A 60,948-nucleotide genomic window follows, 5' to 3' on the forward strand; every position below is an offset into this window, starting at 1 on the left:
TCTATTATTTTTTATCAGCATTAGAATGTTGACTACAGAAATTAAGTGTGTCCTGTGCACAAAGTGAAAAATGGAATTGCTGCTCACCAGTTGCACCATAGGCCTGGCTCGGAGCCATACGTAAAAGTGCCAAGGACTTTTGGTTCTCAGTTACTGTTGTTAACGATGACGACATGGCACTCAGGAGTTTTGGAGGGGCCCAAACAGAGACGTGCTGAAAGGCCAGTTCTCCCTCCCTCCGTCTTTGTCTTTCTGTGAATAATCCATAGCCAAGTTTGGTAATCAAGCTCCACTGGCGGGCCCTAATACAATGCTCTGCATTTACCCTATTAGCAATGCCTTTACCTCATTTCTCGGTTGATTCACATTGCATGGAAAATGAACGAGTCAGCATGGTAAATGCACTAGCCCACACTGTGTGCTAGGAGATTAAATGAGGTCTAAGTTGTGTCAGAGGCAATTATGGTCCAAGAGGTAGGCATTGCTATTGTATACTGTGCGCTCGATAAATGTGACATTGGGAAAGCAAGCTTTTCATGATGTAATGATTACTCAAATGCTCTCTCTGTGTCTGTTTTTCTCTCTCTCTCTCTCTCTCTCTGTATTACACACCCACCCACCCACACACACACACACACACACACACACACACAAACACACACTCTGAAGGAACAGCTCAGCCAATTCTGTATTGTCAATGGTTGATTTCACTGAGGCAAAACAGTAGCACATTCAGATGGAAACAAACAGGTGAAACCAAGGAGTTTGTATAATTTTCTGCAATTAATTATCAGGTAAAATGCATGGATGTAAAACAACAGCAAATAAATATAAAGTATAACAACAAAATTATGTTGTATTACGTTGTAGCTTTAATTCAGAGTGATCTTCACAATGGAGTTGTAAAAGTAGTGGAGTGGCACAAATTGCGAAGTGAAGAGCCTTAAAAGAGATACGATATCAGGATGAGACACAAAGGCCAACAGTATAGCAGTTATTTATTTATTTATCTTTTAAATAGGGTATGTAGTCTTCAAATGACTGTAATCAGCGGGCTATGCTTTTAAATATGAAGTGAACAGCAGCCTCCTCAGTTCTCTGGAACGGTTGCCAGGCAACTAGAGAAGGGAGGCATGGTAATGCATTAAGAGAAGAGCAACAGGCCTGCAGGTAAGAAGACAGGCTGTTAAGTCCTTGTTGTTGCACAGGTCACTCTGTCCCAAGTCAAATTACACCCTGGTTGGATCTAGGAAGGTTTGGCTTAGCTCAAGTGTGCACAAGGGTACAAGGAGTCACATGGGATGGAGGGGTGAGCCAATTATTCCAAATAGTAAAACAATCTGAGAAAGATATTGTGGACTCAAACGTGTTGCAGCTAGATTGGGACGTACTGTAGATGAACATACAGCCGTTCAGCCCATGGACTAGAATGGCGATACCAACAGATTCATTGTTAATCTCCTGAGTATTTATTATGATGTACTAGGTACATGGACAGGCAGCGCATTGAACAAATGACAAGCACTCAAAAGAAATAAAGAAAAAAATCCCCCATCCAAAAAAGAAAGGAGTAGTCTCAGCATGGCAAGAAGAGGACATAGAGCAAAGCCAGAGTGCAGGTACAGACCATGTTCTGTATGTTCTGAATTTGTACGCTTCACAAGATATTATTAGCATTCCACTTCAAGTCAGCTTGAAGTCAGTAAATGTCTTTGCCATTCAGAGTTTTCCTCCTTTATTTTCAGGATGAATTAAGGTGGAATTAAACCTGGAAAATTGACCAATATAGTACATGCTTTGTATTTATTGGAATATTTTGACGTACGTCTATAAACACTTGTTCATTTATTTCCGCATGTGTATATTCACTTTGTAGAAATGGTTATGCAAAAAAAGTCAAGTCAAAGCCAGCAGGAGGAATCCCAGTCATTGGTTTCCTCAACTGACAAGCCAGGCAGGCACAATCAGTTACCACCATACTGCGCTGACACGGAAGAGGAGGTATGCAGTCTTAGATGAACCCTTTCTAACACTGTTAAAACTACCTGTTTAGTCTTATATACTGTTAAAAACTATCTTAAAAAGGATTTAAGCCTTGAAATAAGCCACGTCATTCTCTTATATCTGTTACTGGAAGCATCATTTTCTGTTGTAATAGGGTTCGGTGGTCTAGATCAGAGCAAGATTAGATGTGGGTGAATCTGGTATCAGGCTCTGAAGTTGATAATAGCGGACAATTGAAGTAATGACAGAGATATTATATGCTGTCATGCCGCTACCTGTGCATGTTAGGCACAAGTAGCTCCTGTAACTGACCCACCACTGTGCCAATCCCACCATGTTGTCATGACCCACTATTTTCCCTGGTACATACTGAGTAATGTCACACTGTGCTTGGCAAGTTTACCAGAAGTTCTGATAGCTAGAAATACAAAAATATAAGAACCTTTACGTCCAATAAGGGTGCAAACAACACTAATGCCTTCCTCTATGAAATGCATGCAAAGATTACAAAGAAATAACTGACATATTATCTGTACAATGTAATAACAGTAACAGTAATTTAAAATATGTGCACAGATGCCAGCTATCTGCTTTGACCAACAACAAACTTAGTAAGGATTTAGGCTTCAAATTTGGATCACTAGACCTCTAAACCTTTTTTGATACTTTTCAGCTGAAGTGCCTAGCCTGCTCTTCCTCACCCAAACTCAGTTGAATTTTGAGCTGCATTTTTTCCCAGCTGCACAACAGAAAAGTGTGAACTCAGCCAAGTGTTTGATATTGGCATCTCTAACCTGGGCTACGGATAGGCTTATCTTACAGTGTAATGTATTCGTATGTATACATAATGTATACGTCATTATTCATATGTATAATGACTTCTCTCTCTAGCAAAAGCACTTTGAGTGTAAAAGCATGTCTATATGCCGTCAAGTATTCCAAATGAGAGATGAATTCAGGATAATGTTTCCACACCATAATATTCCTTTAATACTCCATTTGATAGCCTTATTTGGAGTTACCTTACTGATAATACTGCCATACTCTGAATATCGTATTAAAGGGTCTCCATACTCTTCCATACTCTCCACTGTAATTCCTTCGATAGCTCAACACTCTAATATAAGAACATTAATGTGCAGGTAAATGTGCCCCATGACATTTTCTCAAGATAACAAAATTCTGATTAACTTCACTCAAACACCACTAGAGGGCAATACCACATCACACTGCAGCTCACAGAGTGACAATGGCAAAAGAAAAGTTGATTATGTTAATACTTTTTTATTTGCTCTGTTATTTATTCCTTAAATGTATTTGTCAGTTCTAGTGTGTAATACAGCACATGTGATGTGTCATCAGTGTTTCAGAAATCATATATAGAATTTATTGTGGCAAGAATCTCTCAAATGTTTAAAGGCACACAAATAAGTAAATAAATTAAATAATGACTACATATAGCAAACACTGTTACTCTCCACATTTTTAAATGAGCCAGCAATATGAAACTATTCAGGGTTGAGGTAATCCTCTTACTTTGGTGTTTGGATTAGTGTTTGTCTGTGTTCTCCCAGACAACTTTTTCTTCTTCAGTTCAAAAGAATAAAAAAGCAAGAGAGAAATCATCAGGCCCAGTGCTGTTTTGGAGCATTTTGGTCTGTAACAGTGGTGTAACACAATGCTAATAGCTGATCAGTCATAGGAACATCTGGGTGAGGTTCAGCTCATTATTCAATGTCAATGAGGACTTACAAGCCCCAAAGCAAGCAGAAATAATTCCTTCATTAGAATATCAATGAGGTGATAATATATACATTGGAATACAGTGGAATTTTACGATATTAAGATAGTCGGCCTCTGTCTCTTGATGTTTTAATTCTTTCAGAAATCATCTTACCCTGGCTTCACATATTAATTGCACATTTACAAGAGTATTGCTACTTCTGTGCAGTAGATTTGCAAAAAGCAAATACATGTACAACATAGATGTACAACAGTCACATACGCGTAGTGCTTGTTAATGTATTTAAATCACATGGAAAACATGGTTAATCCATGGTTAATACAAAAACATATTGAGAATATATTTTAAAGAATATTTGTTTCAGCTCAATCAGTATATTGAAAATAAACACAATCTGCAAAAGTGTTTCATTAGTTATACATTTTACATGCAAATGTATCCATTTGTGAGTACTGTTTATCTATTGCTAAAAAATGTGTAATTTCAAAAATTGAAGACAGCAGATGGACCTCTTTATTTCTAAAATAACAATGTGTATGGAGTGAACATGGTACTGGTACTAACAGGTACTCGTACTAGCATGGTACTAACAGGTGCTGTAATCCTGTACTTGTCACATACCCCAGAGTGTGGGAACATGCAGATCTGTGCACTTTCTGCATGCTAATATATTGGATTTACTTCTGAAGATATGGCCTGATCAAAGGGATTCCCCACTGAGAGTGCCATGATCCTAATGGAGGTCCGGCAGCAGTCGTCATAGAGGGCAAAGCGAACAAAACTTGTTCCATCTGCACTGATGGCCGCAAAAAGGCCACACTGCGTTTCCAAGGCGACGTGCTCATGTGCAGATGACACTGGATGTGCCACAAGAATAGTGCTGGTGTCTCCCTTCAGCCCCCCTTTTCTGCAATATGAAGCTTGTGCTGAGAGGTCTGTGTGTGTGTGTGTGTTTGTGTATATGTACAAGACACAGGGAGAGGATGTCTATGATCTCTGCATACTGGTTTGTGTGTATGCGTGTGTATATGCCAGAGTTATGCGTATATGGCAGCTCATTACGGTGCTGCTTTATTTTATGCGGCTGTACTCAGAATTGCATAGTCAATAGATACTCAGTGAGTGCAGCAGTCTCAGGCCACTGCTGAGAAGATTTGCACAGCTGCCTAATACTGATTGGATCACGGTCAGACCGTCTTAGCGTGTGAAAGAAAAAAAGACTAACATACTGCAGACAGACAGAACAGACGTTAGATAGAAATATGCTACCAGTATTCTACAGGCAAACGGGAATACCCAGAGAAATGCACATGGACGTGTCTAATGGGTTTTCGCTCCTGTGTTTCACTGCCCTCCTTGCATAAAGATTTCAACAGACCCACTGCTCTTCCTCTGATCACACACACACATACACACACACACACGCACAGACCTCTCAGCACAAGCGTGGCAGCATAGATCTATTGATTGAAATTGATTGAACTCATGCATGGGGCTTACCATCTGCACTTCAAATCAATGATGCATTTTTATGTGCCATCATCTCCATATTGTGCCTCGGTCTGTTTGAATAAAACATCATGCCTGAATCCCCTCCATTTGAGGTATGCTTTGTGAACCGATTCCATTTCAGTACCCGGTTTTGCAATCTGCGCTGTATTAATTTGTACAGGGGAATTGTCTAAGCCACAGTAATGGAAAATTCAGCTGTGAGCATCCCATGCTGGAGAAAGTGAATACAATTGTATCCATGGAACAGGTTTTGATTCGTCCTCTACAACTAAGGCAACCTTAGCTGAGAGTAGAGATAAATTTACTCTTTTATTTACTTGTCAGCTATTTATCATTCCAACCATCGTGCTCTTATTCAGCTGTCCTTCCTTTTCCCACTCTGTCACAGCAGCGTACACACACAAGGCTCCCGCAAACAGGCTCTCACCACAACATTATCGCATTTCCAAAAAAAAAAAAAAAAAATCACACTTATAATGTTTAATGTCATCTAGGCTTTTCCGATGGAAGCCGCTAATGCGACTTCCTCGTTCGTTTTGCGGAGTGTTCCTCCAGATTTACATAGCCAAATGATCTTTACGGTTGTCATTGGCAACCGATGGACTGGATCCTGTTTGATTGCTTAAAGGGCCCTAATTCCTTCCCCAGCGTTCACTCCTCGTTACCCTGCCGAGGAAAGTCTTCGCAGGGGCTGGGTGATGGATGCCTGCTCCGGAGCCATGCATGATTTACGTGGCTTTTACAGCTTAATTCTGCCGGCTATTAATAATTTTACACCACGGCAGCCGGCCTATGTGATTAGAATTCATCGGGAGAAGCGTTGGCGGGGGGAAAGGGCACCGCTTTCACCTGTGAGGCGCAGTGCAGCGGAGTGGAGGATGCTGGGAGAGAGAGAGAGAGAGAGAGAGAGCACACTCCAGAGGCTCTGGGAATACGCTGCTCTTAATGCCCGCTGAGTCCGCCGAGACGCCGAGTCCCTCTCTCTCCCTCATCTGAAAATGGGCCCCTTATTGAAGTGGAGCTCCTGCTCTATAATTCATGACACATTGCAGCCAAACTTCATGTGTGTGTGTGTGAATATATATATATATATATATATATATATATATATATATATATATATATATATATATATATATATATATATATATATATATATAAGACAGACTGCCTCTCTCTGAGGAGGGCTTGCCGCTGCTTCATCATTTTAGAGAGCGCGGAAACTCTCGAGCAGTCAAATGAAACATCTTGTAGGCCAACGAATATTGTATAGGTTCTGGAAATTGAGAAAGTGTATTGCTGGATTGTGATATGAGCCAAGCTGCAGCTTTGTTCACCTATTTGTGGGCTGTGGTACTGCAACGTGCAGTTACAGGGATGAGGAGGGTGGGGCAGTCTGGATGATGATGACGGGATAGTGCTGTTGTGGCAGAGTGACATGTGCGTGCACAAGGTTCCAGACAACGCCTGCGATAATGAAGCGAGTTTTAATACCAGAGGGCTCAGAGCACAGCCACAAAGTAGGACACAAGCAGATTACGTAACACACTTCCTTTTGCTTTGTGTTTGTATGCATGTGTTTGCGTGTGTGTGTGTGTGTGTGTGTGTGTATGGTGTTAAATGTAGTCAGGTGTGTACACAGCTTTGCTTATGCATGGCCTATGAGCTGCTGGTTACTTTTAAATGAATGACACAGGCATGAATTTAGTACAGTTTTGGAAAGAGGAAGGAGAGAACTACTGCAATCTGTGGATATACTTTCTGTCAGATTGCAGGTACCAGTATGAGTTGGACTCCTGGGAACACAGAATTTAAAAATCAGGCTTCTTTGGATAAGTGCGGACAGTTGCTTGGGGGGTGACACAGAATGAGTGTGCAGGCTATGTTGCATGGGAAACAGCTAAAGTGTGCTTGAGGGCAGCAGATAACTGTAAGAGAAGGAATCAGGCTGAATGAATAGTTCTAAGAAGTTGAGTCCTTACATATTTATAGAAATGAACACTTCAGTCTTCAGGGGACTTAATGGCATTGATTTTTTTTTTTTACAAGATTGAGGATAATGGAGTCTGAAACGTCTGATCATGAGGCCGCAATGAGACTTCATTAGCCGTCTCTAATCCTTTTCAAGCCATATATCTGCACTACAGTTCTAATTAGATTCTCAGACCTTCTCCAAAGCACAACCTTTAGGTAAGTCATGATTAGTATTATTCTTGAGAGCGATTCTAATCCAGCTCATACCTGCATTAATAACCAGTGCCCTTTAACATAATTCACAGACATCACTCCAACATCAGACTTTGAAATAACCTACTTTCAAGAGGAAAGAAATCGTCCAAGACGCACTATGGCATTGATGCTGCGGATGTTCCCTCAAGCAAGGTATTTAACCTCAACTGTACCAACAAAGCTCAAATGTATTAACAGGTCACAGAATCTATAGTGTTACCCTAGATGGGGCAGACCAAACACGTAACCAATGACGAGGTGAGTACCAGGTGGTAAAAATAGCAAGTCCATTATCCATTTATGGAGGCTGCTCTGTGTAACACACATTATAAGAAGGGATACATCAAAAGCTGCTGTGATGTGTAACAGTTGTTTTGTGGTCAGACTGCCTACCATTAACATTTGAGAGGAATACCTAATATTGATGCTTTAGGGTGGAGATCAGGTACTTTTGTACCATGTAGTTGTATTTGGTGCTTTCTTACACTTTTACATAGTGTTATATGTTACTAAATGATCCCCATTAATGGTGAGTCACGAAAATCACAGACCCCTTCTCTCAGAATATGCCTTCTCAACCACCACACAACAAAGCAGAACCCTAGCCAATACTAGCCCAAAGTGTGGCCTACTATTGACAATGTTCCCTTCTCTGGAATATTCTCTCATTAACCGCGAAGTAGGTTTTTCTGCATATGTTCATGTGGTTGTCTAGACAAATGTGTCAGATTTATACAAGTCCTGCTAGCGGGGTGACGCAACACTCCAAGGCTAAACAACCCCGGGAGAGCAGCCCGAAGCTCACATTCATTGTGCTCCACTGTGGCTGACAGAACTGCAGCCTCTTGTAGCTGCGGGAGACCTGTGGAAGTCTTCCCGCCCAGTCTTAAAGTTGTCTCACCAGATGCGAGGCAGCTGCCACCCAGATTCTGGCTGTCTGCTGTGTCATGTGAGCTAACCGCACATCAGCAGCGTGCAGGTCTCAATATCAGGGGCCTGCTCACAGGACACACCATTTCTCTGCATCGCTCTGCACTGTGTCAGTGACACATTATGTTGGAGAGCCTTTTGCCCTCACCCTTTTTGCCTGCATCTCCATACTGTTCTCAGGTGATGACTGGAAGGGGATGGGTCTCATAGTAGTTGCCACCTGGAAAAAAAAAAATACAATTCAGGAAAACAGAGATGCTACCCCTTTATCATAACCAAGAGCAACAGAAGACAGTTGAATGGAAGTTGAATGGATGACATGTGTACGTTTTTGACATGGTCAAATGCAGCTGTAATTAATTGCATCATTTCTGATATATTTAATTGCATCAGATCTGTCTAACGATCCTTTCAGTATAATCAAAGATAACGTGTAACATTTGGGCTGTGAGGTCACTCTTTAAGAACAGCATTCACCACACAATAATACAAAGTTTGGAAAAGGTCTTAATATTGAGCATTGTGGCAGTGGTCACAGACAACCGCTTACACATTTCTGAGGTAATATTTGGAGTACTCAATACAGTATTTGGTGTAGAGGAGTGTGCGTGGTAATGCACAACCTAACAACACACACCTAACAAAAGGCAACTTTAGAATTGCAGAGCTTTCAGAGCTACAGAGAACAAGAAGTTTCCACTTCCTTTCATTTTGCGTTAGTTCAAATGTCACTCGAGAGTGTGTTAAAACAGGCCACAAAGGGCCCATCCACTTTCAATGTTCGATGTCACATTTTAAAAAGGACTTAAACCGGATGTGGTACGGCGCTTTGGTGAACCTTTGGCATTCCTCTGGCGCGAGGTGTCCAGCTGTCACTTCATACGGAACGTTCCAGCCTCACGCAGAACGCAGTTTCCATCGCAGTGGAGGTGCGGTAGCGAGGGCGGTGTGGCGAGATGCAGCGTCTCCACGTCTCCTCCTTCCCCCGAACTGCAGCATGAATAAATCATTGGCACAAGGAGCTGGGGGCCTTGCAGGAGAGGGGAACCCTCTCAGGGCAGGCCCGTCTGAGGCGGAGATAACAGACCAGAACGTGCCAAGGGGGTTAAAACCTTCGTAATATATGGCGGTGTGTTTAAGATGTAAATAGAAACAGGAAGATAGCGTGGCTCAAGAGATTGCAAAGTCAATGTCATTCTTTTATATGATCGATCTAACTTTAATTGATACGGCACGTCAAGGAGTATGGGGACTGCGCTTTACAGAAGACGTTCCAGTGAGTCATAACAAATATGTAACAGGAAATGGAATGTAAAAATGATAAAGTGATGGAATGCAGCTCACATTCTGTGGTTTTTAATGATAGGATATGCACAGCATTATCATTCTGCATGCATACAGTGAACTCTGCATATAAGGATCACATCCATCCAGGACGATTTGATTCTTATAAATATTTCACTTCCTAAAAGGGGAGTTCCATACAAGGGGGAAACACAGTTTGCTGTAAACAATGTTTTTCTGTGCTCTGAGATGTCCTTAGGGTAAGTTCTTCAAACATGGAACAAAACAAATTTGAAGTGTTCAGTTTTTGGACATTTCTTTATGAAGTTATTTGTTTTAAATTACATGGCTCACATACATTATCGACAAATTGCTAGTGCTGTTCTTGCTAAAGCTACAATGCCATACAAAACAGTCAGAGTCCTTCATTGTCTGAAACGGTAACAGGCACCACAGGGTCTTTCCTGTTTGCATTCATTTTTATGATGCAACACATTGCACGTTCCTCATTGAACCTTGGACAATATATGCTTTGGAATACCCAGTCTTGTAGCTACATTTCTTCCATTAGATTTAATGCTAATGTAAGACTTAAGAGGACACCGTTTTCCACCTCAAGGGAGTGTATTCCTTATTCCTGCCATGTTCACTATCATCCAGGTACTTAGCTAAGCTATATGTTACATTCTAGGGTGCTTTGGTGGGAGATGCACTGTATTCAAATTCTAATGGCTGTTTTCATTAATTATGCACCATTGCTCCATTGAGTACTATATATCGTTACGGAGGTCAGCCCTAATTGATTCTCATGAGTGGATTGCTTGATTACAAGTTTTTAAACAGCATTAGTGCAGATGCTGTAGACAAGGACCAGATAGCTCAGCGCTCATCGCATTGAAAATTCTATCTCTGAAACACACCCTGATTTTCTCACTCTCTTTGAACATTCTTGTGGAGGCGTGGTCTAAAACAGGACATCCATGGGAGCATGAATGAACAAAGCGAGCGCTGGAGTGACGGAACTTAACATCATCATTGGAATCTGGACGTCATTGTCATTCTGATTTAGCATGACACAGTGTCACATGTTCGCTTAACAAGATGTGGCCCAATTTTGTGTTTACTTTGCCAACGAGGTTAGAGTTTACATTCGATCTCATTTGTTTGAAATGGTGATGGTTTCATTCAGCAGTGAGGTGCCATCACTGAATTTTCCTGTGGATTTTATTAATTGTGTTCCCAGTTATTTCTATAGCAAATAAGCAAATGACAGGAGAGAGAGAGAGAGAGAGAGAGAGAGAGAGAGAGAGAGAGAGAGAGAGAGAAAGAAAGAAAGAGAAAGAGAGAGAGGTGCCATTTTCCTTGAGATGCTACCACAGCTGTCCCCCCCAGCTTCTACAGCAGTGGCTCCCTCGTTGCCTGGCAGCCAAGTATTGGATTCAACAGCCATTGGGTTCCAATTATGCAAAACATCCCTGGGACAAAATTGTACTCATCTCCTGCAAATGTTCGCTCGCATCCACAAACCATGTTTGCAAACGTATTCAGACTGAATGATATGTTATTGCAACGCTGCACAGCTCCAGTTCTCAAGGGCCACAATCCAACAGGTTTCCTTAGACATCTCTATTTTTATGTATATCAACATTTTTTTTGAGCAACTTCACTTCCCAATGAGATTTTTTATTTTTCATTCTTGATTTGTTTTCCTGAGAGCTCAGGTATAAGGTAAGACCTCACTGCAGGACCTGAGCCCCACACCGCTGCATTACGGTGCCTGGTCTTGGGGACAGCTTAGCCTCCCTCCTTGCTCTCTTCCACCACTATCCCATTCAACGTTATTTCTTATTTTTCTCATCAGCAAACTTATGACAAAATCCATGATGATGGGTATGAATAAAATATGCCATTGGAGTCATATATTACCTGTTTATTACTGTCGTGGAATTATATACTATCCATTTTATGACTAATACATGGCCCTTTGCCACAGGTCTGACACAGCCCTTTCCAATTTGCATAAATCTCCAGTCCTCTGTCCATTTGTTTATTTTTTATGTACTTGGCTTGAGGTGGGGAACTGCTGTGAAGGAGACAATGAATTTGACCAACGACACATCCACCCATCACTCCTCAGCACTTACCTGCGGTGTCGAAAAGTTGTATACGTATGTTGTATGATCGTTTGTGAGATTTGTAAAAGAGAAATTTGTTAGAGAGAACCTTTTTTGATTCAAGGTTCAATATAGGGATGCATATGACACTTACAATGAGTAACTTGAAAATAATCAATTAATTAAAACCATAATTACTGTCCCCAGTGGCTTCTATTTGTTCCTACCATTGGAACCTATGAAAGACCACACAACAGTTACAAAAGCAGAAAGCATTTGTAGCATTTTCTGCTGATCTTTGTCACAGGAAGAAAGACAAGGAAGGATGCTAAAACTGGGGAAAATACTTCAAAGAAGTATGATGATGCATTGGCTCATCTAAATCAGTAAACTGATTATTTGTACTGTAATGACAGATTACATTAGAAATACCTTACATGGATAACACAGAGTCTGATGACAGATATAAGGGAAAGCTACACAATAATTCTAAATAATGCAGATTTGGGTATTCATCCAGGAGTACGTCACAGAAATTGTTGGATTGTCCCAACTCAACCATTCTGACATGTTACTGAAACCCCCAAATTCTGCCCTGCGTTCTTTTCACGTTTCTTTAAATGGTTGTTATGGGAAAGGTATGTGAAGATCCGGGCCTTTGAAGAAAGCACTTGGAATCTTTTGATCCTCTGTCCTAGCTCCTGGGAGGTTTGCTGTGTATTATGAACTGTGTGCAAGGTATTATCAGAGGTAGGCTCTTGTTCCAGTGCAATTCACCTGGCAACCCTCCCTTTTACTTAACGTCTCTGGGTGTCTATCTACCTGTCTCTGTGTTTGTCCATCTGTATGCTGCCCTGATTGACAGTACAGAGTGCTAGAAGCTCTTGGAGACAGGAGTACATCTTGAGAGAAAAGGAAACCTTTACCCCTTTCTTCTACAGATCAACATCAAAAAAGGCCTTTCAGGTTCCAGGATCAAATATCTTTTAAGGTCCAGGGGAAAGCGGTCTTCTCTTGTCTTCTGGTTTTCTCTTGGCAGTAGAGGGATGGAGAAAGAAGAAGAGGGAGAAAGACAGCACAGTCCCTGCTGATGAAATTTTCTCTAGCCCTCAGATGTGTGGCCTTACGGGGTATTCCCCTAACCCAGAGGCCCAGCTCCTCCACACTGTTGTGACTTATGCCACTGTGTGTGAATTTCAGAAGCTGACAAGACGCTTTTGAAGCATCTAAAGCACAGGCATTCCTTTGTTGACCTCCCTCACCCCCTACAGCTGTCCCACAACCCCCTCTCCACACCAGCCAACACCCCCCCCCAGACCCCACCCCAAAGCCATCCCACCCCTCAAGCACAGACACACCCAGCCTGTCCTTCATACCTTGTTGATTTATGTGCTGAACGCAGCCTGAAGTGGTGAGAGAGGACTATTACAGACCCTGGCTCCTTGCTCTCCATCCGTGGCATGGCAGGAGTGGATTTTGTCACAGCTGGCGTGCCAGATCTCTCGGAGGTGCGGGGAACGCAGGCGCCTTCCGTGACACCCCCGCGCTCGCTATCGTCAGCGTGTGTCGTCTACGCCGGTGAGTGCTGAGAGCCGCAACGCTGCGGCACGCCGCAGGGTTCAGCCCTCCTCGTCCCCTCCCCGCTCCGCGTGGGCACGGAGTGGCGTCCGACAGAGCCCGGTGCCGTTGCTCACACGTTCACACCCCGCCGGCCTCGGCCATTCCGGGCTCAGGGGCCGCTCGCTGTCACTGGCCCTGCCTGTCCCTTGACGAGAGCGACAGGAGTGGTCATGTGACCAACGTGGAAACTTCCATTGCATGCTGACACCCTGTCCCCTGTCTGTCTCTGCCAGCATTCTAAAGGCTGGTATTCACTCCGTTTTGGTGTCAGTGTTGGTGTCCAGTGATGGCTGTTGATATGATAGAGCTGTTGCCATGACTACTCATCCTCACTTGGAACAATTGGTAGCTCACACTGGAGGTGGGCGCAAGGGGATCACCCTGTACAAAATGCTTTATAGTATCGCTTATATTGTTTATGCTAATAGTACTTACGTTCTGTATCTAATTATCAACCACCAATAATTCAGAATGGCTTACTATTTGAAGACACTGACTTCAACACAACTGTTCACACTTCACCTTGGTCCCAAACAGCCTGAACATGTCAGGCCTCGTAACCAGTGCCTGATCATTCCAACCCCTGAGTGAAATCTGATACTGTGAGATGCTTCTCCTTCATTATTCTTATATACAAAGGTATATTATATAGCAGTACAATGCAAGGTAATGTTGCTCCTTTAGCTCATTGTTTAGTGCCATGTGAACACTATGATGTAAGATAAAGTAGATATAAGGTTGCTTTCTTAGGTCATTTTTAGGATCTATGTGCACATTATGGTGATGTAAGTATATGAAGCATAATTATGTAATAATTATTGTCCTAATTGTTAGAACTAAGGATGTGTGCATAAAATTCTCCAGTTACTAGCTGTCACAATCTTTTTTTTTCCATCAGCTTATTAACAGCTGATTTACAGAGATACTGTACCAGCCTGGTCTTGCTGTGAATGGGAGGGAGGCAGATTTGATGTGACGAGTGCTGACCTCAGTCATCTATCCAAAGGAGCTGAGTATGTAAATGCCATAGTCAACTGTAAATGATGTAACATGTACAACAAAGCACTGTTAACTCTTCTTGAATGATGGGGAACAAAGGGACGTTGAAACACTGGCATATGATGAAACAGATGCTTCATGCTCTGCTGTAAGTGTTGTGCAACGCAACAGCAATTTCCTGTCTTTGTTGTAATATTCATATAGTGTCATTTCAAATGACCAATAATTTTGACATGTGTGTCATATATGGATTCACAAGATATTGCCTTTTTCCCCTCCTGCTTTAGATCTGACATGACCAGGTGTTCAGTTTTAATGGTATTGCAATAGCAATGTTGTGCAATGCCCCTCTTACGCATTACGTCAATACAGTGCAAAGCATTTTGATTGCAAATCAGGAACAGGGTGTGTTGCCATCTCTCAGGAAAAATGCCAAACAAGCCAGATAATCTCATGGTATGCATCGCTTAATAAAAGTATCTGCATTTCTTTAACATGTATCTGGATAAACCTTTATGCATACAGCCATATGTTTATGATAAAATCAGGGATCATACATGCTTATATTTTGGCAGTTTTTTTTTAGCTTGGCGAACATTTGTGTTAATTGGCGAACATACTGTGTTAATTACTGTTCTTGTTGCCCCTGTGGAATTTAATAAATCTTGCAATGATGGCCTTATACATTGCTCTGGAAAAGAACTTCTGCAAAATAAATGATAATTTAATAATAATAACACATAAAATGATTACTGGTCAATTTCATTTCCAGAAACAACAATTATCCTCCAAAATGTTGACCAGTGATGACAAAATGTCTTTTTTACTGCTGTGTAAATTTCCTGCCAATATTTTTAAGTTTTGGAGGAAAACAAAGTGTTTGTGTTAAGGCGATGTCCCCTTCTCCGAATGGAACTTCTCCAGATCTGATGCCAGTGAATAGGGGGAGGCCCCAAAGCTGCCAGGGCGCCAGGAGAGCATGCCAAGCGCTGGAGGGAGGTGCGAGGCGGAAGGGCGTCTGGAATCGGATCCCGTGCCAGGACAGGACGGAGAGCGGGGAGCAGTGCATTGTATGGCTGTCAGCTTTCCCAAAGTCATGCTCACTGAGTCAACAGCAGGAAGAATACTCCCTTTGTGGGCCCTTCTCGCTGGGGCAGGGAGCACTGACATGAGGTCCCTGCTATGTTGAATAGGGCGCCCCCACAGGACTGGAGGATAAAGATCGATCAATACGTGACAAGGGTCAGATGGGGAGAGAGCACACACAGTTGCCAAGGGGGAGCTGTTCACCTCCCAGGCAGCAGCCCTGTTCTGGGAAAAAAAAAATGTTTCCCAACACTGACTGCACCTTCATATCAATCAGTTCCTCAGTTTTGTTGCCAGATATTATGGGAAGAAAGCACCAAATAACCAGACCACCCAATAAGAGCAAATGCATGAGTGTCTGGAATCAAGGTGTTCTCTTTTAAAAATCGTGGCATTACACTGAAAGAACGCTTTTTCATAACTGCAGATACATTGTTTATAGCATTGTGCCAAATTACCCAGACCAGATTTCCACTTCCCTCCATTTCGTTTTGCAGTTTCAACATTACAGTTTGATTTTCTGCAGACTGCAAAGCAATTGGTAGTCTGTGGATAAAATAATAAAAAAAAAAACTAAAAACAAGCGTGAATGAAATAAAGCCTAATGAAAAAATGTCAGCCAGCAATTTCCACAGAAAAAAAAAAAATCAATAGAGGAGGGGTCTAAAATTTCTTCCACCCAAGAGCTGGAGGATCGATATGAGCCATAAGTAATTGCCGTGATGGGAGACGGCGGTGAGGATGAGTTTTGACGGCGTGGGGCGGCAGCGTGGGGACAGCCACGGGGCCGAGGGGTGGACAGATTAGGTCAGGTCCGCCGCAGAGAGGCGTGCCGTGGCCCCCCCGCCCGCCCTACCGCCCCAAAAACACAATACGCGATCGCTGTGATGCGATGAAACCGGCCGTGATCTGTGAGGCTCTTTCAGCAGCAGAAACTGGAGATGCCCCTTTCCCTGTCTCCCAATTAATAAATGATGGAGCTGCTGGAATGAATTATTAAAGGGTTCTGGGGGAGGAAAGGATGACAGATAGAGCAGCTCTTAGATTAGGGGTATGCGTAGGTGCCCCCCCCCCTCCCCCGCGCCCAGTACCCCTGTTCAGCTTTCAGTACCTACCTCTGAGTCACAGGGTTTCGGCTTGTTAGATAAGGAGGAATGTGCTAGTGGGAGTTTTCTGAGGACATTGGTTTTTGGTGCATGATCATGGAAAACCAAAACAAGACCTGCCTATAATCCACCACACTGATGCTCCATCATCTCCACAACTGTAGATATCCAGTCCAGTGCATTGCATTTGTACTATTTCTCTCCAAAATGAGAAGGTTTTGGGCCGAACAGGAGGGAATGATGCTTGTTTGGCTGGGAATGGTGAGCAAAGCCCACTCTGTCCAGATTGCAAGGCTTTGGTGATGATGTCATGAGAGCTGTGCAATGTGTGCTTGGTCTGACTTTGGCTCAGACTTTTTCAGGCATCCTGTTGAGTTTGGGGAGTCCATTTTAATGTTTCTGAACATCATAGACACTCAGACCAAATACAATGAAATTGTACTGTATCACTACATACCACTGCAACCACCCCCACACCCTCACCCCCAAAAAACCTTTCTGAGAAAATATCCATTGTTAATCCATAACAATGGATATTTGAGCATATTTATTGATATTTATTGTAGTATTAGTATTTGACGGAGACAATGAGTCAGGTTGGTGGTTTGAGGCATTACAAGGAGAAGGAGGAAATGGGGAGGAGGTGGGACACATACTGTCACGCATGAATGTATGCAGGTTGTTGATATAATTCCAATGGCAGGGACAGGTGACAGGGTGAGGCTGAGGTGAGATCCTTTTCGGTCATGCCATTGTTTCCTTACAGCTCAGTTCCTATCCTGAGCTGTCTCTGAATTCATAAAATTCTCACGGGAAGAAGAGGTAGTTTGGCCTCAATATGGTGTCGGCCGAGAGTAAATAGTCACTGTTGCCACGGTCATTGTGCTTCCTATATACATTGAAAACAGCAAATCATCTTTCTGCTTTTGCGTCAGCAGCTCCTAAAAGATGGCATTCTATAAGCCGGAAGCACCGCGAGCATGCTTTGCATGTAGTAGCACGATCGTTAGCTTCAATAGTACTCATGTTGAAGAAACTATCTTTGAGTGTAAGCAAAAAATGATACAATTTTACATTTGCGTTCCACGGAGACACACAGCTGTCAATGTACGCCATCTGTCGGGAGACGGTGGGCAGAGAGAGGTTGTGCTGAGGGTGGAATGATGGTGTTTCAGTGAGGGCGGAGGGGAGGGGAGGGGGGGGTAGGGAGAGGACAGAGTGAGGGCAGGATTGGTTTAAGCCCCTCAGAGTTCCACTCCACTGACGGGTGGTCCAGGCTCAGGAGCTGCCCCCATTATTTCACACTAATCAGCTCTGGCAGGTCATGGCTAGGAGGCCGCTGCAGGTGTAATCTACAAGCCCGTGGAGAGATCTGCAGCTCCGCTGTACTATTTATGGCAAACATGTGCATCGGGTCTGATAACAGCGCGGCAGTCTTCCCTACACTCATTTCAGCCAAATGTGAGAGAACCCCCAGTGATATGTCTATATATGCGTCTTTGTATTTATTAGTGCTAAGGCTCCTCCTTTCCTTTTTTTGTTTCATTCTTAACATGCAACCATCTGCTGTATAAGACTGCTTTGGTTTGAAGAAGTATTGCAGATGGCACACCCTATTCATGTTTCACTTTGCATGGATGTCACAGCCACAATCATCTGCTCCTGGACAGCCAAAGTAAGCAAAAGATGCTCTTCTCACATGACTCCTCATGAAGAAAAATAGGTTGGGAGCAGGGAATAGGTGCCCTCATGCATAAACCATTCAAACAAAAAAAAAAAAATAATAAAAGCAACAGAGATATGTGCTTGGGGCTTGGGTGTGAGTGCAGCACACATTCAAGCGAGCCGTTGTGTTCTACGTTGGAATGCAATCAGCAAGTATCAGCACTTTCCAGCTCTGAAAAAAAAAAAAGTTCTGTAGTTGCACATCTCTCTCCCGGAGGCGGTAGAGATGGGTTCGTTCCTGTCCAATCGTGGCCCAGGGCGCCCAGGCCCTGCAAGGTCGGCCATCTCATGCCAGCTCTAAAGAGTGAAAGGCTTAATCAGCTGAATTACTGGAAGTTATCTGTCTCCATCAATTAGGTCTTACAAGAGGGGGAGTGAGCCAGCAACGCCCCCCTGCTGCCTTTCACTGACAGCCAATCAAACAGCCAGCAGCAAGGGTGGGAATTCCATGTTTATCACACTGGATCTGTTTAGTTACTTCTTATGTAAAGTGCAGAGGCACATGTGAGAGTGCAAACACACACACATACACACACACACACACACACACACACACACACACACACACACACACACACACACACATACATATTTTTCAGTAACAACCGCTCGAAAACTGACCAAAAATTTGCTTTGGAAATTGCAGTAGTTATTGTCATGGAACTCTCTGAGAAGATTATAGGAGAACGTAGGGGATATGAGAGATAAGCTTGTGTCAGAGTTCTTGGGAGAGGTCTGTTTTTATTCTGCAAATATATACACACAAGGACACACAGGTCTTATTTCAGGTCCTGACCAACCCTATGGCTGAGCTGTGTCTGCGTACAGGAAAACACAGGTGTTCCCACGTCGCGAGGCCGCACCACTGAGTCTTAAATGCTGCTGAAGTGCATGACACAAGTGCAAGTGTCACTCCATGTCACCCTCTGACAGGAGAGGCCAGCAGGCACACCACCCGACACCCATCCCCCACTCTTTAAACTTTGTCCCATGGTGTTTGCCTTGGTGTGCTGCATGGAAAGCAGGAGGGTGTGGGAGTCGGTGGGGTTATTGCAGGCTATTAATTGCCTCATCGGTTGAGCTAAAGAGGCACAGGGCTCTTGCAAACAAAACAGCCTTAAATGCTGCCGGGCCTTTCCAAGTATTTTGCATGGTGGTGTGACAGAAGTGCTGGCATTCCAAATCAGGGGTGATTTATTTAGCTGAGTGGATCAGCTGAAAACAAGTCCTCCCAGTATCTTCTGCATGCGCCCGTTAAGCTCAGACAGAAGGTATTGATCAACACAGTAATACGAGGACAATCGTCAGTGGCTTAACATCAAGCGTGAGACCCTGAATGACTTCTGTGACATGGCACAGCTGACATTGCAAGTTAACTCCTTGGGCTGGGTGAAGTGCCACAGAGACTTGCTGCTGTTGTACTGTCATAATCTGACATGGCGAGAGAGAGAGATGCTGTCATGAAGCTTGCTGATGTTTCGGACAAGGCAAGAGAAGGCTTTAAAATCCTCCCTATGATTAAACTTCAAAACGACATTAAGATAAATGCAGGCAAATAAACGCAAATAATTCAACTGCCTATCACTAACACCTTTTCTCCCTGCTGTTGGTTTGCACACCTGAGATTAAATAGGTCCCATACTCTCCAATCCCCAACGCTCCTCTCCCTCCTGTCCGTTTCTGCCGCCCCTCTCCTCCCTCTCAGTCTCCTCTCCCCATTTTGCCTATCATTCTTTCTTCTCCCTGCACTTCCCCCTGTACAGTGCGGATGACATGCAGATCCACAAGTCTAATGGACTGATGGGAGACTGCATGGTGGAGGAGAGGGGGCAGATGAGGGGGTCACACTTGCTCACACGCGCTTTAATATCCAGGTATGAGAATAGATATAAACTTACCGAAACGTACTGAAAACGCCTCGATACAGCCCAAGGACATTTTCTCTGCAATGAAAACAAAAATGTTTCCTGTTTGTTCTGCATTTCCAATAAATGAAATCTCAGACTGTGGAAAAGTCTGCACTGTGTGAGACTCCTCATAAAGGTCATCTGTTCCTGGCAGAACACAATGTTCCTTGAAGGTAACGTAAGGTGTGACCTCGCGTTTTGTATACGTAATCTGCCGTTGCAGAGCGTGCAGTGACAGTGACCTACAATGCATTGCCTGTGGGAGGACGTTTATAAAGGGAAACAAAAGTGTCATTGTGTCCTTCCATTGTTTCGCCTGTATAATACTGATTAAGGGACATAATCCGGCGGCAGGGCCGTGCCCCTCTCGCTCCGGCGCACGGCAGCGGCTTGCTGCACTGTGGGCGTGCGCGGGAGTCTGCTCACATGGCCGCAGCGGCGCCGTCACATGGCCGCCGCATGTGCCGTGACACAGACGCCCGCGCTCCGCGGCTCAACCTTTCCCCTCCTCTCGCAGCCTCACTGGACGGCAGAGCACCCGCAGAGGGACAGGGGAGAGACAGAGAGAGAGAGCGAGAGCTCGAGAGAGAGAGAGAGAGAGAGAGAGAGAGAGAGAGAGAGAGAGAGAGAGAGAGAGCTGCACAGAGAGTATAAAAGGGGGATGATGGAGGGCTATGAGAGAGGGAGAGAGAAATGGAGGGGAGGACTCTAAAGTCCTACTGTCACCGTTACTTTCAGCTGCATACGAACTCTCCCAGATGTTATTCTGCATATAAAAGCTGAAGCTAAAGCTGTCTGAGAGAGATAAAAGGAGAGAGAGAGATAGGTAGAAAGGGACACAAAGCGCGAATGATACACACAGCTGTCAGGGCTATTGGCACAGGTATGTGATAGAGAGACCGCAGCCCCTGGCCGATTGATTCTCCCCTTCAGAGCTGACCCGCTGGCGGTCAGACGAGCCTCTTGTAATCCCTGCCGCAGAGCTTCAGGCCAGCTGGGAGGCCCAGGGGTGGCCAGGAAGACTGTTGATGAGGCAGATCACAACCTTGAGCCACACTCCCGATAGGTTAACAAGAGGTGGAGCCGCCTGTGTAGTGTGTAACGTTCTCACAGCGTGAGGTGCTGCAGTGGTTACATTTCCACTTGTATCACAAGGGTGGGCTCTTGGGTTTGTGAAGCCCCCAGGCAAAGTTTCAGAAGGGGGCTCCTGTCCACCTTCAAAAGAAAATAGACACGTCCTGGGACATGCTAAAATTTTTGCCACAACAAGGATTATTTTCCTTTATACCTCAAAAAATAAAAAAAATAAATCTGTACATAAATACTGTTCAGATGAGCTGCAGTGTGTGAAAGAGAATGTACAATACCTACCAGTGGGAGTGGGTGGACAAGATCTGATTTACGCTGACAGTGAGATTTATGCTTTCAGATTGCACTCTCTACTGGCTCCCCTTTTCCCTAGAACCAGCACTACAAAGGGACTTTACTTTTAGTTTCTTTCACAAGGTGGGGAGTGTTGGATTTGATAGGCAGCTTTTACTGATGAGAAAAAAAAATCACCTCTTTTTGCTGGGTTTACCAACATTTTACAGTGGGGCACTGCTGACTTGGCAAACCTTGGCTAAGAGGTAAAAGCTTGAGTCTTAGGGCCTGGAAACACATACGCATAGTGCTTTATCTTAAAAGGAATAATTTATCAGTTTGATATATTTCCTGTTACAGTGAATTGATGATGAAGAATGCCTCTGTAGATCTGTGGTGAAATATACGCAAAGGCTGGCCTTCGATCATGATAATTATGTGCTCGTTTTTTTAAGTGAGGCAAAACATCACCTCAGCATTACCCCAAGCAGTTAGTTAGTTTAGCCTGTTAGTTTTCAGTGGGGTTAGGTGGTTGGGTTTAGAAATGTGGAGGTTTTTTGGGAAAATGGCTGAGCCCACATGGGGATGGGGATGGGACGAGAATGAGGAGAGGACAGAGGGGCGTGGTGGCTGTGGGTGAAAGAGCTGGAACACACATTCCACTGTGCAGCGGGGCTCTATAGAGCTCATTGTTCTTCCTGCCCCAGTACAGTCATGAGAGCAGAAGGATCACATGCACAGCTCCTCCATCTCACAGACACGCTCACACAAGCCCCCGCACTCACAGATACACTCTCACACACACCCGCATGCACAAACGCGCGTGCACACACACAGATACTCATTTACCTTTGAAGTACAAACTCAAACTGTAACTGTTAACTGAATACCCATCCCTAGATCTCTGGCCACATGTTTTTGTACACATCACGCTATATATTTTCCCTTGCAACACGCAGAGAGAAAAACTTTTGTGCATGATCGAGCCATCCTTTGAAAGCATCTGCTGTGATTGCCTGACAACTTGCATTCAACTGGCACTTACAACATGTACTTAGTGGAGTGTAATGATGCATAATTTATGAAAAAAAAATTGAATTTGAGTGTACAGTGTATCTCTTATTTGCCACTGTAAAATATTTTGAGAAACAAAAATTGTGCACTTTAACTAAATGCCTGGATGGTGGTTGACCTGTCGAGAAAGATGCCTCCTATGGATGGCATTGAGTCTCATGACCAGTGAAATAAATGGAGAATTTGGGTTCTCCACAGCCTACACTGTCACATTATGAAAATGAATGCAAACAGGCACCCCAGTGGCAATTATCATGAAGACAGTCTGAAATAATTAATGTGTCCAATTTTATGTTTTAATTAAGTTAAAGATGTTGACTGGGCTATAGCATTGCAGCTTGAAACAGCATCAACAATTCGCAGTAACAGTGAGGTAAGTAAGTGAGGCGGTATTTTCATCTTCCTTAACGAGAGATATAATACTTAATACCTTCCAATACATTTTGCTCCATGTTTGAAGAATTTAAATAATGACATTTATTCTATAAATTAAGAAAAAATACATTGTTAAAAACATTACCATTCATTTTGTACCATCATTTCACGTTTATAAGAATGAATTATTTATATGTAATTGCCCTGGACAGATGTGATACTTCTAAGTACAGTGTATTGCTTTTGTAGTGAACAATATTCAGTTAATTAACAGCTTTATATGAATTCCTGGACTGCATCCACAAATACGGCTACTATTTATATCTCTGGTAACAATGTGACCTTATGGAACACATCTACTGCGCTATACCTGTAAAGTAAAAAAAAAAAGTGTGTGTTTTATATGCACATCCTAGCACAGGTCTCACATACAATCAGGGAGTTTGTATGGAAAAACATAAAAACAGAAATCCTGTCTGCGGCTGAGTTTGTGCCGCGCTCTGAGCTATCAATCTGCACATCTGTGCCCTCCGTGTGTGAACAACAGCCAATCACAGGCGCGGATCTTTCCCTGACTCCCCTGCGCAGATGGGACCCGACACCCCGCACATCTGTCCATGCGCATCTCTCTAATGCCCCCCCCCCCACCCCAGTCGGGATTGGCTCACCTCGCAAGGTCAGGGCTTGGAATCCTCACGGATGCAGCAAAACCCCTAAGAGAGTAGAGAGAGTCAAAGGCTTTTAGACAGAGAGAACAGGACCAGAATCATGACACGCTCTCCCACTCTTAAACAGAGAGAAACTGGAGAATGTATTTGGGTAGTGTTTGTAGTGCCTTATGCTGAACAATGTTAAATGCCAGGGGATACTTGCTAAATGCATGCTGTTAGATTTGCTTGGTTTAATGATGCCATAAGCAGGTGCTTCTTTGATAGCTGGCCCTGATTGTATATCAAAACTTCTGTACTGCTTTTTAATATATTCTGCATGTCAAATCAAATCAAATCAAATTTATAATGCATAAGTACATTCAGTGAGTATCACAACACATCAGAGATGAAAAACCCATAAAATAATAAGTTAAAAATAAAATAGGCTTAGACAGAAAATGAACTTGTCACACTATCCCAGCGCTAGTAAAAATGTGATAAGCAATCACAAAAATATGGATAAAGGGATTAAACAGGGTTAGAATTATATGTAAAAAAAAACAAACACAATAAAATAATAAGGAACATAATAATCACAGAACAGTAAAAAGATGTGTTTTTTAAAACCCTGTCTTACAAAATTGTGACAGCATCAGAGTCTCTTACATGCAGGGGTCAGCTGTCCTACAATAGGGGTGCTCTGCATGAGAAAGCTCAACCAACAGCTGCTGTTTTTGACATTCAGGGGACAGTGAGGTGTGTTCTCTGAGCAGAGTGGTCGTGATGGAGTATATGAGAGGAGCAGGTCCTTCAGTTAACAAGGTGCAGGTCCAAGGAAAGCTTCAGAAGTTAGAGGGGGAACCTTACAATCTGCCCTGTATTTAATAGGGAGGTAGTGAGGTGACATAAGGACGGGACTAATGAGCTAAATTTTTTTTTTTTTTGCCTTTGTCAGGATCCACGCAGTGAAGCGCTGGAGCTGCCAGATAATAACTGAGCAGACTTCTAACGAGAGTTTCAAAGGTAATAAAAAAGTGATCAAACAGCGCATGATTATACGGGGAGACAGTCACATTTGCAATCTCAGCACCATAGGATAGAGCTAGGTGGTAGGTGTGATCACAACTGAGCAGGCAGATTCATTCTGAACAAATGTAACATGTGCAATTCATATGTACATGTAAGTCTGGGCGTTTCAAATGGAGAGGAAATTGACAGCGTCCTCCACTCTCACTGATTCACTCACTGACACAGGCTCCCTGCATTGACTTTCAAGCAGTGCTGGGCTGCAGAGCTCGTGCTGGTGTCTGACACCGACTCCACAGCATCAATACGCTCACCAACGGTAAGACCATCCCTGCGGTTGCCATGGAGAGCGAGTCCACATTGGCCAGTGCTTTGCAATACTATACATACTCTTGAGAAACCTTTGAATAGGTAAAGATGTACTGCAGGTAGTGTGTATATGTAATCGTTTATGTGTGTATGAATTTAAAGCTTGTCATTGTAATCACTGTCAGATCGTGCTTTCTTATCACTGCAGCGAGTCGCTGATGTAGAATCCATAGTGTGCCGCACTAATAAAGTCGTATTTGCTGCATCTGCAGCGCGTTGTCATGGTAATTGCCACATTCGCATTCACCCTGAGCCGCGACGCATTGTTTGTTTGTGCCACCGAGGACAGTGGGAGGGGACGCTGTGGAGTGACAGTTGGGCGTTTGGAACCTGAGTCAACCGGGAAGCGTGTCTTGATGTCATGCTCACGCCCTGCCAGAGAAACCTTTAATAAAGAAGCTGCACTCCTTGCTTTCTGACAAAAAAACGCCATAGCTGTGCACCTGCGCAGCAGACTGCCACAGTCTGCTCCCTCAGCATATGACTCTGCTTTGGGGGAGGGTGACCTTTGTGGTGGAGCCTTGTGACACAACCACAAACAGAGTGGCCCTTTTTTTGCAGCTGAACTCAGATCCTCCTTTTGCCGTTGCATAAGGCATTTCTGGGCAGACCTCTGTCTTCTAGGAAATGTCACCAAGTAGGAGTGCAGAGTTGCAGTAATTGTGTGTGGGGACAGTGTCCAGGGTATGACAAGTATGCTGAGGGCCAGCAAAACTGTTTTTGTAGAGGGGCTGATGGGAAATGAAGTTCTGAACTCATTAAATGTGTTCCAATATCTCTCTCTTTGGACTCCACCCTCCAACTATCCTCCGCATGCAAAATATATTATGGCACTCTTCCTGTGAACTGAAAGTTTCCTACCTTGGTGTGGTCATCTGTTCTCCATCGCTGAGCTACATCCGAGCTCATCTGTGCAGTGATTGAGAGACGAATGATTGATCTTAAGACCCTTATGCAAGATGATGCCCCTTACAGTTGAATTGAATGGCATCTCCCAGTGAAGAGAGGGGGCTGGCCATTGATAGCCTAACCCTGTGAGGCCTAGGTAAAGATAACTTTTGGACAGATTCAGAAATATGCAGTGAGAATAATCTCACAGACTGAGTTTGGGTACCTTGGGGACAGGCTCCTTGAGGGGAGACAGTAAGGTTTTGGTTTCCCAGGTTTTTGCTATCATATCGTCACATCATATCACATCATATAGAGTGAGACATGATCATCTGCTCCTTCACAAACTAGAACAAAATTCAGTTTAAGTGAACTGAGTTAAGTCACAGTATCAGCAGAATGTCAGTGCATGCCAACATGGAGATAGAGGAATATGCAGATTTTGCTGGTTATTAAGGAAGAAAATGCATATAATCATTCACACAATGGAATTTTTGCAGTACTCCATGAAGTGAACACTGCAACTCAGAGTGATGGATGTGACTGTACCATCCAGGGGATTAGGAGTGATATCAGTGCAATATGCAGAATGAAATAAAAAGGAAAACAATATAGAAGGCACTGCCTCGCCTCTTACCTCTCTCTCCCTGACCTTCTTTGCTAAGAGCAGGCTTGCATTGTAATTTGATTGCACACTAGAACGACCTCAGAGAATCCTGCTGAGCGTGCATGCGAAAATTATTATTATTTTTTCTCCCGTGGAAGATCAAGCCCTGCCAGTGTAAGGCACGCAAGCCCCGCTAGCTCTCTCGTGCAAACGGGACATTATCCTTGCCACCCCATTCTGGCCTGACCCCTCCCCGTCAGACGGACCCTGGAACGCGGGTATGATTAGGGGTGCGAATGGGGGTGGGGTGAGGGGGGTGTGACTCGGCCAATGAGGGATCGTCGAATCGCTCTCGGCGCAGAACAGGATTCCTTGGCGAAAGACCCAGTCGAGTGTGAGGACATCAAAGCTTGCAGAAAAAAGAGCTGGGTGTTTGGCTCTTCAGCCAGAGGATCCTGCTGAACTCAGCATCCGACCCTCATCACACCCCCAAAACCTTCCTCTCTCGTCCAGCTCCCTCGTGACTGTGACACAGCCCTCATGAACAGGGACCACTTTTTCTACATGTGGCAGAGATACAGCCTCTGCTGGTCACTTTCTCTGAACATTGGCTCCAGTCCTGGCAATGAAAAACCCAATATGATCAAATCTCATCTCCAACAACCTATATTAGACCAAAACTTCACTTACACTTTCCCCCCACTCTGCTGCAGTTCTATTAATTGCTGCAGTGGGAATTGGATTTTGAGAAACAAAGAATCGAGCCATCGAGATATTTCAGAGGAATATACTGCATGGCAGAACGCTGTCGATAGCTGGTGGGCAGTCCATCTGGACTCATGCTCCAGGATTATGCCGTCTATCACAGCGAAAGCTTGCCACAATTTTACATTAAGCTCACTGGCGGCGTGCCTGTTGCCACTGTTATTCGGGGAGTTGAACTAATTACCTTCCAGCAGGAATTTGATTACGATGCGTTTGCCGAGCATCCGCTCAATGCGACACGATCTGTGTGCCGGAGAGCCGCTTTTAGCAGTGATGCAGCAGCCCTTATTGAATGTATATTGAAACGGGCAACTCAGCTGAGTCCCCTGTTTTCCAATTACATTCCGACATCTTCTGTGGGCCGTATGGCAGTTTAAACTCACTGAAGCTTGCAGAAAATGATCCTCGATTACAATGCGGCTTGCTGGTCTTGCTGTTTTCATTACATGCTAATATTTACCTTTGTCCGACACAAAATGCGTTTTCTCTCCCCCAATGTGTGGATCAGCTGGTCGTGGAGTGTGCACTAAGGTGGTGCATTTGCTGATGTTTCCACAGATGAAATGATAAATATGAAAATTAGATATATAAAGAAGAACATAAAATCCCATATAAAAAGGATTTTTTTTCAAATATTTACATAAAATAAACAGAGATGTATTGAAAAATGTTATATCTGTATTCGTATATTTTATGCATATATTGTTGAATATACAATTTACAGCCTTGCTTTTATTTTATTCTATCTTTCATGTATTATAGTGTTTTCTCACTGCACATTGACATTTATAACAGCTTCGCATTTTTATTATATAATTTTGACATCTATTTGTTTTGTATTTGGCCAAATACACAATAGCAGCACGACAGCTTGAAGGCTAGAGTTAACCAGGCAGTGAGTACACATCTGATTGGAAAATGCACAGACACTAAAGACACACAGATCCAGTTTTCCATTAGAATGGGGGGGGGGGGGGGGGGGGGGTGACTGGCAAGCGCAGAAGCGCGGAGCTGCACAGAGCTCACTTCCTTAGATGTCTCATGCGCCGTGGCTGCGCGGTGACCAGATCGGTGCGGGTCAGATTGGCAGTCAGCTGGGGCCTCATTGCAGATGGCTCTGCGAGGAGCTGGACCGGTGATGCGCTCTGTCACCACGGGCTCCCGCTGTGTCACCCACATAGCGCTGAGGAGACAGCTCATTGCCATGCAGTCGCCATGAGGACGGGGGACAGAACAACAGCGTCGTCTTCATAAACTGCACAGTGACTCCCCTTCCTTACATTGCACTTTTTCCCATGTATTTTTCTTTTGCACAAAAGTGGGAAATCCACAGCTGTGAACAAATAAAACCAAGGGAAATTGTTCTGTTAGCTGCATCAAGTAACTGAACATTCGCCTTGATTTAGCTTTACTTGGTTCTTGCTTTGTACAACCACCTGAAATGTCTCAGCAGTGGCTGATTTGAGAACATCTGCCTTCAAATTCATTTCAATTAGCAATTGTTCGTATGTGCTTTAAATGAAATTAACAAGATGAACTGCTGACTTTTGAGAAATGATTTCATCTGAGCTTCAAGCTGTAGGTTTCATTCCAGTCTGGTAATCTGGTATGGTACTGTTAAGGAACACTGATAAAATCAAAAACACAGTCCATGTGTTTCAACTTGAAGAAGCATGAAGATGTTTTCCAAGCTAATAAAGAATATGAATGTAATTATTTACAAACAAAATGAAGACAGGCCTATATGACTACTCAGGACTTCCTATTGGTTCCTTGTGCACCTAACTGTATTGAAAGGGCTGGTGGGGGTGCCTCTATTCCTCTGTTGTATTGGGAGTATCTAGGTGAAATGGTGCTGCTGGAAAACAAAGGGTAGTGAACTGCTCCAGGAGTGGGTATCCCCCCTGCTCTCTAGGGCATACCAGAGCCTCCTCAGGTATCATCCTTATATCTAAATTGAAAACCCAGAATCCATGACAATGTAACACAGCAATGATGGGCACACTGCTAACGGAGACAAGAGTGAGAGGATGATGGACATGCTTGTGCAAACACAGCTGTTTGCTGTTACATTCAGATGTTCACACATGCACTTTGTGACGTATGAAATGTGAGCATATGTGTGAGGTGTGTATTTATCAATACGTGCAAGAGGTTTCTCAGTGGGACCTCATAAAGAACTGCTCGGACTGATGCGGCTTACTGGACACTTTTTTTCTAGGGATGCTTGCGCCCACCTCCAGCCTGCCGATCAAGGTCCTCTCCAGCTGCTGCTCACTGGCCACACCAGGCCCACTGCTCCATGTGACCTCCAATCACTGGGTGGGGGGCAGGGACCTTAGGGGCAGCAAGGGGTCACGCAGAGCAGCGGTGGGGCTGATGAGGCAGTAGTTTGGCAGACAGAGCAGTAGTGAGGTAGACAGGGTATATGTTGGCTGCTAATGGGAAAATACTGGGGCACGCTGGGCCGTAGTAAGGTACTATAAGCATAGCAGTGGTGAGGTAGGCAGATTAGTAGTAAAATACTACAGTAACTATTAGTAGTAAAATACCACATCTACCTCACTACATAGCAGTAGTGAGGTAGATGTGGTAGTAATTGGGGTGTTGTAGCGCTAATGTGCATTAGCTGGGCATTAGCCAGCAGAGAATGGCAGCTTATTTGACATCATTGTGCTTAACAGTAGACCAGTTTGTGGTTTGTGATACTCTCACTGCTTGTGCTTCTATAGTTATCACGAGATGTACACATTGCATGGTGCGTTCAGGTGAGCACCTAGGTCACACCCAGAGCCAGAGTGTTCCATCAAGGGCTATCTCTGAGACACAGCGATGACACCTAGTACATCTGATCAGCCTCCTCCGTGGCGCGCGTTCTTTTTGTCTCAGTTTCAGAGCCATTAGCTCCGTTTCATCCAAAAAAGAAGGAGCGAGAAGTGTGACGTGGAAAATAGGCCAGACGCGGGCCCAGCGGCAGCTTGCATCAGGAGCGAGAGGGCTGGCATTAGCGTCCCAGCGCAGGCGGCTGCGATGTCCTGAAAGAGAGGTGACGCGTAAATGTTTGATGGGGGGGGGGGGGGGGGGGTGCAGGCTGCCACTCTGATGGGCTGCTCCTCGCCATCTGTCCCCCGGACCGCGCGGGCGAGATTAGAGAAAGAGGGGTAGAGAGAGGGAGAGAGTGCAGCCCGTGATGAACGTGCTGTCACTGGCAATGCCGCTGCGCTTCTCTAACCTTCCAAAAATATCCTGCAGGAAGGATCAATTCATCAAAGGATTCCATAGGATAAGGTCAGAGCACTGTGGGATTTCCAATCTCCTGTGTGACATTTTTTTTGGAAGGGCATTAATCAGAATAGATGATGGAATATGAAGGGGTTTGTGAACAAGAGCTTCCGATTGGTTACTGTTGTGTTTGTGGAGAGAACCATGATTATAATGTCTCTGTCTTTCTTTTTTTCAGCTATTGATGGTCTGGCATGTGAGCCAGCCTCTGCCCCTCCCCTTTCAGTCCCACAGGGCTGATCTCAGAACAGCTGCTTGCGCACATCCTGCTTAATAACTCATTCACCTATTATGGATCCTTGTTTGTTCTTCCACTGGCAGATGCACATCAAACATCTGTCACAATGATGCAGTGGTGGTGCAGAAGGACAGAGATGCAGACAGACAGAGAGACATAGAGAGAGAGAGAGAGAGAGAGAGAGAAAGAGAGCTTCCACGAATTAAAGATCAATCAATCTATCTATCAATCTGCCAACCCCTGAACTCTGCAAACTGAGGTCAACAACCATAATAGTACCTCAGGGAGGCTAGAAGGCAATCAATTGTTCTGCCAAGCCCAGCAGTTCTGTGATTATAATACAAGACCAAATGCTGTGCAAAACAACCCCAGATAATATATGTTTTACCTCTCTAACACCAGGTGTCCCAGGATTGCCACACCTAGACTGCTGATGCTAATATGTTATTCAGACTCTCCAGCTTAGCCGGCTGTCACCATGCAATCATGTCTCACCCCTCACACATTTTTAGTTATCGTATTATTTTGAACTGATGTGGATTATATTATTTTTACTGAAACCTTACAATCAGTAGCATGCAGCTTCTGATAGCAGGTAGTTATAAGACAATTTGTGTGTATCAAATATTAAGAAAATACTATTTCTTGGTATCTTGGAAAAGGAGAGTGACTATATATATAGGACATATCACTATATATACAGAGAATCTTGAGAAGATCCCTAGGTGCATTATAAAGCTATATTTCATACTGCATTTATTAGAAAAAAGCTCAGAAAAGTCAAAATCCCAAGGAATAGCTTAAAAGTCTGCCAAAAACAGGAGTCAGTAAGAAAATAGGGTTATATCACACCTCAGGGACTCCACATCAGCAAGTTCTCATTTAAAATAGCTCTCGCACAGGAAGCTTAAATAGATACACTATCAGCATACTAACTTCTGAAGACATCTGGGAAGGTAATTAAACAAGGATGGTAAAATCACTTGTACCTCTCTGACAGCAGGGATAGTAGTCAAAGTTACATCCATAAAGATACACAACAGGGGAGATGTCATGCCTCTTCATAAGGCATATAGTACTGTTTAGTTTAAATGGCCAAACGGCTATTATAAGACTAATTATAATGAAAAGAATGATTTGAATTTAGATGAATGATATATCCAAACATTCTATCCATGGTTAAATTTTCTCATTGGGCCTCCCTAGCTGCTCTGTAACAAACGCAACCCAGAGAGGCAACTCAGAAAAGCTGAATTGGAGTTTCCGCATCACGCTCCACAACAGGCTGCGCTTGTAATTCCATCTTTCAGATCAGGGGGAAATTGAACCTGTTGTCTCTGTGGATACTGTTCCGCGAAAGAATTTAAATTATTGATGAAGCCACTCTGGGCGTCTCTGCCGGGATAGAGAATGGCTCAGTCAGGCTCTTAGTCAGCACATCTGCACCCGAGCCCCGGCTTTTTCGGCGTTGTCAGCACTGCGCACGAGAGAGGACGATCCGCGCAAACAGCACCGGCAGAGAGAGGGTGCCGGGACTGTAGGCCCCGATGCAGGACCCTGCCCCTGTCCCTGCCGCGGTAATCACGGGCCCCACTCAGCCGAGCGCCTGATTTAAGCTCAGGCCCGCCTGTCCCGAGGGCCCGGGGCCCGCCGTCAGACGCAGAGGGGGCTGAGGAGAGCGTCGCAAGGGGCCTCCGCGGCAAGGTGAGCGCGAGGCAAATGTGGAGGGGGCCCATATGGCTGACACACGCGCGCAGACCCAGCTGCCTCTGAGTGTCATTCATTCTTGAGCACTCTGAGGACTAATGAAATCGCTAATGCTTCTCTGATGCTGACGAGCAGCGCTTCCCCCCCAACCCCCCCCCCCCCCCTCGAAACAATGAGGAACGTCTCGGTGCAGGCCTCACTTGGTTAATTGGCGTTTCGTCCCCGGGGAGTAACCAAAAACAAACAGGGAAAGAACAATGCCCAGAAGCGCATGCACACAATCTGTGGGAACACAGCAAAGGGCACGAAGAAGGACAAGTATTCTGTTTCTTCTAGAGGGCTAGTAAGCAGGCACAGAAACAATGTTTAAAAAGAAGAGCTCTGGGGTCTTACAATAAGCTAAGGAGGGATTGTGCTAAGTCTGGTGCAAATGTTTTGATCTGATAGCATTACAGCTGCTTTCTGAAGGGTTTCTGGAGCATGAGCTTGTGCTTTAAGTGCAGAAATGGACGGGCAGAAAGAAGGAGCACTATAGATGGAGAGGTAATATCTTTCCATGAACCAATGTACTGTACATTGGAGAGCAATAATACAATCATAACTCCTTTTTTGACTCAGGAAATGGTAAGGCTCTTATAATGAAGTGGAACATCAGTGTTGTCATCAATTTTATTCTCCGTGCCTGGTGCGTGTAATGTACACTAGTTATGTACACTAGTAATTTCACGTCACAAAGGGCCATGCCGTTAGAATAAACAATCTCACTTACTTGCAGGTATATCCTTGCCTCCCAATGTAAAATGATAATTGTGCCTTCGGCGGGGACAGTGATCTTTTACATTGATTAAATGTTTTATTCAGATGCTTGTCCACACTAGTGTTATTAAAAAAGGAAGAAAAAAAGCAAGGCCATATTTGCAATTACTTACCTGGTGGCAGAGACAACAGGGCTCCTGGTAATGCACAGCAAAAAAGAATGTCCCTCTCTTCTTGGGCAGCTCTCATACATACAAATGTTATTTCCATCCAAATACATTTCAGGTTGTTTGCTGATGAAAATGAGGCAAGGGATTGGATGGGTGGTGTCATACAGGTTATGTGCCACTATAATCCACTTATACACACTCTCCCACTCCCATTTCCTCCCACTGTGAAAAGAAATATGTATAGCAAATGGTCTCGTAACCCGATCCTACTGTTGTCAGCACGAATGATTAAATGTCCCCGGGACCACATGACTGAATTGGAAAGAAAATTGGCAAATGAGGGGTAGAAACAAACAACATTAGCTCATCACCATCATGAAATACAACCATGCCTGATTTTCTCATCAATTTTTGTGTGTGGTGTGTGCGCGTGCTTGTGTGTATGTGTGCCTGTACTGTATTTTGCATGGATTAAATCCATATTACTGTTATTATAGGTTGCATTGGGACTTTAGAGGTTTTATAACTCCCTTTCAACACACATTGGTGCACCAGTAGTTTATCATTAGTGAAATTATAATTTTATTCTTTAAACTTTTATGTAAAAACTAGTTGTACATGGGCCAGCAAACTCTTTAACATACAGATTGGCTTTTGGCCAATGTTGCTGGTTTGGCCTTGTGAATTCTTGCCGTGGATCTCACTATTTTCATTATTATTTTCAATTTAAAGTGCAGCTAACTTTTGTTTAGACAAGCATTTTACTCAAATTAATGTGAAGATATTAAATTTTAAGATCACCCATCCATTCACTTGTTAATTAAAAATACTCAAGGAATCTAAGAAAGTGGTTAATAATTGCCAGTAAGTCTTGTAAATTGCCACTAATTCTTGAATGGGATCATATTTATCATTACACAGAACTGACCAAGTGAAACACAGGACTGACAACATAAAACGTGAAAAAACGTATGAAGGGAATGTTTCATGACAAGAAGTTGAAATAGTCTAATAACTCTGCTTACTGTAGATGTGGGAGTTTATATTGTAATTTATTACATAAATTGAGAGACCGGTGAAGTGAAAACATTCTAGCAGAATGCTTTCCTTCCCGGTCTGACCTTTCATGATGAGAAACAGTACCTCTTTTCATGATAAGAAACAGTGCCTCCATTCTCACCTCATTTCCTAGCAGCCTGCTTTTTTGTTGCAAACAGATCAGCCATGTTCTTCCTTCCTGTTTTGGGCTTTTAAAGATGTACTTGAGTTTTACTCTTCAAAAGTTGCAGAAAACTATCCAGAAGAATGACTTTGTGTAGATCAATCAGTTTAGAGGTCAGACGGTGCTACAGTGCGACCATAGTCATGAATCAGCCGACCCTGAATTAGCTTTCCGCATTGCAGATAAGAAACAGTACAGTGTCTGATTTTTAAATTATTTTTACTTACCGTTGACAAAACCTAAAGGGGATAACAGTGCTGGACATGTTCAGAGGCATCTATAAACTGTGAAATGATGTGAAGTGCGGTGTGTTCCATGCAAAATAAATCAGGGGAAAGGGTCTATGGATATGGGGAGGCAGTTTTGAGGTGGTTTACATAGTATGCCGTATTTCTTTCTGTACATGTATTGAGGATGCAGTTGGATTCACTGCCTCAGGGACTGATAAACTATATGTTTCCTGTCTGCCATCTAAATGTAAGGATAGATGAAAGTTTAAATAGCCTGGATAAAATGTTCTTTCTCCATTTCTGTATTTTGTATTCTGATTGTCAGACACTGATGGTGGTCAGGTTTTGAAAATCTGCTAACAGGGACCAGGACTGCCATCGTTCATTCCATTTTCAGCATAATGAGAATATTTTTAATTCAATCATCATTCAAACACTCAAATCTAACTGGCCAAGATGCTACAAATGAATTATCCAACTTAATCACAGTCAAAGGCTTTTCATACCTGTAGAATACAAGCAAAAGTAGGCCTTTTTCTCTCTGCTTGTGCTTTTGGGATGACCCTATACAACAAGTACTCGCACAGATATTTTCAATGATTTTCCTAAAATACTTATTTTGTGATGTAACCTAGCTAGTGGAAATACAATCTGCCTGGTTCCCACCCTGTTTCATGTCTGCCAATCCGATACGGGTTATTTGTTGCGAGAGACACTGAGAGTTGCATGACCTGCTCAGAAGCAGAAGCAGGCAGCCCAGTGGCTCCTTCAGAATGTTAGGCTGCCTTCAGAATTTCCAGTCCACATTGTAAACCACCCAATCATGGAACAAGGGAAGGCTCTTTCATGACCCCTGGAAACAATGAATCCTGTCTACACAAACAAAAAAAAAGAAAATGATAAATCTAGTCATTTTCTATGCTGTCCGTGAACTACTTATAGATATAACCTGAGAAAGAACGCACAACATAAAACACTTCCTGGAGGTGTTCTGTGTATTAAATCACAGAGGATAAAGGATTCTGGGATGTAGCTAAACTGAGCTTTCTCAAACAGGGTAGAATTCATGTTTTTTTTTTTTTTTTTTTTAGATTTTATTATTTCAAATGTTGTCAAATGTAGTTAGTGTTCAATAAATGGTAATATCATTTTAATGAATCTCTTCCTGTCTCTGTCATTCATTCATCATTTTGTGAGATTTATACTTAAAGCAGATTCCAAAAAGAAAAGCAACACACGGGCAAAACTCACAGCTGCCTGTGAATCTATGAACCATACCTCATTCCTGAGCAGTGTTTTTTTAACAGAATCAAGAAACAATTGACCAAAACTCAGATCTCTGTTTTGGCATCCAGCCTTGACCTTCTCTTTCCGTCTGTTCAAAGCCATGCACTGGAGTTTATATAATTTTAACAGACTTTGAGAGATCAAAGGTTAGTGATTCTAAAAGACAGTGCCAGATAGCCCGAATTCCTCCAATTAGTGCTCTGATGGTCCCCTCACGGAGGCCAGAAAGGCGAGATTAACTCATTAAAGCCTAGGCATTCACAAAGCTGGAAGACAGGTCTGATGAAATATTGATTTTTGTTTCCATTCAATTCCGAAATTATATTTTTACTTAATTACATTAGAATATTAGTGTGCTTGAACATTGAGTTGCTATAGTAACTGTTAGCTTCAGCAGAAGAGAACAAGCATGATATTGAATATCAGAGTAAAATATGTTAGGATACGGTGTAAGTGACCAAACAGGCATATAGACAGAGCCATGAACAAAGTAAGAGATAAAGCTGTCTGTGAAGATACAGTACGTGAAGAGTGTAATGGTTGTAAAATGAATGCATTCTGAATTTTAAAGAGTTTAACATCAATATATGTTGCATCATAATCTCATGTATGATAATCCCTGTAAACAAATGCACTAAAAATTAAGCCAAACCACATGCAGCATACAATTTGAATTAAATCCATCTGAAATACTTCTGATTCTCAGTGGAAATAGACAAATTGTTTCTGTGTAAAGACACAAGAAAATAAGTCCAATGGGAGCTTTGATTAAAAATAATACGAGAAATTGTACTGTATTGTATTGCACTGTGTCATTTGACTGTTCTGTATGCAGGAAGGCTTGAGGAAGGCCCTGCATTTGTAATGACCCGGCCTTAGCGAAAATAATCAAGCTGTAAAGCTCGATTACAGGCTGAAAATAGCAGCAGCTTACTTTAATGAGATTTCTGGCTGCGGCCACAGCTGTTCTGCGCAAGACAGTCTCCGTGCTCTCTGACCCATCAATTTGCAGCCCTACTGGTAATGAGATTGATCCTGCTTCCCTAAAATGGGGGTTGTCGGGAGGGGGGAAGCAGGTGCACACATCATTTACGAACCAGCCCCTCCCTCACCGACAAAAACCCCAGAAGCCCCCTTCCTGCCGACAGACACACGTTTTACAACCACACAGGGACCGGAAGAATTTAAGATAGTTGCAGGGGACATTTGCATCTCAAATTCCTTGCTGCAGTGGCCACACTGCTTGGTGCTTAGACTGCATGGTAATGTGTTAAAGACACAGGCCCCTTTTGTTCCCATAAGTATGTGTTCCTTTCACAAGCAGCTTGTATTTTTCAGTTCAATATAAAATATTAGGAGAATACTGACTAAATATTCTTCAGGGAAAGTTATTAAATCACACTTGATGCTCAATACATTTTTGGCCCAAAGGCAACTTGGTGGCCACATTATGGCGATAACCCTGCAAATAAATGCTAAGCACTCATCCACTGTGTCCAGTACAATGCAGGAGGGAGCCTAGATTTTTGCAGGGGAATAGAATCTTTACTCCTTTTTATGTCCAAATGACACAAGGGAGTGGGCTCAAAAATGTTCTGATTTAGACATTTAAGGTTACTCCACATTAAAATTTAGTACAGCATATAGGAGCTGTGCAAATTGCCCATTTGATTCACAAGGCCACAGCTAATACATTTTGCCAAGGATAACTGAAAAACAAAATCAATATTCTGGGAGAAATACCTTGGAATTTAAGCACATAGTGTAGCTGCAATACTTTTGGCAATGTTTAATAGCTACATAAAGATAACATAAATGACATTGTTACTGTTTGCTAATCTTTATTACGTTGATTTTGTAGTTTTATTGCATTGTTCATTTAAGACAATGGTTTGGCATTCCTAAATCGCAAGCATTGATCAGACAAATAATCCAGATGGTGCCCCTGCTGTGTCTGCACCTTCCAGACAGAAGCCAACGGTCCCTCTACTAGCTTAAAAAAAAGACAAATTTAACGAAAATTTCCTGCACAACTTCTTTGGGAGAAGACAACTGCTGTCATGTAGGAAATGCCATTCGCCCATCCCATAAATTTTTTTCATGCGCTAACGACCTTACCAGGCGGAGAGATGAAGGGAGGGGAGGTGTGTAACTGTACGCTAGTTGACCTTAAAGGGCGAAGGCATGATTGTGATTCGTCCGGTAGAAGAGGAAGGTGGAGAGGCTTCCTACCTAGTGTCCAATAAAAATCCTACAAACGGTCGGAGTGGACGGACTCGACCAATCATGAGCGTTTGTAGGTCGGGTTCTTGAGAGGGGCGGGTCTCCAGCCGGAAGTGTCTCGGGACTGGTTTGGCTGTCATTTGCTGTAGCTTCGGTAGGTTCTGGGGGAGAGAGGACAGTAGTGAGGAAGCGCAGGAAAGGAGAAAAAAATAAATGCAGTATAAGAATATGCCAGACGCACTAAAACCATGAAACTGGCCAAGAAACATATTTGAGTGAAATGCAATTGGTATACGATTGACAGGCTCCAAGGACGTAGCTACCAATGACGTAAAATTTGTTAGCGAGCTAGCCGAATAGTTGCAAAATAAGATAAGGCTGTGTCATTGAGCAAGCAGGACACGACTACACGGAGCATATATCTTGATAGCTAGCTTTAGGTTTTATCTTCTATAGTTTTGCTGAATTTTTTAAGAAACACCCATTCGATCGTCATACTGGTAGGTAGCAACGGATCTTAGCTAATTTTCATCGGTCAAGCAAGAACGGATCTCACCGGAGACGTCGCTTTGGAGACAAGGGTACGAAAAGGTGAAAAAAGTATATTTTATTTTTGACGACGCCAGCGACGACTTTAAAAAAAGCCTAGCAGAAATGTTTTCGTGTTTTTGATAACTGGTTACGTTGAATACTGTGCAAGAGTGGGAAATATTTGCCCAAATTCTGATCAAACAGAAGACGTCATCAACATTATCGTGTATTAATTGAGTGGTTGAGGCTGGATAAGGTGTTTGCTGTTAAAAGGAAGAGAATTCGAAAGGTATCGTTACCATTTAATTTTCTCTTTAAAACGCAAACATTCATCGAAATCATTGGCAACGGATTGCATGAGCAAAGGCGTAATTAGCTCGCTAGCTACTGTTTTGCGATCTGTGGCTAGCTAACTACATGACTGCAAAGTAGCTAGCTGCTATCTGTGTGTGATCGCTTGCGTATTTTATGACACGTTTCGACGATACAGTTGTTATACTAAAAAATAATGTCGTTATATGTCAGTTGCTATTTGTCTGTGAAACACTTCACCACCAGTGGATTAAAAGTTAAATTTCGTTATGGTAACACAGGGCAAATTTGCAGTAACGTTAGCAAAATAGGTGACAATTTATAAGCCTCTGACTAAGTAAATTGAATTATTTTTTCGGTAGAGCGTGTAATTAAATGACCTTCACGCCTTTGTGTGGTTTGTCTGTCTCTTTTCATAGGAAATAAAAACAGCTGAGTAAAACACTGTGTCAGGGGAAAAATTACTGGAGCACCTAAATGGGGGATTACGGGTTTGGAGTCTTAGTGCAGAACAACACTGGTAACAAATCAGCTTTCCCAGTAAGAATTCACCCACATCTGCAACCTCCGCACCATCATCAGAATGCGTCCCCAAGTCCTGCTGCTTTTATAAATAACAACACAGCTGCTAATGGCAGCAATGCTGGGTCCGCTTGGCTGTTTCCTGCCGCAGCTGCCCATAGCAACATGCAAGATGAGATTCTGGGATCAGAGAAACCTAAAGCTCAGCAGCAGCAACAGGAAATACAAGAAACGCAAGAAAAACAGCAGTTGTCTCCAGACCACCAGGAAACGGGTATCATCTCCGAGCTCGAAAGCGCAAGGTCCGAGGAGAATAAGGGGGAGAACGGCTCGGTGGACAGCAACGCCGGAAAGGAGAAGCTGCGTATCGAGTCCCCAGTGCTGACGGGGTTCGATTACCAGGAGACATCGGGCCTGGGGACCACCGCCCAGTCCAGCACCTCCTCCTCTTCCTCCCTGACCGGCTTCAACAACTGGTCGGCCGCCGTGCCGCCGAACCCCTCCACCATAATAAACGAAGATGTCAGCTTCTTCAACCCGGCCGCCTCCGCCAGCAACGGGCCCCTGCTGTTCCAGAATTTCTCCCACCACGTCAGCCCGGGCTTTGGCGGCAACTTCTCCCCCCAGATCGGGCCCCTCTCCCAGCACCACCCGCCACACCCCCACTTCCAGCACCCCCACAGCCAGCACCAACAGCACCGCCGGTCCCCGGCGAGCCCCCACCCTCCCCCTTTCTCCCACAGGAATGCTGCTTTCAGCCAGTTGCCCCACTTGGCTAATAACCTGAATAAGCCCCCCTCACCATGGGGCAGCTACCAAAGCCCGTCGCCCACGCCCTCCTCTACCTCCTGGAGCCCGGGGGGAGGCTACGGCGGCTGGGGGGCGTCCCAGGGCCGGGAGTACCGGCGGGGCCTCAGCGGAGGGGTGACGCCCCTCAACTCCATCTCCCCGCTGAAGAAGTCCTTCCCCAACAGCCACATGTCGTCGCAGAAGTACTCCCGGGCAAGCCCAGGCTTCAACCCCAAGTCCTGGATGGATGACAGCATGAGCCGCAGCGAGAACACCTTCCCGTTTCAGGTGAGGCTCAGACGCTAGTCCCCTTAAACCAAAAAAGAAAAAAGCAATAAAAATTAACCCAAACTTCAGAGTATGCCTGCGCACTATATTTTTGTTTTTGTCAACCTCGCAGCCACTCTGCCATGCCTAATCTGATTATCACAAGGCCTTCTTGTGGCCTCATTTGATAGATGCACCACAGTAATAGATCAAAGCCGTGTGCTCCAAATGCCACAGGGCTGGGTGAGTAATGTGGCCCTGCCACTCCGGTTCTGTGAGCTGCGCCTCGCTGATATAAAAAGACAAGGACGAGTGAGTCAAAATCAGCAGATTTGCTTTCTATCAAAGGGCCTCTGCTGAAGGAAAAGAAAAGGAATTATCATTATTCTGCTTCTCATCTGCTCCGAGCTAGTTACAGAAGTGATGAATAGTAATTCTGGAAGCCGTCAACAATCACGACAAACAAATGAGATGGATGCTGTTTCATTTTGCAGATTCTTGTACACTTTTAATACCTTGTAACACCTTGTACTGGCAAGGATGAGAAGAGGCTCACATTTCTCCCCCCCTGTGTAACTCGATTTTCTGGCCCTGCGTTCAGGCCGATCTGTGACAGCCAGAGGAGGGTGACAGGGAGGGCATGGTGATAAGTTTATTTTATTGATCAGGAACCCGGGATGGCAGCTTTGAGAGGTGAAAGAAGGAAAGAGAAGGGGGGGGGTGGTGGTGGGTATTGATTCGCTGATGAAACCTGGCCCCGCTGGCCGCGAGGAGCCCTGGCGTCCTTCCTCCGTAGCGTCGGCCATGTCTGAGGAGTTGGGAAACTGCCTTTCTCCTTCTCTCTCTCTCTCTCTCTCTCTCTCTCTCTCTCTCTCTCTCTCTCTCTCTGCCAATGGCAGCTGCGGGGAGAGTTCTCCTGCTCTGGCATAATTGGTTTCCTGCCGCGTTAGACGGAGGAATGAGAGGAGGATCTGGCACCTGGCTCTGATTGCAGGGGACTGGCTGGCCAGATCGCGAGCGGGGAGAGGAGTGTCCCGCTCAGGAGGGGCCGGCACATTAGCACTTGTCATATTACAAAACTGCCGCGGCCCGCTGAAAATGACCTGCAAAACTGAGGAGGGTGTACTGTGATCATGGCATACATGAAAGGGGCAGAAGTGTTTTTACCATATTGGAATAGGCCTGATTTGGGAGTGGGATTGATGGATTTAGTCTTCATTGATGTCCGAGGCAGATTTCATGAAGATATAACATGCCTGCATACTAGATAGCCCAAATCGGGTACTGTTTTTCACCCTCTGATGTAGGAGGTGACTGGTCATACGTCTTCTCCTGGCCCTCGAATAGTTAATACATTTTGGGAGGCCGGATCCCTGGGTCGTGAGTTAATATTTACTCTGATGGGCGGTGTTGGTATTTACTCAGATGTCCTGATTCTAAAGTTCTCTGCGTTCCCATTTCAAATTCAACCTAAATGAACAACAGCGAGCGCACAAACACATTCACTGTTATCCCGCAGAAATCCCGTCCAGCTCTCTCGTTCCACGCAGTTTCCAGTTTAACGCCGAGAACAGGCTGGGGATTGTGTCTGAAAGTGTTTTTTTTTCCTCCCCCTTCCCTCCCTCTGTAGATCAGGCCTGCTGTTGTAAAGCTGTCCCCCTACAGTTAGAGAGTACATTAGATACAGAGTGAACACTAGCCAAAAGGAGATTTTTATTTTCCTGCTGTCTTTACTGTGTCATATTTTTTTTTGCATGTATTATGCAACGTGTCAAGCCTACAAGCCCCTGACTTTGCGCCTCACCTGCTTATCCGTTTCAGCAAGGCAAAGCCAAAATGAGCCGTCCAGCTCAAAGTGTCATTTTTGTAGCTTTTCCAGAAGATTCCTCAGAGTGTTTATAGACATCTGGGAGATATATCTCTCTGCTGTACCCAGGTTTGTGAATGTGCTGAAAGTGTTTTGGGCACAGGAAGTGCATGTTGCCCGAAGATTATCTGTGTGCGGGGCCTTGAAAGTTTCCCTGTGAAAGTAGACAACAGTACGCTAAGTTTCCATCTGCTAACGCAGGTGAGGCTTGATAAGTGAGATAATTGAACCGACAGACAGAAAGCGAGAACAATAGCTGATGGAGATGGTGTGGTGACAACAGCGTTGTCATGTGCTGATGAAAATGCTTGGGGATAAAAAAAGCACCTGCTGTGCATGGTTCACATAACAACCCAGGGTTGTCATCAGCTGTCATCAGCTTCAATATGTCATTAATGCTACAGGTTGGACCACTCTTGTGTTTGTTTGTGATTGCCCCAAGTATTGCCATTGTCACGGAGCGAGGCCCAGAGATAGGTATCCAAGGGAAACGCTCAACTGTTGCCTAGGAAGGAGTCAGGGAGACGTAGGTTGGGGCAAGGGTGTTTGACAGCTTTCAGAGGGTAGCGTGACAGAAAGACAGACAGACAAACGCACACACGCACCCACACACACACCCACACACACACACACACACACACACACACACAAACACACATATATACACACACACACACACTGCTGCCTGAGCCCGTGCACTTCTCAGAGATACTAGCCATGCATTTCACTCTCTGAAACCCTGGATATCCTCTTAGCCCCAAATAAGCTGCTCTAAACCCTGGCCATCAGCAGAGTGCACAGACCCTGCAACAGCCCTGCAGTCAACAAGCATCGGTAATGTGGTGGCGACACACGAAAGGCCGATGAAAGGTGGCATTCATCCTCACAGGAGGCACAGAGGCTGCGAAGACGTGGCTGTGCCCTTGTAGTGCGAGGGACAAGAAGAAGAGGCGGCGTCTGTGCTGAAGTCAAGTCAGCCGTGACATATTTCCTTAATGCGTGCCATAGCTTGATATCCAACCAAGGTGGGGACCTCATGAATTTGGCCCCTGCCATCTTTTTTTCATGTAATTTGTAAAACATTTTGTACGGTAGCATTCAGAGGATATTACGGGTTTGGGAGCATTGTGTTCGTGGGTTATCTTTAGATGCGGAGCTGCAAAGAATGTGACCCAATGTAACACAGATTCATTGTCGGTTTGGCATTTGCGGCGTTCACGCAAGAATATTTTAAGGTTTTACAAAGGGTTCTGATAAAGGGCAATGCATTTGATGGAAGCCAAATGGAACGATGGAGCTTGAAGTGTTGCTTTTGTGGCTTTTCTACACGACGCTTCTGTGAACTTTAGACATCTGTTCTGTGCATCCCCCTGCAGTAGTCAGGTTTGTGATTACAGCACTGAAATGTATCTTCAGTGTGCTACTGTGGAGCACTTACGAGCAGTGGTGGAGGGGAGGGGGAGGGGGAGGTGGAGTAAGGAAAGTGGTGGCAGTAATGTCAGGTTTTGATGAAATATTGTTTTTTCACTTTAATTACTCTGTCACGGTGTCACTTCGTTGCATTTGCTGTCCTCTGTGGAAAGACACCACACCCCCTTGCCTCCAGAACTCTGTAGAAAAGGTGGATTGTTGTATTTTAAAGTGATTTAACCAGGACGACTCTGAAATGCCTTTGTCTGATAAAGAAAAGTGAGCAGGGTCATCCGTTAGCCCATCGCTTTTACTTGTCATTAGTTTCCCCTAGAATTTGCAGATTTATGTATTCAGTAACTCTTCCATGCAGCATTTAATCATATTTAGTCGCTTGGATATGCTTTGATCTTTCTTTACTTTAAATTTCATCAGCATATTTTCATATGACAGGACCGTTCATACCATCATTGCTAATTCGGGTCTGTTTTCCCTCCCTCAGAATTGAAACGCGCTGTGCTCGTACAGTTTTCACTGGAGTCTCGCTCGCGGGACTTGTGAAAACCCGCTCGAGCCGGTTTGACAGAATCACGTCTGATTGTGACCACAATCGAGAGTGACTCCTCACTTTCACTGTGTGCTTTTGGAAGCTTCAGCTGCCACCGTCCCTAATCATATAGCTGAATAGGTTTTATGGCAAACTGAAAAAGGCGAAAAAAACAAGTTATGTAGCTGTTAAGTTTGTGATTCCCACACTGTAGGTTGTGAATGGGGCAGGTACGTAGGGAGATGTATCTGAAACACATTCTCACTAATCAGACTGAACACTTCAGTGGCTGTTGCACGTGCAGTAATTTTTTGCATCAGTAACGCTATTATTCTGTATGTGAATGCACATAAGGCTACAATTTATTTATGGATCACAAGGGTTGGAACGCCCAAAAAAAAAAGGACTGATTTTGCTTATACATTACAATTAACTTCCACACAGTGCTAGAACCTCATTCATTTCACAGCATTCTCTGATGGGCCATGTTTGTTGTTAGTCCAGCAATAACTTTATCAACAGTCATCATTTAAAAGTAAAGTTTAAAATGTCATAATTTAAAACATAAAATTTGTGGTTTGCGCTGACTTTGTCTCAAAATATGCGTTTGCCGTTTCGACAAGGAAGTGCCCAACTGTTGAAAAAGGTGTTCTTTAGTATGAGTTTTATTGGCAGGACTATGACAGACAGAACAAGTTGGTGCGCTTTGCAATCCAGAAGAAAACACTGCTCTGTATTAGTAACTGTAATCTTCTCTTTGATTTGGGATAGGGGGGAAAGTATGTTATGCTACAGTTGCACCAGCAGGTAGTGTGACACTGATATTGGTGTGAATTCATGCAGGTTTGAAATATACCGGTAGCTGACTGTCATTTATGTAAATCTCTCTGTGTGAAAATAACTAGCAAGTGTATTTGTGAAATGCTTTTTATGACAAAAACTAAACAGCTATCTACCATAGCTAGCTAGTAGTAAGATCTTTTGCATTTGGTGCTTTTGGGACTAAGGTGTTATCCTAATTAGCTAACTTGTTAGCTATGTAGTAATACTGTTATAATTGTTGGTAGCTTGCTAGAATTTTATAGTTACTCCATGGTCTACTGTGTTATCTATCTCTATTATGTTAATTTTAGCTATAACACTTATACATTTAGCTACCCATTAGGCCTAGCTGTTTTATACAAAAGATTTTCAACATGGAATTGGTGAAATTGGTGGCTTTCTCCAATCCACAGTGCTTTGCCAGGGGACAGCCAGGTAGCTTGCCACAATTACAGACCTTGTGGGTCCAGTGACCCTGCATGGTCTGTCAGTGAGGCCTTAGCCCAAAAAAGAGTGCACTGCATGGTCATACCCATCCCTGAGAGTGTTTTCTATGTTAAACCATGGTGTAAATGTTAAGTACATACCCAGCCCATTCCTGTTTAGCGTGACGTTAGTCCTGCTCTCAAGGTCATACATTAACCTTGGACAAGACACAGATCTACTACAAACTTTGAGCCCTCAGCTACTTGTATGGCCAATCTAGTAAGTGTCAGAAATGTTGAGAGTTTGAAAAAAAACAAAACGAACAAACACTGAAAGTATGGGGTTGCTTTCGAGGTAAAATCGTTGGCCTTCATGATCATCCAAGCAAGACTTGTGTAGAAGATGAAAAGCTAATCTACAAAGCAAAAGAAATTCAATTTGGTGGCCCCACCAGCAAATGCAATGGCACAGGAAAGGAGCCTCAGAAGTTGGCACCAGGATATGTTCTTGAGGATTTTCAGATCATGTAATGTATTATGACATTCTTCCCAATAACTGATCAGCCGTGTAGCTTTCTTACAGAATAGTCATCAAGTTATTGTTCAGTTTGCCCTCTGGAATGACAAACTGACCATTATGTAGGTGATATTTACGTTTCAATGGACGACAGATATCCCTTTTTCTGTCTCTATCTGTGTGTATGTTGGGGAGGTGTGGGGGAGTGAGTAATGCAAATAAAATACCTAACTAATCCTTCAACTAATAAAGGATTAGCCAATCTGTTATCTTGGCTAATACTTATTGTTGATTTATTGTACAGGAATGGAAGAAGGCAGCTATGAAAAGTGTGTAGTTTACCACTGGAGGTACCTTTTAACCATCGTTAACTACCTAGTGGATGTTTCACAGTAGGTGGGGGTGAGGAGGGAGGGTGGAAAATGTCAGGCTATGTTTACCAAGGCTCACTACTGCTTTCAGCCGGCAGTCATACCATGCTGCATCTTGTTCCTGCCTGATGTCCGAAGCTTATCAGGGCTGGTCTTGTGGTTAGTACTTCCATTGGAGACTTGGTTGGTAAGCCAGGTGGTTGTTGGAAGTGGTTTTTATGGGCCAGTAGGAGGCAGTTTTCCCACTGAGCTTAACAGGAGACTAATGTCCCAGTGCATTGACGGGAACAGTATTTTATAGGAGACATCTTCTCTTCCTGTCTACCCCAGCTGATGTGTGGTGAGTGTTCTGGCACAAAATGGCTGTCATACATCAGCAAGGTGGGTGCTACGGACTGGTTATGGTGGAGCTGAGCCACTCCCCCTTCAATGTAAAGCTCTTCGAAATCCTTCAAAGGCTCTACGCAAATGCAGGCCATTATTTCGTCAAGCATCATCTCTGCCATATACCTTACAATGGCTCATATGGAGTCATTCCGCTAAGCCACCATTAGTCTAACCATATCGGACTTCACCGCCCCTTAGTGGTTTGCGGATTGATTTCTCTGCAGGGTTATCTGTTAAGCCTCTTGTTGCAAGAATCCACCATATCGGCTGTTCGGTGCATAGTTTAGAAACAGTCTGCTTAGAGACTGTGTGTCTGTTTTAAGAGAGTCATGTGCTCTGCATTTGCCATAAGGCTTCGGTTGAAACAGAGGACAGAGCAGTGCTTTGGAAATCCAAGCAGATGTAAAGTCAGTGACCACAGAATGACGGATCAGATGGTCATTTCTGAAGTGTCAAACACATCATTACACCTCTTTTTGATTCTTAATTTTGATTGGCCCATCTTTATGATTTCTTTGTGGGAGTACGGGATGCTGCGCTCCTTTTGGAGAACATTTTGTAAAGACAATGGTATTTTAACAGACTCCTCAGATTGAGCGTGTTAATCTTGCCTCTGATTTTGATACTAAATTAGAAATGCCACTATCATTATGACATTAGTCGGTTGCTCATGTCCATGGTGACCTACATAGCTTAGATATTGCAAATGTTCCATTTATACAGCTGACTATGTCCGTGAAGCAATTCAGGTCAATCCTTGCTCAAGGGTACAGCACTAGCACCCAAGCTGGAATTCTAACCTGTGACATCCTGGTTCGTGTCCAGTTTGCTAACCTCTGCACCACAATGCTGGCTGTTTCTTCTCCAGACCAGTTGTGGTCTGTTTCCGTTGGTGGAACACTCCACTGTCCTTCATACTCACAATGGAACATCATAAGTAAATCAACTGCAATTTTAGACATGCTCTTCCACAGCAAAGAGAGGCAGAGAGGGACACTGCTGAAGGGATCACTGTCCATTTCAGCTGAAATCCTGCTAAATAGTAACTTCCTTGTAAAGTATAAATGGCTGGATTGGTCCAGTGAAGCTACCCGAGTATGTTTTAAGGGCCCATGTGAAGGGCATAGAAATGCTGACTCGTGGGAGATCTGAAATAACTTTAAGTTAAGAATGATACACATCTGTCTTTTGGAGAACGTAAGTGAAGTGATGTTAAAGTAAGTGAGAACGGCAATAGAAACTGTTGAAGGTTTTGTGATTAAAAGGAGCCAGGCTACAGAAGGATGGTGTAGCGTATAGTTTACAAGGTACATTATGATTAATGCAATGCAAGTTTAATCTTTCATGGTGACCTTTTGATTCGTTGGACAATTCCTCTCCTCATTATGAAGCAATGGAGCACAGGGACAAGATACTTAACCACAACAAGTGGACTAAGCAGTTGCAGCTTGCACATTAAAATCTCGTGACCGTATGATTCAGTAGTAAGACCGATAAAGTCTGGGTTGACCTCAGCAGTAGGATTGTGTGCCTTTTATTATCTAATCATGTCAGTATAGCTTAACCCTCACTTAGTCTTGCCACAGGGTTACAAAGCGTGTTTTTGCCGAAACGAAGCAGAAGCGTTAATTATTCTCAGGAGCAAAAGCCCATAAATCCCTGCAGTCATCAGGTTTTGGATGGTCTCGTGTTGTTTGGGTGTCGGTCCTGGCGAACCGCTCCTGTGCGGCTCTGTGGCTCTGTTTAAACCAGTTGTGTAACGAGACAAAAATCTGATGCCGTCTGGTGGTGTTTGTACACGATGATTCGCCGCCTGTGTGTGTACGATTAGGTCATCGATTCCCCACGTGTTGTTGTGCTGCATTGCGCTCCATGTAAAGTCTGACTGTGGTCGGACGGAAAGCCTCAAACAGTGTGCCTTTACGTGCTAACCCTTTTGCGGTAGGTTGTGGTCAGCTGTCGAAAGATGGCCCAAAGTAAAACATCAAAAACAGACTCTTCCGTTTATTTCCCAAACTCTGTTTAAAATTTGATCCTCGTACCGTTCTGCCGTAGTGTATTATGTTGAACTTGGCTCCTGTGGGTACTGTAACCGCACTGCTTTGGTATAAACTCTACAGAGCTTCTGCAGACTCTTCTGTTCTCCCTCTTTTGCGACTCGGGTTTACTGTACCAGGCTCCTGTTTCTGTAATTGCGCTGCTCTGGTATAAAGAGCACTGAGATGCGGAGAGTTCTCTGTTTTTGTTACTGCTGCTCTGAGAGGGATTAAAAGGGAAATTCATGTTTGTCACGATCACACGAAGGTCTCTGCATGTAGTGAGTAAGTGTTAATGCCCTGAATGGTCCTTGTTTCTCGAAAAAATGGAAAAGGCACCTACAGCAACAATGTCCTTTCCCGCCTTTCAGCAGGAGCGCACCAGGTCGTTCGACGGCTTCAACATGCACTCTCTGGAGAATTCCCTGATCGACATCATGAGGGCCGAGCAGGATTCCCTGAAAGGTAACAGTCTAATCAAATCAATCAGCTCTCCTTTCAGCCGCTGCAGTGACTTTATACACACGCCCACGGTAGGTAGACATCTGAATGAGTCCTGTGATGAAGATCGCCATCCTATCAGATTACCTCCGGCTCACGGAGCATAAAAAAGCCAAATGAGAGAGCTCATTGTCACTGTACAGGCCGAGTGAAATGGCATAATACAAAGCATAGGCTGAATATGCAAGCAAACTTTGGGGTTTAAAGACATTCTCTTTCATTAATGCGGAATGTGGTTTTATTCTTAAGCTTGTGTTTATTTGATGCCAAAATGCTGCTGGTAAAATCTGATCTGTAATACAAACAAAAACCTTTTGGCGTGAGGATATACACATCATGTCCCTGTGAGTCGATTTTAGATGCCAAATGCTGCATCGCAACGATGTGGAAACCGGCATTATTGACCTCCATTTTGGATAGAGGAAGCCTGTTCTGCATCCGCTGATTTTATACAGAATGTGGATGAATCCCCTTAGGAGCTGAAAAGATTCTAACTGCTCTATTCACGGGAACTGTATGCGGTGATTTATGTATATGCTGTTTGCGGTGCTGTATAGAGTTTGTGCCTTTATGTAAATCTGCGTGTGCGAATATGAAAGAGGCTCTTCTTTTGGGAACTGAGCAGCTGTTTCAATTATGTACAAACATAGACTACATCTCCAGAGAAAACATGACATGAATGTTGTCTGTTCAGTCCTAAATAGAAGGCCCTTTATTTGCCTTTCAAACAAGTCCAGTTGTTCAAAGAAAAGGTGCAAACGGAGCACGCCTGGAATATTTCCCCCGCTCCGCGTCATTATGTGCATTGTGCATTTTCACTGGTGGTATTTCCAGCCAGAGCGAGCAGCGGTAATGACAAAATCGGCTGCCATTTCGCTGAATGCAGAACGAGCGAAGGGGGCGATCCTTGGAAGGGAATTGGTCAAACGCTGAGCCTGGTGGAAATAAGTTGGATTTATGGCAGAGCGGAGCAGAGTCTGGCTATTATTCATGACAGCAAAAGGCCTGCAACGAAACACAGGGGCATGTGTGCTACACAATAGTTCAGACGCTTGATCTAATAAGGTGCCTACTTTGAGCGCTTGTTGTGGATGCAGCAGTATTGCATGTTAATTATCTCTGTCTTAACCTGGTGGTTTACAGCTGCAGAGACTTTGATCTTTTTTCTCCTTTGTGCATGAGTTATACACTTCGGTTAAGTTTAGTCACAACATCACATCTTTGAAGTCCTTTTGAAATGGAAAATGAAGACTGCTTTACTGAAATGATATTATATTAATAGATGCTAATTGTGCCAAATATGGATGTCTCTTTTTTTTTTTTTAATTTCACTTCAGCCTTACTTCTGTCTTCTGTTAATTCTGTCTGACCTGCCTCTTAGCAGTCTCCAAAGGGTATGTCGGATCTGAGAACTTTATTGTTTACGCAAGCTGAATCTTGTCAGCAGGATGCAATAGCAGTAATAAAAGTAGTTATATTCATGTTCATTTTAAACCGTTATATTCTCCTGCCTCTCCTCCAAACAGAAAAAGATTTTTGTGTTGTTTGGAGGGGTGAAGCTTTGCAAATTATTCCTTGTTCCTTCAAATAAAATGTGATTCTTTTTAAGTTTTGAGTGTAGGGCTGCCAAATCAGTGCATCAGTGACGCTGCACAGCTAGCAACCAATGCAGCTGCGCATTGATCTGCAGGCTGTCTAGTGATCAGAAACATTCCCCTAGTGACCGCTGTGGCCCCCGTGGGAGTAGGTGGAGGCCCTACCTTGTGGCCCAGGGAGGGCTGTGCTCTGGGGGGAGGGATTGAGCACTGGGTACCGGGCGGCAGGCCCCGCTGGGGTGCCGACGAGCCGCTCGGTACCAGAGGGAGTAGGCAGCCGTCTCCCTGCCCCCAGGTAACGTGCACATCCTCTTCAGGATTAGCCAGGCTTACCCAGGGCGTGGCGGGTGGAGACGGCCTCCTGTGTCGCAGGCTTTCTCACCATCTTTCCCTCTCTTTTTATGAGCCTTCCAAGTTGTAATTTATTCCGTTTAATCCTGTCATTTTAAGATTTCCAGGTGTCGCCTCTCATTTATTCCTGCCCCTTCTTCCTTTGTTTCTTTGGATAGTCAGTCAGGAGCAACCTGCAGAAACGTAGCAGGCGGACACATGACTATAGGCCTGTCCTAAGGGCCTGACTGCTCTGCATGCATCCATGTGCCTTGTTGTTACAAAATTTTTCATAGACAGGGCACCATAATCCAGTGTGTTTAAACTTCCCCACCTTCAGCTTAAACCCCCGAGTCAGCCCTGCATAGAATGTCTGGGGTTCCAGTCTAGCATAAGGATGGAATTGCACATGAAAAGAGCCATGTCAGATAGATGCATGTCAGCCTGCTTCGCCCCCTCAGCTAGAAACCTGCAGGCCAGCGCTGACCGTCTCCACTCCTACTCTTGTGAATCCTACCATTTCTTCTTTGGTAAGGTTTGTGGAGGCCCTTTCTGAAATTGGCATTTGTAAAAATTCCTTTTGGTAATGGCTTCATTTGATAGCTGATATTGTCAGTTCATTTTTTTTCGCAATCTGCTTCTTCAGTTTATACAGTTCTGCTGCCTTTCATATCCGCTATCTGCCTTGTTCTCTCTTGTTAATTTATTGTTGCTTATTTGTTTTCCAATTAGAGCTGCTCAGACACGGTATTAGCCATTCTATTCATGTTTATCTACAGTGTGCTCCTACACTCCTCCTCTTCCCCTGATCCTCTGTACTGACAGATTCCTCTCCATGTTCTCATGTCCTCTCATCTATAAATCTTAATCTCTCTTCATGCTCCCCTCAGTTGTGGAATGAACTGTCTGCCAGTATAAGAACTCTGCTTTTTCTTATGAGCTTTTATGTTCTCCTAAAGACATGCTTCCAAATAATACCCCTCTCCTCTGCTTATCTTATTTAATGCCTTCAAGTCATGCTTCTCTAGTATCTCTCTGATAACCTATATAAATGTACTTTCATTTCATTTCTAACTGAAACTGGAATTGTTTGCATGTAATTTGTGCACCGTTTTAAGAAGTCAAATGTTTCCACGCTGAAATTGAATTTACCCGAGAGTTTGTTTGCTGTGTTTCTTGCACTTGCGCTGCACAGCCCCGTATAAAGGTCTCTCCACAATGACTCATCAGTCAGAGTGACTCATCAAATATTACTTGCCTCCGTAGTAGCACTCTGCGCATGAGAATGGTGTTAAGTGGGTCATTTTTGAAAGCAGGCATTACAACACGATTCCCTTATTTGCCGTCCGGCAAATATTTATCCAGGGCGCTTGCAGTATTGCGTGTCGCCCGGTTATACGAAGGGGAGCCTCTTGCCGGAGTCGCGCAGCTTCATTTCAAGGACACGACAGCAGTGTCCCAACTGGGCGGTTTACGTAAGCCTCTGGCCCTCTGGTCAGACATCCAATTCTCTGCCCGCTGCTGGGCTGCGCTGCCTGTTGTCAGCTGATGCTACAGACGGCGCTGCTCCAGATAAGCTAATGGGGTGATGGATGTGGCGCAGTCCGGGCGCTCTGATTGAGGCGGAGGAGGGGCAGAGGTTTCCCACGTGCTCGGCGGTCTCATTAGGCCCTCATTTCCAGCCTTCCCCGCTCTCTTCCTGTCATGTGGCAAACGGGCTCCTCGAGACACATTTTAACCAAGGGGGTGTGTGCGCTTTTCCAGCCACTGTCTGAAGGAGGATTTCAGGGGACTCTTCAAAGGAGAAAGTTGTGTGTTCCTTTTGTGTCTGAAGAATGAGCGCTCCACCAGGCGTTCTGTGAGCATGCCTCAGAGAAGTCAGTGGTGGATGGCTAATTCACTCTCTCATTATTCATCTCTCTCTCATCTGCAGGCCGCTTAGGATTCTCTCACCCGGCAGGAGACAGCCCTTTGCCCATAAATGGTACGTGATTACGCTCTTAAAGTGTTGGCCCGCTCACTGACAGAGAAAAACGCAGGTTTAAGGCATGCTCTGCGATGATGATTGTGGCGTGTTGTAATGGTCTCTCGCTCTCCCAAGCGAGCGTGAGCTAACGAGGGATCTGTGCCGGAAGCACATTAGTGCAGAGGCGGAGGATTTGATTAAAATAGCCAAACTTTCTCTGCTGTGCACCAGTGTCATGGCTGCTCACGGATCATCTGTTCTCTCGTTTTTCATGCAGCAAGGAATTATGGGAGGAGACGAGGTAATGACATGATTTTTAAGGTGCCGGAGATAACATTTTTTCCACTTTTGGCGATTGCGCGGAAGGACTGGGGCTGTGGGTACCGCCCCACGTCTGCTGGACTTCATGTCGTGCCTGTGTTATGTGTTGGTCTGCACGTTGGGGGTGTGTGCAGGTGTAAAAGTGCATGCATTTGTGTTGGTCTCTCAGTGTGGATTTCGTCTGTGGAAATACAAATGTGTGACAATGGTGTGGAAGGCTGTGTTAGCCATGCAGCTCTCGTTTTGAGGGATGACGTAGACAGAAGAAGCAGGAGCAAACCCTGCTCAGGAAAGCGTGCCATCACAGTGTCACGAGCAGAAACGCCCCAAAATGCCTCTGCGGGGCTGAGGGGCAAGGGCATGGTGCGGCGCTCGCTCTCCTTGTAGAGCAGGGAAGAGGTGCTGCCTCACGTTAGCGGGTTAACGCTCTCTCTCTGCAGTGGCATTACCGGCGGTAAAATATCTGGAGGGGAAGGACCCAGCTGCTGTGACAGGCGTGGCGTTTCTAATTAAATAACCTCCACAGTTCCTTAGAGGACACAATTGGGCCCTATCAGGGGAGGGGTGGTGAGAGAGAAACAATATGTACCTAAATCTAGAAAAGAAGCTCTTTCAATGCTGTGACAATTCATGCTACATTGGGGCTGAAACATTGGGATTGCAGTGGGTAAGTCAGTTAAAGTTTAAGTGGACCGAAACCAGTACTGAAGAACATTTTAACACATTTTTCCATGCCATTTGTTGCTCCTTGTAATGCCTTTTTATTGGGTAGGGTTGTGTATTGGAATACTTCTAATGGAAAGCAATCATTATGAGCTTCATAGTGCTATGTGGTGATCAAGTGTTTATCTTCTGCACGATTATGGGGTGGGGAAATACTTTCACCATGGTAACGGGTCTGTCGGAGATGGGTATGGGATCATTAGCTTGGGTGCGGTAATCGGTATTCAGAAGGTGCGTTCAGAACGTTATGATTAAAAGAGCATTTTAGGCGGAGCTCGATACGGCTGTTGATGATGGAGCACTGCATGCGGTTGTGTTTTGGAGATGAGAGCGGTGTGACTCTAACCGGTGGATGCTCTGTGTCTGCCCCCCCAGGCCACTCGTCCCTGTTCCCCATGGAGGACAGCTTCGCGGACGATGAGCGGGCCGATCAGGGCCTGACCGGGCTGGGTTCCCCTCACTGCTTCCCCCACCAGAACGGGGAGCGGGTGGAGCGCTACTCCCGAAAGGTCTTCGTAGGGGGCCTTCCTCCGGACATCGACGAAGGTACGCCCTCAATTCCCGAAAAAAAAGTAGTGAAAAAGACCTAAACGGTGAACGACTCCGGTGAATGACAGCGTGCCTCTGTGGCAATATAGCTATGAGCCTGATAAAAAAAAAAAACGGAATGAACTGCTATTAATTTTAAAACACAGTTATAGATTTTTTTTCTGTGAACGTACAGCACTTGGAACACCTTCAGGGCCTCAGCTCATAGATTGTAAAAGCAGTCATTTTTTGGGAATGGAGTATGAAGTGGGTTATGTCTTGCAGAACACCTCATTACTGCCATTCGGTGCAGCTGCCAGGGCTCTGCGGGATCCAGGTGTTTCTAACCTGAACGCTGATCCCTCACGTCTTTTTAAAACTCTCAGAAAGCTGGCAGATAAATCTGATTGCAGGCGGTAAAGCAGAAGGATTGAGAATCTGCACGTGTAACATCAGGATGATGAGTTTTTCCTGAATTTGTGTGCGGGATGTGAAAGGTCATATTAGTGTATACAATCATGACAGCGGAGAGAGTTCTGATTCTGCTTGTAATCCCCAAGATGACAATGTAATTTGGTATGTGCCAAAGTGATGAATGACAGTATAATTAAATGTTACAATAATGCTGTTATACGGAAGGGATTTTTACGGTAACCATCTACCTCGATAGGGTGGATTGAGGTGCAATGATTTATAGACGTCCGTATCCTTTTGTTGCAGATGAAATAACTGCTAGTTTCCGGCGTTTTGGTCATCTGTTTGTGGACTGGCCTCACAAGGCGGAGAGCAAGTCATACTTTCCACCTAAAGGTGAGTGATGCCTTGAGTGTGTCGATAAGGCTTGACCACAAAGATTGACAATAAAGTCTGCTGTCAGAATCATATGACAGAGCAATAACCCGATTAAGAGCCCCCAAATGGGGTTTCTGCGCCCTCCGCAGCAGTTTAGTGAGATGAGATGCTGTAATGATGTCATTAGGATGACATAGCCGGCGGTCGGCGGCCGTCTGAGTCACGTCTGTTCTGCGGTTACCCAGGTTACGCATTCCTCCTGTTCCAAGACGAGGGCTCGGTCCAGGCTCTGATTGACGCCTGCATCGAGGAGGACGGCAAGCTTTATCTGTGTGTGTCCAGCCCTACCATCAAAGACAAACCAGTGAGTGTTTGACCCTAACAAGTGTTCACTCAGTACACAGCAGCAAGTTTTTCCACTGCGAGACTCGTAAAACAGGCCATCAGCATCTGTCTGATGTTGTTTTTTATTTTCTGCTTGTGTCTCAAGGTCCAGATCCGGCCCTGGAATCTTAACGACAGCGACTTCGTGATGGACGGCTCCCAGCCCCTCGACCCCCGCAAAACCATTTTCGTGGGCGGCGTTCCTCGCCCTCTGCGTGCAGGTAACCCGCCCCGCGTCTGCGTGCAACGCAGAATAATGAACTCCCTCGGCAGTCAGGTCTCCTCCGCACAGCTCGGATGCGGAGGCGGGGTGTTGATTTCTGTAGGCCGGTCTCCTCGCGATGGTAATGCGATTGTACATTAAAATCTGCTGCACAAATTAGTGTCGGGTTTCATAGAGGCGACCATCCGTCTTCCTCAGTGTAGGACTGTCTGGTTTTCTCATGATCACTGAAAAAGCATTGCGCCGTAAGCTGTGCGCAACGTGGCTGTAATTGTGTTTTGCCGGTTTCAGACATGCGTAATGATATTAGCCCGACGAGGCTAACTTCTTTGATTCCCTCCCTAACAAAGATGTTGCTTTAATTTATTCACTCCTGTTGATGGTGAGTGATGTAATCAGGGGGCGAGTAATCTGATCAGGGCCTTAGTGGCGGTGTCACCGCGTAGCCGTTTTTGGCTCACCAGCTGCCTGTGCTCCTGGGTCTCACCGTAACGTATTGGGGTGTGTGTGCGCGCGCGTGTGTGTGTGTGTGTGTGTGTGTGTGTGTGTGTGTGTGTGTGTGTGTGTGTCCGTGTCTGTCTTTCCTTCCCCTCTGCAGTGGAGCTGGCGATGATCATGGACAGGCTGTATGGAGGAGTGTGCTATGCCGGCATTGACACTGACCCAGAGCTGAAGTACCCGAAGGGGGCTGGGCGGGTGGCCTTCTCCAATCAGCAGAGCTACATTGCTGCTATCAGCGCTCGCTTCGTGCAGCTGCAGCATGGAGAGATCGATAAACGGGTGAGAGGGCCGACGCTGTCCTTCAGTCCCCTGCACACACGCGCACAGGCGTGCGCATACTCACAGACGCACACACACACACACACACGTGCACACATGCACAAAACACACGCAACTGCAGTGATGACCCAATGATGATGTGTATCGTATTAGTTGCCCTATACGCTGTAATTGTACAAATCTCATAGTACTGTGTCTTCAAACAGACCTTGCTCTCAGCTGAGAACTGCTGTCTCATTGTGGAACTGTACACATCCTGTCCCCGTACTGTCGCTATACTTACTGTATGCACTTTTGTAAGTCGCTTTGGATAAAAGCGTCTGCTAAATAAATAAATGTAAATGTAAATGTAAATGACCCCAACATTACTGTGAGGGTGGAGGTGTGCTTTTGAAAATGGTGAAAGCAGTGGTGGCTCTGGGTGATGACTGCCACAAACAATGTAGAAATAATTTAACACGGCGGTTGGACCAATAACAACCACCAGAATGAAAGCAGGCTTTAGGGTGAGAAGTGCATTTACAGTGGCAGTGTTTGTGTATTGAAGAATGAAGTAAAAACTATATATTTCCAGAACATTCCGCTTCCAGTTTTTTCTTAAGTACTGCCGCTACTACTGTGGAAAGTAAACTTGTACTATTCCTGCAAAAACATTTGTTTGGCCTAACAAACATACAAATGTGAAAAATATGAAAATTCATGAAAAACACCACATTCTCTTGCATCACAGTGGCTTTGAAGTACATGTTGAGGAATCCGTATTTCAGTAGAGTGGAACAAAGCTACACTATTACTGTTACTGCTACAGCTACTGCTCACTGTTTATAATAACAGCAGTAGTAATAACTGAATGTTTCAGGTCAGTATTGGACCTCGGTTTACTGTGAGAGTTACCGTGGGAAGTTAGATGTCTGTGGATCTTGCTGAGCCTGTTCTGTCATCTGTCCTTCTAGCCTCCAGCTGAGGTACGACAGGCAGAACATTGTATTCTGGATGGGAGAGAGCTTCGGTTTTTGGGTGTAGCTTGTGTTAAGATTCCTGATTCATTAAAGCTCAAATGTCATGTCGTGCTGTATTGTTTTATGAGTATAATATGTACATCTCTAATATGGCTGAATTAGGGATACCGACGCAGGCGTGATGCAGTTAGGAGGGTAGGAAAGACCAGTTGTGCAGGGCCAGTATGCCGCTTTTTTGACTTTGAGTTCTAGACCTCACTCCCCTCAAGGACAGTTATCGATCTGCATCGTGAGGCACGAGGACGTTGTCATCACGGCAAATGCAATTCGAGACAGGGTCAGATCCGAGATGGATTCTGCAGACCGGGACGGCTTCTCCGTCTTCCGAAACGGCAGAGGCACGAGGCCATCAATTATGGAGGCGGCGCTGCGCCAAGAGGAGCACGGGGAGCCCTACTTCAGGGGCTCGCGACGAAAAAAAGCGAAACCGCAGAGAACAGAAGCAGGCTCCTCTCTCCTCGCTCCAGCACAGCCTCCGCGCGACGTGCTACACGATTTCGCCCTTGTAATGCTGGAGCCGAGATTTTGCATTTAAGCTCTGGCTCTCCAGGCCGAAACCCACCCAGCCTGCCACAGGGGGAGTATTTGCTTACTATGTAAAATCATGGCAGTTGCTGGTTGCACTGGCCCTGACTCATGTTCTTCTTTAAACTGCCGTGCCATAACGGCTGTTCGGCGGTGTAGAATTTCTGATTTGCCTTTGGACTTGGTGTTGGTATTTTTGCACAGTGATGCCTACATGCTTTTCTTTGAAATGTTTGCCTTGGTAAATGTTGGGATCCAGTGGGCGGAAAGGGAAGAAAATTTGCAGTCTCTTCTGCACATGGCGGTATCTCATTCACCGGTAATGCAGCACTGGTGATGCAGTATGTTTCAGTAATCTTACAGATATGCATGGGCAGAGAACAGCATTAAAAGAAGCAGTTAAAAATACTCTAGTCATCGCCACTAAAACTGGTACTTCATTCTCCTGTGGTTTGATTGCACCTGCCTGGTTGGTGAAAAATAAGGTGAAACGGAGAAGTAGTGTTTCATGTACTGTATGCTTCACTTTACCGAGGCTGGCAGGGTGACACAGATGACACCATTTCCGTTTTTTAAGAATCAATGAACCAGATTCTTACGGAACGTAAAAACCGCCAATTGACCGTCGTGTCATTGATCTCTTGTTCACCTGCAGATTCTCCCCGTCCCCTCTTGTCTCCGCAGGTGGAAGTGAAGCCATATGTCCTGGACGACCAGCTGTGTGACGAGTGCCAGGGGACCCGGTGCGGGGGCAAGTTCGCCCCCTTCTTCTGCGCCAACGTCACCTGCCTCCAGTATTACTGTGAATACTGCTGGGCCAGCATCCACTCGCGCGCCGGGCGCGAGTTCCACAAGCCGCTGGTAAAGGAGGGCGGGGACCGGCCACGCCACATCTCCTTCCGCTGGAACTGAGCAGGGGAGGGGGGTGCAGGGGGGCTGGGTTCCAGGGAGTCGCTAAACATCATAAATAAATGCACTTTTCTGTTGCCGATTCCTGTTAGGTTGGATTTTTAAAAATCTTAAATATTTAATTTAATTACAAAAAAACTTAGTTTGAAGCTGAAATTCTTTAGAGAAGCAAAATGTGTAGTTAAAAAAAAAACAACAACATGTAATCCCATTTATTTTTATTTCACATTTGAGTTTTTACATTAGTGCACATAGAAACTTGGATTGCATTGGGTTATGAACATAGTCGTTTGATCATCTGATGTGACTGTGAATTGGCTTTATTCAGCTAAACCTTCCCCATTTATTTTACAGCGTTAAATTCAATAATTTTGGCTAAGGAACCAGCTAGTGACCATAAAAGGTGTCTTGCTTAAAGAAGGGTGCACTTATTTCCAGAATGCAGATTTGGAGTAATTTGTCCCAGTAGTTAACCAAAGCTTGACCAATATTGGTATGTCAAAAAAAAAAAAAAAAAAACCCTGTCTTCAGACCGACGGATCCTTTCCAACATTTGACATTAGGTCCTTGCGTTTAAAACCATCTTATCTCTCAAGCTTACTTGACGAAAGCAATTTAGTTCTGGCTGTTAGCGTTGGATATCCATTTCCCACATGCATAACCTAATACCTCAAGCTTTGCTGCTAATATTGAGTAATATTTGAATTTAATATTGAGTAAGGTAGAGAAAACAGGCTGCTCCCTCCACCCTCCCCCCACATGAAAATCCCAAAGGGAAAAGGTACAACTGGTTAAACAGCCTGGGTGCTGGAAAGCAACTGAACATTCAAATAAGTAAGTGCTGTTTCGTAGTCAAACGCGCAGGCTAGATCTGGCTTGAGAACGACTCCGCCATGTCCGAGACCCTGTTTAAAAAAGAAAGGGTAGCTATGCTGTTTGTACATGCGCAAAATCTCCCAGGCCTTTTACGCTGACCTACTTTCGTTTCGACACGATGCAGAAAACACACTAAGTAAACCAGCACAGAGAACGGCTTACGCGCTTGCATCTTGTAGGAG

At 44.4% G+C, this 60,948-nt stretch overlaps 1 protein-coding gene across 6 annotated transcripts; it reads left to right on the plus strand.

The window, feature by feature from the left end:
- Positions 1 to 38,642: 38,642 nt before the first annotated feature.
- Positions 38,643 to 60,005, plus strand: cpeb4a (cytoplasmic polyadenylation element binding protein 4a). 6 transcript variants are annotated; one of them, XM_036547876.1, is made up of 11 exons: positions 38,643 to 39,082; positions 39,754 to 40,933; positions 49,666 to 49,759; positions 53,654 to 53,704; positions 53,964 to 53,987; positions 55,106 to 55,276; positions 55,979 to 56,068; positions 56,296 to 56,414; positions 56,541 to 56,655; positions 57,256 to 57,437; positions 59,666 to 60,005. In XM_036547876.1, the coding sequence occupies exons 2-11, from the start codon at positions 39,812 to 39,814 to the stop codon at positions 59,891 to 59,893; spliced, it is 2,196 nt and encodes a 731-aa protein (XP_036403769.1). In that variant the 5' UTR covers positions 38,643 to 39,082; positions 39,754 to 39,811; the 3' UTR covers positions 59,894 to 60,005. The 6 variants fall into 6 exon arrangements, with proteins under 6 accessions (XP_036403769.1, XP_036403772.1, XP_036403771.1 ...); XM_036547879.1 differs by having other exon boundaries at positions 49,669 to 49,759; XM_036547878.1 differs by having other exon boundaries at positions 38,643 to 39,072.
- Positions 60,006 to 60,948: the final 943 nt, after the last annotated feature.

Source organism: Megalops cyprinoides, chromosome 16, assembly GCF_013368585.1.
Source record: "Megalops cyprinoides isolate fMegCyp1 chromosome 16, fMegCyp1.pri, whole genome shotgun sequence".
NCBI lineage: Eukaryota > Metazoa > Chordata > Actinopteri > Elopiformes > Megalopidae > Megalops > Megalops cyprinoides.

Coding starts and splice junctions, on each gene's coding strand:
- cpeb4a (XM_036547876.1), top strand. CDS start 39,812: ATGGGGGATTACGGGTTTGGAGTCTTAGTGCAGAACAACACTGGTAAC. Junction 55,277..55,978: donor TCCTCCGGACATCGACGAAG/GTACGCCCTCAA, acceptor CTTTTGTTGCAG/ATGAAATAACTGCTAGTTTC. Junction 56,415..56,540: donor CTACCATCAAAGACAAACCA/GTGAGTGTTTGA, acceptor TTGTGTCTCAAG/GTCCAGATCCGGCCCTGGAA.